Raw genomic sequence first — 72,089 nt, forward strand, 5'->3', positions numbered from 1 at the left:
ATATCATATATATTTTTATTATAACGCAAGAGTTTAAAATTGGAGTTTTGTGGTTAATTGCATTTGGGTGGTCCAGTGCAACGTGATTGACCTGCTAACCCCAAGTCATCAAACTTTTTGCAGCTGATTGTCATAATATCCAAAAGGATTTTTTGATAGTACTTGTTATTAGCGCCTGGTAAAAAGGTTTTTTCTATATAGCGCAGCAAATTCCATTGCACTTTACAATTGGAAATAACAATGATATAACAAAACTGGGTAATAACAAACAGTCATAGAGGTAGGAAGGCCCTGCTCGCAAGCTTACAATCTATAGGGAAATAGGCATGGATACACAAGGATGGGTACTATCTATTGCAGTTGTCCATCAGATTGCAAAGGTTCTTGGAGGGCTGTATGATATGGTCATACAGCAATGATTGGGGGGAGAAGGGAGGAAGGGAAAGTGAAGAATGAGAAGACATGAGGATATGTGTGGACTGTGCAGAGTGGATGCAATTTGATAGGAAGGTTTATGAAAGTTATATGGGCTGTTCTGGAATTGGATACGCTTGCCTGAAGAGGTGAGTTTTCAGGGAACGCTTGAAGGTTTGGAGACTAGAGGAGAATCTCATTGTGTGTGGTAGGGCATTCCACAGAGTGGGTGCAGCCCAAAGAAAGTCCTGCAATCGTGAGTGGCAGCGAGTAATGAGTGTGGATGAGAGAAGCAGATCTTGTGAAGAGCGAAGAGGTCGGGTTGGGAGATATTTTGAGATAAGCGAAGAGATGTATGTTGGTGTAGTTTGGTTAATGGCCTTGTGTGTGAGTAAAAGTATTTTATATTGAATACGGTAGAATACAGGTAATCAATGGAGGGACTGACAGAGTGGATCTGCAGACTATGAACATCTAGCGAAGAAGATAAGCCTTGAAGCTGCATCCAGAATGGATTGTAGTGGTGAGAGTCTCGTTTTGGTAAGACCAGTAAGAGACTATCGTAATCATCATTGCAGGAGATAATGAGAGCATGGATTAGAGTTTTAGCAGTGTCTTGTGTAAGGTATGGTCGTATTTTGGATATGTTTTTTAGATGCATGTAACATGATTTTGAGACAGATTGAATGTGGGGAACAAAGGACAGATCAAAGTCAAGGATCCACCTAGGCAGCGAGCTTGTGGGGTAGGGTTGATTGTCAAGTTTTCAACAGGGATAGAGATATCAGGTTGGTACCTACTATTGGCCAGTGGAAATAAAATTAACTCTGTTTTTGAAATATTAAGTTTGAGATGGCGAGATGTCATCCAAGATGAAATGGCAGAAAGGCATGCAGTGACACGGCCCAGTACAGATAGGGACAAATCAGGGGAGGATAGGTAGATCTGAGTATCATCTGTGTACAGATGATACTGAAATCCAAAAGAGCTGATTAGTTTACCAAGAGATGAGGTATAGATAGAGAGAAGCAGAGAACCCAAGACTGAGCCTTGTGGCACTCCAACTAAATGAGGTAGTGAAGAGGAGGTAGATTCAGAGAAACTAACACTGAACGAGCGATTAGATAGGTAGAATAGGAACCAAGAAAGGGCTGTGTCTTTAAGACCTAGGGATTGTAGTGTTTGTATGAGAAGAGAGTGGTCAACAGTGTCAAAGGCAGCAGATAGATCTAGAAGAATAAGTAGTGAGTAATGGCCTTTAGACTTCGTAGCGACCAAATCATTAACCACTTTAGTCAGTGCTGTCTCTGTGGAGTGTTGGGAACGGAAGCCTGACTGAAGTGTGTCCAATAAATTGTGTGAGTTAAGAAAGTGTGTGATCGAGTGTAGGCAAGTCTCTCAAGTAGGTTAGAGAGACAAGGGAGCTGAGAGATAGGGCGTTAGTTTGAGAGAGAGTAAGGGTCAGAATTTAGTTTTTTCAAAATGGGAGTAATCACTGCATGCTTGAACAGTGAAGGAAAAATACCAGTAGAGAGAGAGAGATTACAGATGTTAATTAAGGTAGGGATGAGCACCAGAGACAGAGCTTTACTTATTGGTGAGGGTAAAGGATCAAGAGGAGAGGTAGTAGAAAAGAAGGATGAGAAGAGTGTTGATACTTCATGTTCATTAGTGGGATCAAATGAAGAGAGAGTGCCAGAGGATTCAGGTAAAGAACTGAGCAGGTCACTGGCTGCCGAAGAGTATACAATTTCATCTCGTATCTTATCAATCTTCTCCTTGAAGTAGGAAGCAATATCTTGTGCCTTGATAGTGGCTTGTGGGGTAGGTGATGGAAGATTCAGAAGTGATTTAAATGTATTAAAGAGTCGTTTGGGGTTAGGGGCTTGAGCAGAGATCAGAGTTTGGAAATATGTTTGTTTGGCAGTGTCCATTTCTATAAGAGTGGTAGACAGTCTTATATGTGAGGAAGTCACTTGAAATACGAGATTTACACCACTGACATTCAAGTTTACAAGTGAGTTTTTGTAGATGTCTTGTTAATTTAGAGTACCATGGTTGACATCTAGGCCTATGTGGAGTGTGATGGGTAGCTGGAGCCACTTCATCAAGGGCTAGTTCTAGAGTCTGGTTTAGGTGTGATACAGCCATCTCAGGAGAGGTGAATGCAAAAATAGGTGAAAGCAGTTGTTGGAGTGAGGTCGAAAGTTCTTGAAGATTAATTTTGTTAATATTTCTGCGGGTTTGAGGAGGATTGGAGGACTTCAGCAACACAGAGTTTGACTTAATGGAGGAGTGCATGCAGGTGATAAGGTTGTGATCTGAGAGGGGGAAAGGAGTGTTAGTGAGTTCAGAAATGGAGCATAGTCTGGTGAATACAAGATCAAGGCAGTGGCTCTCCTGATGAGTAGAGGAGGTTAGAGAGAGTAGTTTGGAGGCGTGAGCAGCAGATTTTGGACAATTAATAGCAATATTGAAATCACCCATGATGATGGTGGAGATGTCAGAGGATAGGAAGTGAGGGAGCCAGGCAGAAAAATCTTCCAGAAATTGTTTGGGATGCCCAGGTGGGCGATAGATAGCTGCAACACGCAGAGAGAAAGAAGAGTAAACCCTGATGTCATGTACTTCAAATGATGTAAATGTGAGTGATGGAACCTGTGGTAGAACAGTGTTTGCAAAAGATTGGGAAAGTAATAGTCCAACTCCTCCTCCTTTATAGTTACCAGGCCTGGAGGTGTGTGTAAAGTGGAGACCACCATGTGCCAGTGCTGCAGGGGAGGCTGTGTCTGATTGTGTGAGCCAGGTTTCTGGTATAGCCAGCAGATTGAAGTTGTTAGATATGAAGAGGTCATGGATGGATGTTAATTTGTTACAAACAGAGTGTGCATTCCATAAGACACATTTTAGTGATCTGGACGGTGATGGAAGACATGTGATGTTTATGAGGTTAGCTGGATTTCTATGTTGCTGTGAATCAGGTGAATATGAGCGATGCAAGTGGTTGGGTCCCGGATTTGGTGAAATGTCACCAGCTATCAGAAGAAGAAGAGAGAGATAAATGTGGGTGTCAGAGGTTTGTGAAAGTTTTTTATGGTGAGTGGTTGTAGGTGTTATTGTCAATGAATGTAGGGAAGTAATAAGCTCATGAGTGTTAATAAGAGGGGAGTGAATAATTGAGGGGGCAACATGTACAGAGGGGGGACTTGCTGCAAGACTGAATAATGTAATGGCCTTTATGAATACTCTATGAAGAGCAATGCAGAAAATAAATTTGTGGTACATACATAATTAATCTAGCAATGGATAAATTAGCAATTACAAATAGATTTTTACATGTATCCAGGTTTACATTTATATGAAAGCAGAGAATAAAGCTATGGCAAGCATATGCCTATCACTGTACTAGACAGCGTTGGACCGTGTATGACATGAAGGACCCATCATGGGAATGCAATAATAGGTGTCCAGGAAGGGTCATGACCAGACCCAAAAGAGGTTGCGGTCAATCACTAGAGAGGGTTGTGCTCAGTGGTGTATCTATAATGGGTGGACCCATTTTTTCAATACTTACTGTACCTCTCCGGAGTGCAGCGGCAGTGGCAGTGACGTTGAGCACTAAGTTGGTGTGCATGGTATCAGACATATTTGTCAGATGTCCCTATTCATCCACTGAGTGGACTCACTATATGGGGCCTTAGTGAACAAAAATACCCATACTTGGGATATGTAGTCACCATAATAACTTTTGAACCAGGGTTGAGCACCCCTAATGAGACCGTCCCTCTTGTGGCGTTAGTTTGTCCCGATTCTCTGGGAGACAATGGGAAACTGCAGGTAATCGTAGGTACTAATACCAATCTATTCAAGATGCTGCAAAATTGGAGTGAAAATCAGAGTCAAGATAGTAGGAAACCCCTGGATTGTTATTACCTAAATAATCAGCTAAACCTCAGCTGCCGGGAAATATCAGGAAATGCTGTCCCACTACAGCCGGGGGAAACTGAGATCTCTATTTTGTTGGAGAGATGCTTTCATGGCAGTGACCTTGACCCTGACTGCAAAGTTGATTTGATAGAACGACTTTAGCAGAGAGAATCCGTGTTCTCCTGAGGAGAATGGGACATAGGGACTGCCCATGGCATAGAACATACTATCAAGTTGATCGATGATACACCCTTTCGAAAAAGATCAAGAAGACTCGGTCCTGTGGACTTTGAGGATGTGAGGAAACATCTACGGGGGGTTACTTGAGAACCAGGTGATAGCTGATTCAGGGAGTACATATGCATCACCTATAGTCGTGGCAAGGCAGAAGAATGGAGACATCAGGCTCTGCATTGATTACCGTACCTTAAACAATTATACAATACCAGACCAATACACGGTGCCTACGATCGAGGAGGCTCTTGATTGTTTACAAGGAAGTCAATGGTTCTCAGTATTAGATTTACGCAGTGGATATTATCAGATACCTATGAGTGCGGAGGATCGATGCAAGACTGCCTTTATATGCCCGATAGGATTCTTTGAATTCCTCAAGATGCCCCAAGGAATTAAGGGTGCCCCAGCCACATTTCAGAGGATGATGAAGAAAACCGTCGGGGATATACATTATCAAGAAGTGTTGGTCTATTTGGACAATGTTATAGTCTTTGGAGGAACCCTGGAGGAACATAATGTTAGGCTATTAAAGGTATTGGATTGTCTCCAAGCTAGAGGACTGAAACTATCAGTAGAGAAGTGTAAGTTCTGTCAAGCAGTCGTTAAATATTTAGGGCATTTCGTCAGCCGACATGGAATTTCAACTGATCCAGATAAAGTTGCTGCGGTACAGAATTGGCCTAGGCCAGATAACCTCCAAGATCTTAGGTCATTCTGAGGATTCTGCAGCTACTACAGAAAGGTTGTGCCGCACTATTTTAAGATTGCCCGGCCATTGACGGAACTGACCAAGGGCTAACCCCCACTCAACAAGAAACCCAGTGCTCAATATGTGAGAGAAGGAGGTTACTACAAACCTCAAGAACCGTTTGGGAATAGATGGGACTCTTCATGTGAGGAAGCTTTTAACAGTCTAAAGCAGAGCTTAACTAATTTGCCGGTGTTGGCTTATGCCAATCCCTTGTTTCCGTATGAAGTGCACATTGACGCTTCTTACGCTGGAATTGGGGGAAATCTTTATCAAGTGCAAGAACAACAATTGAAACCTATTGCATACATTAGTAGAGGGTTATCCGCTGGAGAAAAGAATTACCCTGTCCACAAATTAGAGTTCCTGGCTTTAAAATGGGCTGTTGTGGACAAATTCCATGACTACTTGTATGTTCACTTCACCGTTCATACAGACAACAGTCCTTTAATGTATATACAATCAACTGCCAGGCTTGATGCCACTGGACATAGGTTGTTAGCGGCGTTGTCCAACTATGAATTTACCATCAAGTATCGACCGGGGGTTTCCAACATAGATGCGGATGCCTTATCTAGACGTCCCCATATTGAGGTACCTCCCCAAGCTGATAAATGGATCGAAGTACCGGCAGCCACGATGAAAGGACTTTGTCATCAAATTCGTCTTTTACATCAGTCTTGCTGTCCAGCGCTAACTTCTATGGGAGTTTCTGATTTGGCTATTCCTCCTTTGTATTGCCGGTTAAGTCAAGCGGCTATGAATGGTCTAGAGGTTGTTGACCCCGAACAAATGTCGAAGGAGCAAGAAGCTGATACGGATCTACGCCTATTCTGCAGATGTTAAATTGCCCTTCAGTACAAAGGGTCTCACCGACTGTGTCCCCCAAATCAAGAGTGTTAGCTTGACAACTAAAGAAATTGAGAGTGAAACAAGGAATACACCCGAAGAGGGGATGGCATGTACAAGTTGCAACTGGTGTTGCCCACTAAATATAAGGTTCAGGTGTTACATTCCTTACACAATGAACACGGACATCTGGGTTATGAAAAGACTCAAATTCTGATCGCTGATAGGTTTTACTGGCCGTATATGAATCAGGATATAGAGCAGTACTGCAAGACCTGCGGGAATTGTGTAGTTCAGAAGAAACTACCTGAAAATGCAGCCCCTTTGGTGAATATTATCAGCTCGGGCCCTCTGGATTTAGTATGCATCGATTTTCGGGCCCTGGAAGGTCCCAGAGGACAAGATAGTAATATTTCAGTTGTTACCGACCATTTCACTCGGTATGCCCAGGCTTACGTGACCCCCAATCAAAGAGCTATCACTGTGACCAAGACGCTCTGGGAAAAGTTTTTCATACATTACGGCCTGCCGGATCAGATACATTGCAACCAGGGAAGAGATTTCAAAAGTCGATTGATTCATGAACTTTCCAGTTGTTGTGGCATTCAAAAATTATGCACCAGCCCTTACCATCCACAGGGAAACCCTCAACCCGAGCGGTCCAATAGAACACTCTTGAATATGCTGGCTACATTAAGTTCCAAGAGGAAGCATCAGTGAAAACAGTATTTAGCACATCTGGTACACGTGTACAATTGTATGAAGAATGATGCCACCGGATATACTCCCTACTTATTAATGTTCGACCAGGAAGCTCGATTGCCCATGGATATCAGTTTAGGGACAAAAATACATGATTCCACTGTTTCTTCTCATAGTCAGTATATTAAGCAGTTAAAGCAACACCTGAAAGAAGCCCGTTGGATAGCACAGCAGGAGGCTGGGAAATTGGGAGAGAGAAATAAGCTACGATATGATACTCATGTGAAGGAGCATCGCTTGTTGCCTGGAGATCGAGTACTGATATGACTCCTTGGAGCGCGACGAAGGCAGAAGTTAAACAATCGGTGGGAATTGGATCCTTATATTGTAACTAGGTGATTCATCGCGCCCTACGGGCGCTCTTCACACCGTCGGTAGGGGCTACGCCCCCTTAACCCTTGCACGCCCCAACATTTTTATTATATGGAGTATTTGCGCCATGCATAATTTAGTGAGTGGTGAAATATTGCATGGACAAAGGGCGTGCGATGGTTAAGGGGCTGTAGTCCGTTGTGACGGTGTGAACAGCGCACGATAAGTCACATAGTAGCTGCTGTGGTTGGGGGAGTGGCAGGTGCAGGGGAGACGTGGATGGGGAGGGGGTGCCGTGGGTGGGGGAGGGGCGGTTGCAGAGGTTTTGTGGGTGGGAGAGGGACGGGTGAGGGGATATCACAGATGGGGAGTGTGCCTGGAGGGGCTATGGTTGGGGGAGGTGCGTATGGGGGGGGTGAGGATGCGCAGATGTGGGGGGGGGGTGCTATGGGTGGGACAAGGTCAGGGGTGTGGGGGCGGCAAATGGGGGAAGGGGTCCGGAGGGGCTGCAGGTGGGGTAGGTATGTGCGTGACGTGTGTGTGGGAGGGGCAAGTGCGGGGCTGCGATGGATGGGGGAGGGGTTCCGGAGGTGCTGCGGGTGAGGAAGGGGCGGGTGGGGTAGAGGGTCTGAAGGTGCCGCAGGTGGGGGAGGGGCAGGTAGGGGGGTGCAGGTTCAGAGGCGCTGTGGAGGGTAAAGGGGTGGGTGTGTGGGTGTCACGGGTGGGGTAGGGGGCCAGGAGGCGATGCAGGTGGAGGAGGGGCGGGTGCGGGGTTTTCGCGGATGGGGGAGGGGGTCTAGGGGCTCTGTGGGTGGTGTAGGGGCGGGTGCGAGGTTCCTGTGGGTGGTGAAGGGGCGGGTGCGGTGGTGGTGTGGATGGGGGAGGGGCACTGTATATGCAGCCAACCATTCACACATGAGACACTGTCCACATACCCCATGCACGCACTATACCCCAGACAGCACACACACTGGAGCAACAGTAGTTGCTTGCTGCTTACTTGCTGCTGGTGCTGCTCCTGCTGTCCGGGTAACGGCGGCAGGGGCTCAGAGACGGGGTCGTGGCTAGTCTGCAGCAGGTGATGAGAGGGAGCGTGCCGCCCAGTGACAGTGGGTGCGCCTCTGGTGGCTGACAGTGAGAGGGGATTCGGGGAGGAGCGGTGGCCGCGGCTGCAGCGGTGGGAGGCGGCCTCAATCTGTGGCCGTGCTCAGCCGCCCTCCTAACCGCAGCACAGGATCCGTGCAGGTGTGCTACAGAGCATCCCCAGCTCCCTCCATACAGCGGGTACGGGGTGGGGGGGGGTTGAGGCCGGGAGCGGATCTGTGTCAGGTGCTTGGCAGCGTAGTGTCCGGTAGCGTCTTGCTGTGTGAGCAGGGACCCAGCAGGTGTCAATCATTTCACTGCTAGCTGCAGGGGTGGCCAATCACAGCGCGGCCTTCCGCCAACTGTCCAATGGTTGGCGGGGGGAGGGGCGGGGTTTGGACGGAGCTTTCACCTGCTCAGCTGGCGCTGCTGCTGTCTCCGCACAATCTCCTGCACTCACTCACTAATTATATCTATTTTGCCTAGTATTCAGCTATTATCGATATATCCTCCTCTCCCATGTATTATCCTACTCTCCTATATCTCCTATATATTAGGGCAGATCTGTGACTTGTCTCCGCCCAGCATTGTGACTCCACCCAGCATTAGCAAATGAGTCACAAAGTCACAGATCTGGGCTAATATATAGGAGATGAAACAATTATCCAACCTCCCAGTTTATCAATTAAGACCTGAGGGTAACCTGGAACCAATATTAACATATCATAGATGTCATTTGTTACCAATTGCCCAGGATATATGATGGGAAATAGAGGAGATTAATCCTAGGGGATTTAGAGAGGTTTCCCCTTCTGAAGGGTTAGCAGCAGTCAAGCCGAAGGAAGATGTTAATGATAAGCCCACTGAAGCTGATAATTCCGATGCTTATCTAGAGACAGGGTACTACTATAAGGACCCTATTCCTGTCGTGAATGTGGAAACACAGGAGAGTGGGTATAATAATGACCCCTCACTGGTCAAGGATTCTTGGGAAGATTGGGAGGTGGATGAGATAAGGGAACAGCAGAGGACCCAACGACCCCTCGCCTCCAAAGGGAACGTAGACCCCCAAACATACTTACCTATGATCAGTTGGGAATTCCCACCGAAATTCCATTAGTGTTGCATCCAGGATTGGTGATGTCATGGCCATACTTTGGATATGTTATGTAAAGATATTCTGGTTATGGAGTGAATAATATTTGATCCTAGTGGCGATCTCCACTTCTATTGACAGTGGAATCTCCAGGGGGAGAGTGTAATGCATTGTCGGAAGGGATTATCAGGCCATGGCCTGTATGTAGTGTATATCCTATATCCTGTAACTGTAAACATAATAAGTATGGTGACTGGTATGTTTTAGATATTTTAGAGCCTCTTAAAGGAGCGTGTGTAAAGGGGTGCTGGCTGGCTAGAGACCACTCGTGCTGGCTCGTGCTGATAGGAGGAGGAGGGGCCCCCGCGAGCAGGGAGGAAGGTGGCAGTTGGAAAGAGCGGTTGGTGTCGCTGCAGCTGGAGTGAGAGGGGAGCAAGGCGCAGATACTGGGGGAGAGAAGGTGTCCGGTGCCGGTGTCTACGGGACTGGAGTAATCAGCACTGGTTGGAGGTGGCAGCGGCGTGGTGACAGAGGTTGGTGCACCGACCCAGGGTCCTCCAGAGGCAAGCAAGTGGCAGAAAGCGAGGAGTGAGTGAGGGCTGGTGACAGAAGAGAGGCAGCGATACTGTAGGGATTGGAATAAGTGATTACTGGTGTCAGCGTCTGGCCAGAGCTGGTGAGCAGCACTGCTTTTGTGATCCAAAGGTGGCTGTGAGGGGATAATTGGAACGCTTGGGGGAGGAGGCATGTCCCGGCCAAGAGGTGCAGCTATGGGGTGTGACAGGAGAGGAGTATGCACCCTCAGAGCTATTTGGCTTGGCTGGCATAGTGTGAGCACTACTATACGGCTTTCAAGGCAATTCCAGCTAGAGATGAGCGGGTTCGGTTCCTCGGAATCCGAACCCGCCCGAACTTCAGGTTTTTTTACACGGGGCCGAGCGACTCGGATCTTCCCGCCTTGCTCGGTTAACCCGAGCGCGCCCGAACGTCATCATCCCGCTGTCGGATTCTCGCGAGGCTCGGATTCTATCGCGAGACTCGGATTCTATATAAGGAGCCGCGCGTCGCCGCCATTTTCACACGTGCATTGAGATTGATAGGGAGAGGACGTGGCTGGCGTCCTCTCCGTTTATAGAGAAGAGAGTGAGACTAGAGTAGAGAGAGACACAGTATTTACTTTGGTAATTTTGGGGAGCATTAGGAGGAGTACTACTACTTGCTGAAGTGATAGTGTGACTGTATATCTGACTTGTGGGGGAGACAGTGGGGAGCAGTTAGAGTCTGAGAGCAGGAGTACATATTTTAACGTACAGTGCACACTTTTGCTGCCAGAGTGCCACACTGCCATTGTGACCACACTGACCACCAGTATATATTGTGATTGTCTGCTAAGGAGTACTACTTGCAAGTTGCTGATAGTGTGACCAGTGACCTGACCACCAGTTTAATTAATCACCACCAGTTTAATATATATATATATATATATATATATATAATTGTATATAATATATATATAATTGTATACCACCTACCCGTGTTTTTTTTCTTTCTTTCTTCTTGATACATACTACTATAGTAGCTTACTGTAGCAGTCTGCGGTGCTGCTGAGCTGAAAGTGTCCAGCAGGTCCGTCATCAGTCATTACATAATAAATATATATACCTGTCCGACTGCAGTACTAGTGATATTATATATATATATATATATCAATTTCATCTCATTATCATCCAGTCTATATTAGCAGCAGACACAGTACGGTAGTCCACGGCTGTAGCTACCTCTGTGTCGGCAGTCGCTCGTCCATCCATAATTGTATACCACCTACCCGTGGTTTTTTTTTTTCTTTCTTCTTGATACATACTACTATAGTAGCTTACTGTAGCAGTCTGCGGTGCTGCTGAGCTGACAGTGTCCAGCAGGTCCGTCATCAGTCATTACATAATAAATATATATACCTGTCCGGCTGCAGTACTAGTGATATTATATATATATATATATATATATATATATATTAATTTCATCTCATTATCATCCAGTCTATATTAGCAGCAGACACAGTACGGTAGTCCACGGCTGTAGCTACCTCTGTGTCGGCAGTCGCTCGTCCATCCATAATTGTATACCACCTACCCGTGGTTTTTTTTTTCTTTCTTCTTGATACATACTACTATAGTAGCTTACTGTAGCAGTCTGCGGTGCTGCTGAGCTGACAGTGTCCAGCAGGTCCGTCATCAGTCATTACATAATAAATATATATACCTGTCCGGCTGCAGTACTAGTGATATTATATATATATATATTAATTTCATCTCATTATCATCCAGTCTATATTAGCAGCAGACACAGTACGGTAGTCCACGGCTGTAGCTACCTCTGTGTCGGCAGTCGCTCGTCCATCCATAATTGTATACCACCTACCCGTGTTTTTTTTTTTCTTTCTTCTTGATACATACTACTATAGTAGCTTACTGTAGCAGTCTGCGGTGCTGCTGAGCTGACAGTGTCCAGCAGGTCCGTCATCAGTCATTACATAATAAATATATATACCTGTCCGGCTGCAGTACTAGTGATATTATATATATATATATATTAATTTCATCTCATTATCATCCAGTCTATATTAGCAGCAGACACAGTACGGTAGTCCACGGCTGTAGCTACCTCTGTGTCGGCAGTCGCTCGTCCATCCATAATTGTATACCACCTACCCGTGGTTTTTCTTTTTCTTTCTTCTTGATACATACTACTATAGTAGCTTACTGTAGCAGTCTGCGGTGCTGCTGAGCTGACAGTGTCCAGCAGGTCCGTCATCAGTCATTACATAATAAATATATATACCTGTCCGGCTGCAGTACTAGTGATATTATATATATATATTAATTTCATCTCATTATCATCCAGTCTATATTAGCAGCAGACACAGTACGGTAGTCCACAGCTGTAGCTACCTCTGTGTCGGCAGTCGCTCGTCCATCCATAATTGTATACCACCTACCCGTGGTTTTTTTTTTTTCTTTCTTCTTGATACATACTACTATAGTAGCTTACTGTAGCAGTCTGCGGTGCTGCTGAGCTGACAGTGTCCAGCAGGTCCGTCATCAGTCACTACATAATAAATATATATACCTGTCCGGCTGCAGTACTAGTGATATTATATATATATATATATATATATATATATTAATTTCATCTCATTATCATCCAGTCTATATTAGCAGCAGAAACAGTACGGTAGTCCACGGCTGCAGCTACCTCTGTGTCGGCAGTCGCTCGTCCATCCATAAGTGTACTAGTATCCATCCATCTCTATTGTTTACCTGAGGTGCCTTTTAGTTGTGCCTGTTAAAATACGGAGAACAAAAATGTTGAGGTTCCAAAATTAGGGAAAGATCAAGATCCACTTCCACCTCGTGCTGAAGCTGCTGCCACTAGTCATGGCCGAGACGATGAAATGCCAGCAACGTCGTCTGCCAAGGCCGATGCCCAATGTCATAGTACAGAGCATGTAAAATCCAAAACACCAAATATCAGTAAAAAAAGGACTCCAAAATCTAAAATAAAATTGTCAGAGGAGAAGCGTAAACTTGCCAATATGCCATTTACCACACGGAGTGGCAAGGAACGGCTGAGGCCCTGGCCTATGTTCATGGCTAGTGGTTCAGCTTCACATGAGGATGGAAGCACTCAGCCTCTCGCTAGAAAAATGAAAAGACTCAAGCTGGCAAAAGCACCGCAAAGAACTGTGCGTTCTTCGAAATCCCAAATCCACAAGGAGAGTCCAATTGTGTCGGTTGCGATGCCTGACCTTCCCAACACTGGACGTGAAGAGCATGCGCCTTCCACCATTTGCACGCCCCCTGCAAGTGCTGGAAGGAGCACCCGCAGTCCAGTTCCTGATAGTCAGATTGAAGATGTCAGTGTTGAAGTACACCAGGATGAGGAGGATATGGGTGTTGCTGGCGCTGGGGAGGAAATTGACAAGGAGGATTCTGATGGTGAGGTGGTTTGTTTAAGTCAGGCACCCGGGGAGACACCTGTTGTCTGTGGGAGGAATATGGCCGTTGACATGCCTGGTGAAAATACCAAAAAAATCAGCTCTTCGGTGTGGAAGTATTTCAACAGAAATGCGGACAACATTTGTCAAGCCGTGTGTTGCCTTTGTCAAGCTGTAATAAGTAGGGGTAAGGACGTTAACTACCTCGGAACATCCTCCCTTATACGTCACCTGCAGCGCATTCATAATAAGTCAGTGACAAGTTCAAAAACTTTGGGCGACAGCGGAAGCAGTCCACTGACCAGTAAATCCCTTCCTCTTGTAACCAAGCTCACGCAAACCACCCCACCAACTCCCTCAGTGTCAATTTCCTCCTTCCCCAGGAATGCCAATAGTCCTGCAGGCCATGTCACTGGCAATTCTGACGATTCCTCTCCTGCCTGGGATTCCTCCAATGCATCCTTGCGTATAACGCCTACTGCTGCTGGCGCTGCTGTTGTTGCTGCTGGGAGTCGATGGTCATCCCAGAGGGGAAATCGTAAGACCACTTTTACTACTTCCACCAAGCAATTGACTGTCCAACAGTCCTTTGCGAGGAAGATGAAATATCACAGCAGTCATCCTGCTGCAAAGCGGATAACTGAGGCCTTGACAACTATGTTGGTGTTAGACGTGCGTCCGGTATCCGCCGTTAGTTCACAGGGAACTAGACAATTTCTTGAGGTAGTGTGCCCCCGTTACCAAATACCATCTAGGTTCCACTTCTCTAGGCAGGCGATACCGAGAATGTACACGGACGTCAGAAAAAGACTCACCAGTGTCCTAAAAAATGCAGTTGTACCCAATGTCCACTTAACCATGGACATGTGGACAAGTGGAGCAGGGCAGGGTCAGGACTATATGACTGTGACAGCCCACTGGGTAGATGTATGGACTCCCGCCGCAAGAACAGCAGCGGCGGCACCAGTAGCAGCATCTCGCAAACGCCAACTCTTTCCTAGGCAGGCTACGCTTTGCATCACCGGTTTCCAGAATACGCACACAGCTGAAAACCTCTTACGGCAACTGAGGAAGATCATCGCGGAATGGCTTACCCCAATTGGACTCTCCTGTGGATTTGTGGCATCGGACAACGCCAGCAATATTGTGTGTGCATTAAATATGGGCAAATTCCAGCACGTCCCATGTTTTGCACATACCTTGAATTTGGTGGTGCAGAATTTTTAAAAAAATGACAGGGGCGTGCAAGAGATGCTGTCGGTGGCCAGAAGAATTGCGGGACACTTTCGGCGTACAGGCACCACGTACAGAAGACTGGAGCAACAACAAAAACGCCTGAACCTGCCCTGCCATCATCTGAAGCAAGAAGTGGTAACGAGGTGGAATTCAACCCTATATATGCTTCAGAGGTTGGAGGAGCAGCAAAAGGCCATTTAAGCCTATACAATTCAGCACGATATAGGAGGTGGAATGCACCTGTCTCAAGCGCAGTGGAGAATGATTTCAACGTTGTGCAAGGTTCTGCTGCCCTTTGAACTTGCCACACGTGAAGTCAGTTCAGACACTGCCAGCCTGAGTCAGGTCATTCCCCTCATCAGGCTTTTGCAGAAGAAGCTGGAGACATTGAAGGAGGAGCTAACACGGAGCGATTCCGCTAGGCATGTGGGACTTGTGGATGGAGCCCTTAATTCGCTTAACAAGGATTCACGGGTGGTCAATCTGTTGAAATCAGAGCACTACATTTTGGCCACCGTGCTCGATCCTAGATTTAAAACCTACCTTGGATCTCTCTTTCTGGCAGACACAAGTCTGCTGGGGTTCAAAGACCTACTGGTGAGAAAATTGTCAAGTCAAGCGGAACGCGACCTGTCAACATCTCCTCCTTCACATTCTCCCGCAACTGGGGGTGCGAGGAAAAGGCTCAGAATTCCGAGCCCACCCGCTGGCGGTGATGCAGGGCAGTCTGGAGCGACTGCTGATGCTGACATCTGGTCCGGACTGAAGGACCTGACAACGATTACGGACATGTCGTCTACTGTCACTGCATATGATTCTCTCCCCATTGAAAGAATGGTGGAGGATTATATGAGTGACCGCATCCAAGTAGGCACGTCACACAGTCCGTACTTATACTGGCAGGAAAAAGAGGCAATTTGGAGGCCCTTGCACAAACTGGCTTTATTCTACCTAAGTTGCCCTCCCACAAGTGTGTACTCCGAAAGAGTGTTTAGTGCCGCCGCTCACCTTGTCAGCAATCGGCGTACGAGGTTACTTCCAGAAAATGTGGAGAAGATGATGTTCATTAAAATGAATTATAATCAATTCCTCCGTGGAGACATTGACCAGCAGCAATTGCCTCCACAAAGTACACAGGGAGCTGAGATGGTGGATTCCAGTGGGGACGAATTGATAATCTGTGAGGAGGGGGATGTACACGGTGATATATCGGAGGATGATGATGAGGTGGACATCTTGCCTCTGTAGAGCCAGTTTGTGCAAGGAGAGATTAATTGCTTCTTTTTTGGTGGGGGTCCAAACCAACCCGTCATTTCAGTCACAGTCGTGTGGCAGACCCTGTCACTGAAATGATGGGTTGGTTAAAGTGTGCATGTCCTGTTTATACAACATAAGGGTGGGTGGGAGGGCCCAAGGACAATTCCATCTTGCACCTCTTTTTTCTTTTTTTCTTCTTTGCGTCATGTGCTGTTTGGGGAGTGTTTTTTGGAAGGGCCATCCTGCGTGACACTGCAGTGCCACTCCTAGATGGGCCCGGTGTTTGTGTCGGCCACTAGGGTCGCTTATCTTACTCACACAGCTACCTCATTGCGCCTCTTTTTTTCTTTGCGTCATGTGCTGTTTGGGGAGTGTTTTTTGGAAGGGCCATCCTGCGTGACACTGCAGTGCCACTCCTAGATGAGCCAGGTGTTTGTGTCGGCCACTAGGGTCGCTTATCTTACTCACACAGCTACCTCATTGCGCCTCTTTTTTTCTTTGCGTCATGTGCTGTTTGGGGAGTGTTTCTTGGAAGGGCCATCCTGCGTGACACTGCAGTGCCACTCCTAGATGGGCCAGGTGTTTGTGTCTGCCACTAGGGTCGCTTATCTTTCTCACACAGCTACCTCATTGCGCCTCTTTTTTTCTTTGCGTCATGTGCTGTTTGGGGAGTGTTTTTTGGAAGGGCCATCCTGCGTGACACTGCAGTGCCACTCCTAGATGGGCCAGGTGTTTGTGTCGGCCACTAGGGTCGCTTATCTTACTCACACAGCTACCTCATTGCGCCTCTTTTTTTCTTTGCGTCATGTGCTGTTTGGGGAGTGTTTTTTGGAAGGGCCATCCTGCGTGACACTGCAGTGCCACTCCTAGATGGGCCAGGTGTTTGTGTCGGCCACTAGGGTCGCTTATCTTAATCACACAGCTACCTCATTGCGCCTCTTTTTTTCTTTGCGTCATGTGCTGTTTGGGGAGTGTTTCTTGGAAGGGCCATCCTGCGTGACACTGCAGTGCCACTCCTAGATGGGCCAGGTGTTTGTGTCGGCCACTAGGGTCGCTTATCTTACTCACACAGCTACCTCATTGCGCCTCTTTTTTTCTTTGCGTCATGTGCTGTTTGGGGAGTCTTTTTTGGAAGGGCCATCCTGCGTGACACTGCAGTGCCACTCCTAGATGGGCCAGGTGTTTGTGTCGGCCACTAGGGTCGCTTAGCTTAGTCATCCAGCGACCTCGGTGCAAATTTTAGGACTACAAATAATATTGTGAGGTGTGAGGTATTCAGAATAGACTGAAAATGAGTGGAAATTATGGTTTTTGAGGTTAATAATACTTTGGGGTCAAAATGACCCCCAAATTCTATGATTTAAGCTGTTTTTAGTGTTTTTTGAAAAAAACACCCGAATCCAAAACACACCCGAATCCGACAAAAAAAATTCGGTGAGGTTGTGCCAAAACGCGGTCGAACCCAAAACACGGCCGCGGAACCGAACCCAAAACCAAAACACAAAACCCGAAAAATTTCAAGTGCACATCTCTAATTCCAGCACCTGCAGCCTTGATTAGAGGCTATATTTGCTGTATTTCACCAGTCCCTGATATTTCTCGCTCCCTCAGCCACTGATAATTCTGCATACTACACAGATAGAGACTGGCAACAGCACAGCCCAGGTGTTGAAGGAGTATCAAGGAGGGGCTCCTGTCTACAAGTAGCAGCCTCTATACCCATAGTAGTAAACTATACACTAAGCCCCACTGCCGCTTCGGAACAGGAGGAAGGGGACTGTTTTAGGGACTATCAGCTAAATACTGTTTAATTTGCATGTATATATATATATATATATATATATATATATATATATATACACAGTATATATGTGTGTGTGTGTGTGTGTGTGTGTGTGTGTGTGTGTGTGTGTGTGTGTGTTGGATTCCACACCCAGTCTATGAATAAGGTCCTTTAATTAACTGAACAGACTTGAATTGGGGGGAAACGGTCACAGTTACTTAATTAACCTGCTGAGTTAAAACATAGCAGCTCCCCAATGATCGTGCAGAATAACTGACCCACAGGTATTATTGCCCAATACACTTCCCAGGCAGATACTACATGCACATAAAAAGCGATTGCTCATAGCAGGAGGTCCTGTGGATTACAATTGCTCTCAGCCAATGGACAAGCTCGTCAACTAATCTGTTAGACTTACCTCATCTTGTTAATATGGAGGTGTGTCACATTTGTTATCTACCCCCTACCGGTGGCTTAAGGGGGGTACACACGTAGCGATAATCTAAGCAATCTGACTAGATTGCTTAGATTTTCAGCAAGATCGCTCCGTGTGCAGCACTAACAGCGATAGCGATGCGCAGCCCCGCGCATCGCTATCGCTGGTGCTAGATTGGCCTGCATGCAGGCCAATCTAGCAGGTCGCTCACTTCACCCGCTGGGTGAAGTGAGCGGCCCCTCCGTCTCCCCCGCACGCTCAGCACACATCGCGCTGTGCTGAGCGCCGGGAGAGATGTGTGCTGAGCGGTTCGCTCAGCACACATCTCTCCTGCATCGGCCAGTCTATATGGGCCTTTAGTGATAGGACAGCACTGACTTGTCATGCCCTGCTGAACTACCCCGACATACTGTGGAGAAAAAACACCTTGTGTAGCAGCACGGTCGTATTCCACGAGACAGTGGAGAGAGGATTTCACAAGTTGCAGTGTTCTTTGTAAGATAGTAGACTAAATTCAGGAAAATACCCATCCAGTGGGTGACCGCAGTGTGTTAATGGTATTAGAATACCCGGGTATTCACTGTTATGAGTACATGTATTTGTATAAACTGATTTTTTCCCTTTCATGGTGCCAAGGTAATTTTTGTGTACTGCATGCACTATACTTTGTATAGGACTAGAAAGGGGCTTAGAGGGAAGGTGGGATAGGACCATTATTGTATTGTTATCACATATATATATATATATGTCTTGATACCTACTGTACCTTGAGATTAAAAATTAGATACTTACTTGAATCCTGAAAGCAATGTGAGATGGTTTATAACGTTCCTGTGAAAGAGACACAAAGGTAGGGTAATTTAACGTATATCGCTAACCCTCTTAGGGAGAAGCACAAGAGCTTAATAAATATATAGGGATTTCCTAAGCGGGCCCATATAACTGATAGTAGCTTGGGTGGATGTACTTATAATACCATTCTCTCCTCACCAGATAGGGGAACTACCCATAAAAGTGGTTACATCTACCAGTGCTCTCTGCTTATCCCAGTAGCCTCTCACCAATCAGCTTTCTCTATTCTCTATTGAGGCCACGTGACTGGACTCAGGGCTGCAGTTAACTCCACCTGCATCAGCACTTCTCCTGCTGCTGCAGAGCTCCAAGAAAGGTCTCTTAAAGGGGCACACACACACAGTACCGGGGTGCCACAAGGTAGGGTACTAAGTAGTACCCAGGCCCAGATCTGATTGAGGGGCCCATTTGGGGCCAGGTCCCCCATCCTTAACGGGCAGAAGCAACTGCAGCTTTTCCACTCAGCTTAGCAGTGTGGCCAGGGAAGCGCTTAAAATACAATTTTTTCTGTATTTTTTTCAAAATGTGCATGGCCACACTGCCTGTGATTAGGCCACGCCCCCAAAAAAATACCTGGTCCCAGCCAAGCTCTCTACTGCCCTGGTTAAACCTACACAAAGATGCCCAATATAGGCCCTCATTCCGAGTTGATCACTAGCTGCTTTCGGTCGCACCATGGCGATTCGTTCAAAAAGCAGCATTTCTGCGCATGCGTATGGTGCGTAGTGCGCACGCGCGTCGTACTTTCACACAAAACTATGCAGTTTCACACAAGGTCTAGCGATGCTTTTCAGTCGCACTGCTGATCGGTGAGTGATTGACAGGAAGTGGGTGTTTCTGGGCGGAAACTGACCGTTTTCCGGGAGTGTGCTAAAAAACGCAGGCGTGTCAGTAGATAACGCAGGCATGCCTGGAGAAACGGGGGAGTGGCTGTCCAAACGCAGGGCGTGTTTGTAATATCAAAGCAGGAACTAAACTGTCTGCAGTGATCGCAAGGTAGGAGTAGGTTTGAAGCTGCTCAGAAACTGCATGAAAATTTTTACGAGCAGTTCTGCTAACCTTTCGATCGCACTTCTGCTAAGCTAAGATACACTCCCAGAGGGCGGCGGCCTAGCGTTTGCACTGCTGCTAAAAGCAGCTAGCGAGCGATCAACTTGGAATGAGGGCCATAGTGTGCAAATAGTCATGTATATACTCCACTAGTCATCGAGTTGTCTATACATGGTCGAGTCACAATATTATGACCACCAGCTAATAGCCAGAGTAACCGCTGTGTGCAGCACGGACAGCAGCTAGATGGGCTTAACTGTCATTTTAGACACACATCTGGTAGCCCTAAGGATCATTTGGACTGTGACTGGTGCACTATAGTGTGCCAGTCAGCCATTACGCACCTTCGTAGCTGACGATCACCTCTCAAATCAATGTCATCAATCGCTTGGGAATGCCTGAGTTTTTTCTGACACTCCCAGGTTACCACCCACAAATGTCCGCTCCCTGTCAATCAGCTTGTGAACGCCCGTGCGATTTAAATTATCACACCATCCTGTCGCTGTTTGGCGATACACCTGCGCATTGCGGTATATACGCAATCATTCGATAACCGCCCGCTGTGCGATTTCGCACAGCAGTGATCAGGTCTGAATCGGGCTTACATATACACTAAACAAATGGTGCAAAAAAGGTACAAATAGTCAATGAAACTCTGGGTATAAGAAATCCTTGTATCAGTAAACTGTTGTTACACAGAATATCAGAATTGCATCCATAGCGGTCCCAATAGGGCTAACCACAAAACAATCAGATGTCTGTAATGTCCAGATGGTATAGTGTAACGGGATACTGTATGTGCGTATACTTGCTGCAATGCACGCAAAACACAACACCCAAGTACAACACTGCCCCATACACTGATCTACAGGGCATCAAGAGACTACTTATGGCGCACAAGTTTTTTGACATTTTGTGCTTCCCTTTGAAGTTCTCCAACACAAAACATTTGGGACACACCACTGTCATTGGTTTATTTTTTCTTTAATGATAGTTGGAATACAATATATTCACTGTTATATGACTGAAATCTAATCTTGCCAGTCATTTTTCATTGTAAGAAATCCCCCTTTGTTCTGTAGGTATAACCTGTCACACATACTGTAGCATGTAGATGATGACTACAGCCCAGACGGCAAGCTCTGAAAAGTGATAGTTTGTTAATTACATCCTGCTTTCTGTCCTCATTTTTACTATAAAGCTGTGATGCATCATGCAGTATGTGTTAATTAACATGGAAACACATTGCAGATAACTATTTATCAAAATTTAATTGCACGTTATAAAATGTTGGTAACTGCTCCTAGGCTTCGGGGACAGTTCCACATTGGGGTAAATTTACTAAAGCTTCTAAAACAGAGAATTGGTTATATTGCCCATAGCATCCAATCAGATTCTGTCTATCATTTCTCTATTGCCTTTTAGAAAATGATAGACAGCATCTGATTGTATCTATATGTCTTTATTCTTAACAATGTCCCTATTTGCTTTTATACTTATAATCACTACTGCCCTTCTATTTCTGTAACTGCGAATGTCTGACCTTGTTTTTTCTTGTTTTTAAATGAAATGTTATAAAGACTGTCATGGTCATTCTATGCAGTAGATGAAGAAACATGTGTAATACATTTCTTTATTCAGTATTCATCGATTACTAGATTGTACTGTATGGAGGAATAGTGATAAAGGAATTTTCCACTTAACTGACGATTTATCTAGCTGAAAACCGCTCCAAAACTCTTGTAGGGTTTTTGTTTATGAGTAAATTAAGTGAAGAACATGACTTTAACCCTATCCCAAATGATTTTAGTTTAAAAATGATTTTAGGAAAAAAAAAAAAAAATTAGATTTTTTTTTTTAATATATATTTTTTTCAAACATCAAAACATCCATTGGGAACATCGCGACCATCGGGAACATAGCGACTATCGTGGCTTTAATTTTGAAAGCCGGGACAGCCTGCAGGTATGCAGGGGGAGTCTGGGGGTGGCTTGGGAGGGTTCATTTACTCTCCCCAGCGGCTGCCATTGTCTGCAGCTGCTGGAGGGGGGTGATCCTGCCGTGCTGACCAATCAGCAGTGATCGGCAGCACGGCAGACACAGAGGGAGAGTGCAGGGAGGCGGAGGGACCTTCCGGTCCTTCTGACAGCAGCAGCGGAGGGAAGTTTATCTTCCCTGCCACTGCCAACACTCTCTATCTGACTGGTCGCATCCTGTGCGACCAGGTCAGATAGAGCACTTGCAGGCATGTTCACATCTGATGCGACCATGCCAGGCAAGTGGTTAAATTAAGGTGTTTTGGCATCATCCTTCCGTCCACTAGTACTTTGGTGGGTATCTTTTCCCTAGGGCCGTGACCATTTTCTGAACTGTCACAGTACTTACGTAGAATAACTGCTGAGACTGAGGACCATTCCATAATCGGGTGTACTACAATATACCGGCGCACGGTATCCCGGTGCCCAGAATACCTGCGCTGGGGATCCTGGTGCTGGTATGCAGAGCGCCGGGATCTCAACAGCTGGGATATCGAGTGTCTCCCTCATAATCACATCATTATCTCACCGAGAGGTTAATGTATCAAGTAGTGAAATGAGCGGAGAAATGCACCAGTGAAAAAGTTTCCCACAGCAACCAATCGCCATCTATCTATCATTTGATAAGTGCTTTCTCAAGGTTGACTGGTTGCTATGGACAACTTCTCCACTGGTCCACTTCTCTACTCTTTTCACTGCTTGTTAAAGCAAATGCCATATCTTATCCGAGCATCAAAGGAGGGAGGGAAACAGAGGCAAGGTTACTAAGGACAGCTGACAGCTTATTGCCATTTCCAGATACTCCCTCTGTTTGCCAGTATCCTTACTCACCTTAAGGGGTTTATTTACTAAATGGTATATCTTCAAAGCTACGGATTATTGGCATGGACCAGCAGAATTTAAAATAGCAATACTGCGGGTGGGACAGAATCTGGTACATATGCAGAAGCTATTGCAACAGTTTAAGCATAGTATCAAAAAGCAGTTTGACAGTTGTGCAGTTGATTACTCATGGAATTAGTCCAAGTCCTTAACTATGTGTACCGGGTAAGAGAAGGAGGAGAAGGGTGGGGGAAAGGTGGGCAAATTGGGAGGTTAGTAAGGGATAAATAGGGCACGTAGGAATGGAAAAAGAGATAAAGAAGTTCATAGAGGAACTGAAGGACCATGAAATTGGCAAGTGGAAAAGGAGAAGGGTTTGTCATGTCTCATAATGGTCAATTCATGTTCCCCAAACATTGTGAAATGAGAGGGTGATTCCCAGGGTTCTGGATTTGGATATACCCAAAGGGTGGTTGGGTGCATGGTTGTCAGGAGTGCTGGATGTAAGAAACAAGGTGTCCAGATATGGCTCTTTCTCAAAAGTTGCAAAGTGGGTGAATCCCAGGGGGAGACTGTGGGCAAATGAACTGGACTTGAATTGGCTAATGAACTGGAACCAGCAATTGGTAAGGACTCCTATGTACAACCAGTAATGCTTTAGATGCCGGACTGGATCTAGAAATGCTTCAGGTGCTGGGCTGGGTTCTGGCTGTTGGTACTGAAACTGGGCTGGAACTGGTAATGGTTCAAGTGCCAGACTGGGACCAGCTGATTGTTTGGCACATGGGCTTGAAGCAGTAATACTTCAAGTGCCAGGCTGGGCCCGGCTGATGGTACTCACACTGGGCTGGAACTGGTAATGCTTCAGGTGTTGAGCTGGAACTGGCTGTTGGTACTGAAACTGAGCTGGAACCAATAAGGCTTCAGGTGCTGGACTTGAACCGGCTGATGGTACTAAAACCGGACTGGAATTGGTAATGTTTCAGGTGCGAGGCTGGGATCAGCTGAAGGTAGACAGGTGTAATAGCACTGCAGGTTCCATTGTGACTGAAACCTCTCTAGTAATTTCAGTCACAATGGAACCTGCAGTGCTGCAGAGATGATGATGTAGAAAGGCACTGAATGGAAAGATTAGGCTGGCTGGGAGCAGTAGTTCCACAGGTACAGAGAACTGGTGACTGGAAACACAGGAGACTACTAGGGATCAGCTGGAACCAAGGGAATACCAGTGAATAGATCAGGAATCTGACAAATGACCACCAATGATCAGGAGCCTAGGGAAGTGGCAGGTAGATTAATGTTGTTTAGACATAAGCTGGTGCCTCTGCTGCCCTTTTTATAAATTTATCTGCAATGGGACTGGTGGAGGATATCTCCTGAGTGAAAGCTGGATTCCCATTAATGGCTCAGCGGTCAGCTGACTGGATCCATCCACCCAGCGCCTGGAGCCAACAGGACTGCCGCGGGAACCCGAAAACCCCTGGGTGGCCTGAGTACCTTACAGCGACCAGCCGCAACTTCTCCACGGAACCTCCACCAGGATAGAGCAACACAGCACAGAGGTGAGTACCTGCATGCTGCCGCCTGAGTCCTGATATCAATCATGATGGTTACTGGTTATATGTTCCAGCTTGTATGCCACCCATACTTTCTTAACTCTCAGTCAGTCGCAGCTGGCCTGACAGGCGCAGCAAAGCTGTTCTCGCATCCCTCTCCGCCCCGAGGTGGCGCCCGGGGGCCTGTCCCTCCTAGTACCTTCCTATGTCTAGGTGCTGTTTGAAACCCCCCAGTCAGATTTCCCGCCGCCTGCGTGGAGTGTAGTAGTGACCCTCCTGGCCTCTCAGGCACACTGCGCCCAGACTCCTCCAACTTTTGATGGTTCGTTTTTCCTCTTATTTTCATCTAGTAATTGTTTATTTTGCTCATTTTATGAATGAAAATTACAAAGGTTGTGGATATTTTGCGGAAATATGTAGGTTTGTCCAGGGTGGCCTCTCAGGCACACTGCACCCAAACTTATACTCATGTTCGTGTTGTCTCTTTTTTGCTTCAGATTTTCTGCTGAAATGTCCCGTAAAACCTACGATTTCTCTCTTTGTACGTCCTAATGAAGGTCACTGATCACTTTAAGAGCATTAGAATTGAGTTAATTAGGCGCTAATGACGATTTTCCTTCAGGCGCCTGTCAAGCGCACTGCCCCTTAACCCGGGAGTCCCAGAGGTGTGCCTGACCGAGGGTTAATAAGGGCCAGTGTGGGAGGTCTGGATTTTCCCAGTGGGTGGTTACGAGACAACGGACAGCAGTAACAGTATGGTTATTACGTTTACAAGTGCATTTAGGGGTGACATGGATAGATTGAAGAGGTGAAAGTAGATATTAAAGGCTAAAGAGACCTGACCGATGGTGACAATGAGATCACAAATCTTATACCAAACAATGGATATTTTGGGGCAGGAACACCAAATCTGGGACAGAGTGCCAAGGCTACACAGTTTTGGCAACATTGATATGACATGAAATGAAAGATAACAATTTCTATGAGTTTTTCTATGTACTTGTAGAGATCGAAGATCTGTCCACCACCTCTTGCATATGAGCCCACTACCCCGCATCCAGGTTTTCCCCTATATCTTCCTCCTAGTGAACTTTCCTTTGACCTCTTGTTGAAGTTTAAGAAGTAAGGAGCATACAGTAGGTTGTAAATGAGACTTCTGGAAGATGATCTGCTATGGCAGAATGTCTCAAGGGAAATGGAATTGCAAGGAGCCCTTGGTTTTACTGTTACAAAGGTATTAGATTTGCAGCTACTGTAGGTAATAATTTTGTAGACAAGGCAAGGCCAACCCACCCTCCTTGGAGTGACTATATAATATCTTCTCTCATACCTGATGCCATCTTTTGGACTAAATAAAGTGGGAAATTTGAATCTTGAGGTAGACGTGGGAAGTCACTGGGAGAGTGTGAAATAAACAAAGTAGTCTGAGCAATAGCTTTATCAACTTCTCCACTGTATCTCACTTTCCAAGCCTTGATACATCTCCCCCTATTACATAACTCACTGTAATATATGTTTCTGGGTTTTCACCTGTGCTAGATTTTGATAGCCTTTTGTTAATTCAGAAAACTCAAATGGTAACAAATTTTGATGCAGTTTTTTTACCCCTCTAAAGACAGTAATTACGTACGTATCACATTATGTCCTGATATTACTTATCTGCATTTCACACTTACTGACTTTTATTTTGAAGATTCTTTTGAAGATCCATGTACTCATTCTACTAACTTGTGTTTCCATAGCAATTCTAAACACAGTAAAAGTAATGTAGGTGGGAGTTCACATAAGAATAAAACGTTGTAACATCTTTAACAATATATATAAGGTATGTGTACTACGAGCCTGATTCAGGTTGATGGGAAACTGCACAAGCGCAGGACTCATTCTCCGCATGTGCAGATCAAGTCCTGCGATTGAATTGCAGAAATCCGATCGCCTTTGTCTGATTGACAGGGGATCATTTGTGGGGACGGGTGGGGGCATGTACTTACTCAGCTGATGGTTGCAATGTTCATCCAGAACTGCGATTGCATCGCAGTTTAGAGATCTCAAATGCAGGAAGGAGGTGGTATGCACCTCCTATTGCATTTGCATTTATAATGATTGCACTAAGGGCAAATTCACTAAAGACTGCAATTGCAATCCTTAGCAATGCAAATGCACTAGGAGGTGCATACTACGCCCCCATTTTCCTGAACGCCGGCCGCCCCCGTCCCTCCCTTCAAATGTCTCTGACTGTCAATTAGGCAGACACTTTCGCATACCTGCGCCAAAATCGCAGGACCCATTCTGTTCCTGCGCAGGACCTCAACATCATGGAAATGCAGTAAGGATCTCATCAGCAATCCTTACTGAATCCCCCCCTAAGTTGGGCGGTACTAAATTACTAAAACCATCCACCCATACCCATTTTTAAAAAGTATTTTATGGATTCCAAGTCCAATTTTACAAATGTTTCAAGTGCACGTAAAGACACTGGGTCTGATTTAGAGTTACGCACAAGGAATCTTATGATTTTTTACCTACCGTGCATGTGTCAGAGCCTGCATATGCAACTTTGAGCAGTTACAAACAATTCGGATTTGTGTGCACCTCAACCAAATCTCCACCTGCAGAAGGGTGGATGTAACTGTATGGCAATTGGCCATTCGCACATAGTATAAGTGTTCCATGGGTGTGTGTTTAAAGAACTGCAGGCTATTCAGAGAACCGTTTGAATACAGAGAGATCTGTTGCACCAAAGATAAACCTGATGCAAGTGCACGCTGTTAGTGATGACAGATACTTTCACAAGCAGATATGGGTCTGGGACTCCAGGTCGACAACAAAAAGGTCGACACACCTTAGGTCGACGCCAATTGGTCGACACACCTTAGGTCGACATGGCCAAAAGGTCGACATGGACAAAAGGTCGACAGGAACAAGGTCGACATGGAAAAAGGTCGACATTAGTTTTTTATGTTTTTTTGGTGTCGTTTTCTTCGTAGAGTGACCGGGAACCCCAATTAATGCACCGCGTTCGCTCGCCATGCTTCGGGCATGGTGCCTTTGCTCCGCTACCGCTTCGCTTGGCACACTTTACCGTTCCAATCGTAGTCCACGTGGATCGTTAAGTATGAAAAAGTTCCAAAAAAGAAAAAAAAACATAAAAAACTCATGTCGACCTTTTTCCATGCCGACCTTGTTCCTGTTGAACTTTTGTCCATGTCGACCTAAGGTGTGTCGACCAATTGGTGTCGACCTAAGGTGTGTCGACCTTTTTGCTGTCGACCTGGAGTCCGGATACTGCAAATATATAGAGGCGGTGCGCCACATTGATGAATTAATAATGGTTGGTAAAGATCATTATATGGATGTATATATCTGAAATATGTTTGAATGGGACTGATGGCTGGACAGGCAATAGCATGTTTAGGGAAGACATAAAATAAAATATAGCAAGTATTCAGGTAGATACTGTATACATTTTTCTTTTTTCTGTAAGATACTGCAATAAAGGCTAATAATTGTGAGTGGAGTTTGATATTCTAATCACAATAGACTGTGCGAAAAATATATAAATATATTACTTACACAAATACAAAGGGCAGAAAAGCAAAGTCCAGTCCTTGTTATGGGTGATTTTAATTACCCAGGTATACTAATTTAATTTGTCATTTTATCAGTGTTTACAAAGGAAACAGTGCTGGGAAACGTTAAGCTGCAATTACTGTAGCCACGCTGGCTTAGATATTATTGACCTAATTCAGTAGTAAAAAAAAAAATGAAACAAAAGAAATTACAACTAAACAAGATTAAAAGAGATATTGGACATGGCATAAATGGTTTCCACCAACTAGGCTTATATTGCTGTATCCAGCTATAGATAATAAGAATTTACTTACCGATAATTCTATTTCTCGGAGTCCGTAGTGGATGCTGGGGTTCCTGAAAGGACCATGGGGGATAGCGGCTCCGCAGGAGACAGGGCACAAAAAGTAAAGCTTTACGATCAGGTGGTGTGTACTGGCTCCTCCCCCTATGACCCTCCTCCAAGCCTCAGTTAGGATACTGTGCCCGGACGAGCGTACACAATAAGGAAGGATTTATGAATCCCGGGTAAGACTCATACCAGCCACACCAATCACACCATACAACCTGTGATCTAAACCCAGTTAACAGTATGATAACAGAGGAGCCTCTGAAAGATGGCTCCCTACAACAATAACCCGATTTAGGTAACAATAACTATGTACAATTATTGCAGATAATCCGCACTTGGGATGGGCGCCCAGCATCCACTACGGACTCCGAGAAATAGAATTATCGGTAAGTAAATTCTTATTTTCTCTATCGTCCTAGTGGATGCTGGGGTTCCTGAAAGGACCATGGGGATTATACCAAAGCTCCCAAACGGGCAGGAGAGTGCGGATGACTCTGCAGCACCGAATGAGAGAACTCCAGGTCCTCCTTAGCCAGGGTATCAAATTTGTAGAATTTTACAAACGTGTTCTCCCCCGACCACGTAGCCGCTCGGCAGAGTTGTAATGCCGAGACCCCTCGGGCAGCCGCCCAAGAAGAACCCACCTTCCTTGTGGAGTGGGCTTTTACCGATTTTGGCTGTGGCAGGCCTGCCACAGAATGTGCAAGCTGAATCGTACTACAAATCCAGCGAGCAATAGTCTGCTTAGACGCAGGAGCACCCAACTTGTTGGGAGCATATAGTATAAACAGTGAGTCAGATTTCCTGACTCCAGCTGTCCTTGAAATGTATATTTTTAAAGCTCTGACAACGTCCAACAACTTGGAGTCCTCCAAGTCGCTTGTAGCCGCAGGCACTACAATAGGCTGGTTCAGATGAAATGCTGACACCACCTTAGGGAGAAAATGTGGACGAGTCCGCAGTTCTGCCCTGTCCGAATGGAAAATCAGATATGGGCTTTTGTAAGATAAAGCTGCCAGTTCTGACACTCTCCTGGCCGAAGCCAGGGCTAGTAGCATGGTCACTTTCCATGTGAGATATTTCAAATCCACATTTTTTAGTGGTTCAAACCAATGAGATTTGAGAAAGTCCAAAACAACATTGAGATCCCACGGTGCCACTGGAGGCACCACAGGGGGCTGTATATGCAGTACTCCCTTAACAAAGGTCTGGACTTCAGGAACTGAAGCCAATTCTTTCTGGAAGAAAATCGACAGGGCCGAAATTTGAACCTTAATAGATCCCAATTTGAGACCCATAGACAATCCTGATTGCAGGAAATGTAGGAATCGACCCAGTTGAAATTCCTCCGTCGGAGCACTCCGATCCTCGCACCACGCAACATATTTTCGCCAAATGCGGTGATAATGTTGCGCGGTTACTTCCTTCCTTGCTTTAATCAAGGTAGGAATGACTTCTTCCGGCATGCCTTTTTCCTTTAGGATCCGGCGTTCAACCGCCATGCCGTCAAACGCAGCCGCGGTAAGTCTTGAAACAGACAGGGACCCTGCTGAAGCAAGTCCCTTCTCAGAGGTAGAGGCCACGGATCCTCCGTGATCATCTCTTGAAGTTCCGGGTACCAAGTCCTTCTTGGCCAATCCGGAACCACTAGTATCGTTCTTACGCCTCTTTGCCGTATAATTCTCAATACTTTTGGTATGAGAGGCAGAGGAGGAAACACATACACCGACTGGTACACCCAAGGTGTTACCAGCGCGTCCACAGCTATTGCCTGCGGGTCTCTTGACCTGGCGCAATACCTGTCCAGTTTTTTGTTGAGGCGAGACGCCATCATGTCCACCATTGGTCTTTCCCAACGGGTTACAAGCATGTGGAAAACTTCTGGATGAAGTCCCCACTCTCCCGGGTGAAGGTCGTGTCTGCTGAGGAAGTCTGCTTCCCAGTTGTCCACTCCCGGGATGAACACTGCTGACAGTGCTATCACATGATTCTCTGCCCAGCGAAGAATCCTTGCAGCTTCTGCCATTGCACTCCTGCTTCTTGTGCCGCCCTGTCTGTTTACATGGGCGACTGCTGTGATGTTGTCCGACTGGATCAACACCGGTTTTCCTTGAAGCAGAGGTTCTGCCTGGCTTAGAGCATTGTAGATTGCTCTTAGTTCCAGAATGTTTATGTGAAGAGACGTTTCCAGGCTCGACCACACGCCCTGGAAGTTTCTTCCTTGTGTGACTGCTCCCCAGCCTCTCAGGCTGGCGTCCGTGGTCACCAGGATCCAATCCTGTATGCCGAATCTGCGGCCCTCCAATAGATGAGCACTCTGCAACCACCACAGAAGAGATACCCTTGTCCTTGGAGACAGGGTTATCCGCTGGTGCATCTGAAGATGCGACCCTGACCATTTGTCCAGCAGATCCCTCTGGAAAATTCTTGCGTGGAATCTGCCGAATGGAATTGCTTCGTAAGAAGCCACCATTTTTCCCAGGACTCTTGTGCATTGATGTACAGACACCTTTCCTGGTTTTAGGAGGTTCCTGACAAGTTCGGATAACTCCTTGGCTTTTTCCTCCGGGAGAAAAACCTTTTTCTGAACCGTGTCCAGAATCATTCCTAGGAACAGCAGACGTGTTGTCGGAATTAACTGGGATTTTGGAATATTCAGAATCCACCCGTGCTGCTTTAGCACTTCTTGAGACAGTGCTAATCCCATCTCTAGCTGTTCTCTGGACCTTGCCCTTATTAGGAGATCGTCCAAGTATGGGATAATTAATACGCCTTTTCTTCGAAGAAGAATCATCATCTCGGCCATTACCTTGGTAAAGACCCGAGGTGCCGTGGACAATCCAAACGGCAGCGTCTGAAACTGATAGTGACAGTTCTGTACGACGAACCTGAGGTACCCCTGGTGTGAGGGGTAAATTGGAACGTGGAGATACGCATCCTTGATGTCCAAGGATACCATAAAGTCCCCTTCTTCCAGGTTCGCTATCACTGCTCTGAGTGACTCCATCTTGAACTTGAACTTTTTTATGTACAGGTTCAAGGATTTCAGATTTAGAATAGGTCTTACCGAGCCATCCGGCTTCGGTACCACAAATAGAGTGGAATAATACCCCTTTCCTTGTTGTAAAAGAGGTACCTTGACAATCACCTGCTGAGAGTACAGCTTGTGAATGGCTTCCAAGACCGTCACCCTGTCGGAGGGGGACGTTGGTAAAGCAGACTTCAGGAAACGGCGAGGTGGATCCGTCTCTAGTTCCAACCTGTACCCCTGAGATATTATCTGCAGGATCCAGGGATCTACCTGCGAGTGAGCCCACTGCGCGCTGAAATTCTTGAGACGACCGCCCACCGCCCCCGAGTCCGCTTGAGAAGCCCCAGCGTCATGCTGAGGCTTTTGTAGAAGCGGGGGAGGGCTTCTGTTCCTGGGAAGGAGCTGCCTGTTGCAGTCTCTTCCCCCTTCCTCTGCCTCGTGGCAGATATGAATATCCCTTTGCTCTCTTGTTTTTAAAGGAACGAAAGGGCTGCGGTTGAAAAGTCGGTGTCTTTTTCTGTTGGGGAGTGACTTGAGGTAAAAAGGTGGATTTCCCGGCTGTAGCCATGGCCACCAAATCCGATAGACCAACACCAAATAACTCCTCCCCTTTATACGGCAAAACTTCCATATGCCGTTTTGAGTCCGCATCACCTGACCACTGTCGCGTCCATAAACTTCTTCTGGCCGAAATGGACATAGCACTTACCCGTGATGCCAGTGTGCAAATATCCCTCTGTGCATCACGCATATAAAGAAATGCATCCTTTATTTGCTCTAAAGACAGTAAAACATTGTCCCTATCCAGGGTATCAATATTTTCAATCAGGGACTCTGACCAAGCTACCCCAGCACTGCACATCCAGGCTGTCGCTATAGCTGGTCGTAGTATAACACCTGTATGTGTGTATATACTTTTTTGGATATTTTCCATCCTCCTATCTGCTGGATCTTTAAGTGCGGCCGTCTCAGGAGAGGGTAACGCCACTTGTTTTGATAAGCGTGTGAGCGCCTTGTCCACCCTAGGAGGTGTTTCCCAGCGCGCCCTAACCTCTGGCGGGAAAGGGTATAAAGCCAATAACTTCTTTGAAATTAGCAGTTTTTTATCGGGGGCAACCCACGCTTCATCACACACCTCATTTAATTCATCTGATTCAGGAAAAACTATAGGTAGTTTTTTCACACCCCACATAATACCCTGTTTTGTGGTACCTGTAGTATCAGCAATATGTAACGCCTCCTTCATTGCCAAAATCATATAACGTGTGGCCCTACTGGAAAATACGGTTGATTCGTCACCGTCGCCACTGGAATCAGTGCCTGTGTCTGGGTCCGTGTCGACCGACTGAGGTAACGGGCGTTTTACAGCCCCTGACGGTGTTTGAGGCGCCTGGACAGGTGCTAATTGATTGTCCGGCCGTCTCATGTCGTCAAACGACTGCTTTAGCGTGTTGACACTATCCCGTAATTCCATAAATAAAGCCATCCATTCTGGTGTCGACTCCCTAGGGGGTGACATCCCCATATTTGGCAATTGCTCCGCCTCCACACCAATATCGTCCTCATACATGTCGACACACACGTACCGACACACAGCAGACACACAGGGAATGCTCTTAAAGAAGACAGGACCCCACTAGCCCTTTGGGGAGACAGAGGGAGAGTTTGCCAGCACACACCAAAAGCGCTATATATGACAGGGATAGCCTTATAATAAGTGCTCCCTGTATAGCTGCTTTAATATATATATTTTTGCCACAATTTTGCCCCCCCTCTCTTGTTTTACCCTGTTTCTGTAGTGCAGTGCAGGGGAGAGCCTGGGAGCCTTCCTGACCAGCGGAGCTGTGTGAGGAAAATGGCGCTGTGTGCTGAAGAGATAGGCCCCGCCCCTTTTTCGGCGGGCTCGTCTCCCGCTCTTTAACGGATTCTGGCAGGGGTTAAATATCTCCATATAGCCCCCGGAGGCTATATGTGAGGTATTTTTTGCCAAAAAATAGGTTTACATTGCCTCCCAGGGCGCCCCCCTCCCAGCGCCCTGCACCCTCAGTGACTGCCGTGTGAAGTGTGCTGAGAGGAAATGGCGCACAGCTGCAGTGCTGTGCGCTACCTTAAGAAGACTGAGGAGTCTTCTGCCGCCGATTCTGGACCTTCTTCTCGTTTCAGCATCTGCAAGGGGGCCGGCGGCGAGGCTCCGGTGACCATCCAGGCTGTACCTGTGATCGTCCCTCTGGAGCTAATGTCCAGTAGCCAAAGAAGCCAATCCATCCTGCACGCAGGTGAGTTCACTTCTTCTCCCCTAAGTCCCTCGTTGCAGTGATCCTGTTGCCAGCAGGACTCACTGTAAAATAAAAAACCTAAGCTAAACTTTTCTAAGCAGCTCTTTAGGAGAGCCACCTAGATTGCACCCTTCTCGGCCGGGCACAAAAATCTAACTGAGGCTTGGAGGAGGGTCATAGGGGGAGGAGCCAGTACACACCACCTGATCGTAAAGCTTTACTTTTTGTGCCCTGTCTCCTGCGGAGCCGCTATCCCCCATGGTCCTTTCAGGAACCCCAGCATCCACTAGGACGATAGAGAAAAACTATTATCACTTACAGTATATTTACGGACTCATATACAGTACAGTACCATGAACAGTACCACAAAACTCGCAGAAGGCAGATGAGGGACCAGAATTAAACACAGAAATGATATACCTACCCCTGGTTTTCCATACCTGTCCTATTGTCTTGAACTGTAAGTGCTGTTTTCTTGTTTGTTTGTTCATTTGATTAAGTACTGTGTTATGGGCGCTGCAGATCCCTTGTGGCGCCATATAGAGGATGATTATAATAATAATAATAATATACCAGTGAGTATGGCATCAGTGGTGAATAAAGAAGGATTTCTGAGAGATAACAACCATAAATATATCAGTGAAAATAAATTAATAACAAAGTCTCACAGCAGTTTTTTCGAGGGCCCTTTCATACCAAACTAATCAGTTTCTAGGAAGGAACGAAGATGTGAACTGGACCTTGGCTCTGCAGTTCATGTGATTTGTTTGAATCTGAAAAATGATTTAACACAATTACACATAACAGAATGGTTAACGAAAAAATCATTAGAACTAGGGGGAAATAAGTATCTAACTGGCTCAGGGATAGGAAGCAGATGGTTATTACTAATGGAACATTGGATACAGTGGGCTAAAGTTATTTGTGGGAAGTCTGAGTGATTAGTCTGGAACTAGCCCGCGTAGAATGTGCGCCACTTTGCGCCACAAACAATGCATTTTTAGTACACTTTTTTGTAAGGGGCAGGGCAATGCCTCAGTGATTAGACCACACCCCCTACATAACCCAGGCACAGCTCTCTACGGCCCTACAAATAACTGTGCTCATCCTTATGCATTAAATGTGATCAAATTGGGGAGATTTACAATGGAAATGTACTTACTGTCGGTCTAATACAGTAGTTGACATTAAGCTAAGCAAGAGCTAACAAAGTCATGGTAAGCATATCAAGGAGCATATGTAAATAAATAAGAGCAGACGTAATTTGCCTCTGTATTTACACTTCTGGACACATCTTCAATATGAGGTACTTTTTTGGGTACATGCACATAAAAACTTCTAGACAAACTGATGTCTGCTTTTAAAAAGGCATTAGATTATCTAATAAATGTTTACAAATATATTACTGGACAAGCATGTGTCTGACAAGCATTTGTTACCCTTGAGCATGGCTGGATAAACCACGAAGCAGTGTAGGTGTCCCCCTCAAAGTGATGGGTCATTGAGGGTCTGTCTGCCACCTCTGGCTTATAACACTAAGGGGTCTGTTCATGAAGCAGTGAAAAGTGTGGAGAAGTGAGCCAGTGGAGAAGTTGCCCTATGGCAACCATTCAGCATTGAAGTAACATTTGTAATTTGCATACTATTCAATTGTATGGAGCAGCTGATTGGTTGCCATGGTCATCTTCTCCACTGACTCACTTCTCCACTCTTTTCACTGCTTCATGAATAGACCCCAAACTCTTTTTTTCTGTGCTATTAGATAGCAGGGAGCTGTGCAGTAAAAGTTCTGGCACATTCAGCTATTTACACTGAAAAAGTCAGTAGGGGAGGTCTGTGCTCTGCTGACACAACCCAAAAATACTCAGTAGGATGCCAAAGGAGAGTGTGATGAGCGTTCGGTGGACTGGGACACAGACTTTGATGGTCTTGGCTGTCCATAGTCACAATGCAGACTCGTGTACAAAGGCCATATTTTGATGAAATAACAGTATCAGTCTGAATCTAAAAGCAGGAGTAAGACTGCATGTGAGGGTCATGATATGTGAAGGGGAATGAATGCAAACATCACCCACAGGCTGAGGACAAACTAGAAGGGTAATCCAGCAGGATGTAGTTATGTGTCTGGCTGTCGGGAGACCGCCAATCCCTATACCAATGCCGGGATCCCAAGAAAATGACAGTCGACTAACAGGGACTATTCCCATTCGTGGAGCTCTCCCCCCCCCCCCCCCCCCCCACCTTCCGGCAATCTAAAGCTCGGGATCCCGGCATCGGTATGGTGACCGATGGGATCCCAAACACCGATCACCCGAACCCAACCCTAATTGCTGGTGTTGTAGCGTTATCTATGAGTCCATTTTTCAGAGCGGATTATATGGCATTATACGGGTACATATACAGTGCACACCTGCAATCTGTGGCGTATCTGTAATGGGTGCAGGGTGTGCAGTACACAGGGAGTCCTTGGGTCTGGGTGGGCCCACACCAGACACCTGCACCTGTTTCTTCAATACCTACCCCTCCGAAGTCCCGTGCTGCCAGCAGCATCGATGGAGAAATCACCAGGAAAATTGCGCAGTGGTTAATTTCTATTCCTCCCATTTTCCACAGGAAAAGGGTTTATCACTGGTTTATGTGAGTAATTGGGGGTTTCTGCAGAGAAATCAGTCATTTCATATGCACAGTGGCATTACTCCTGGAGGCAATAGAAGCATTGGCCTCTGAGTGCCAGCTGTCAGGGGAGCACCAAGGAGGGAAAAAAGATTGAAAGCCATATGTGTAAACAGTACACTGTTAGAGGCACACTCGCTGCCTCTGTTGCTACCTGTAGCTGGCAGGCACTAGGACCCGTAGTGCCTTGTCGAAGGCGTGAACTGTGCATGCGCACCTGCCCAGTGCATCTTCCTCTTCTATCTTTCTAGAGGAGAGGACTACATTGAGTATGGGGGCTCCACTGGCCCTTGCTGGACAGCGAGTATTGGTAAATACCTCAGAAAGCATGTCTACTAGCTCCGCAAATGTTGGCAAAAAAAATGAATGGTACATATCCTTTTGAATATTAATTATGAATATATTCCTTAGAACCATAAATATATACTATATATATATATATCCAGAAAGTCCACACTCACTGCTCCAATTTGCAACCTGGGCGGTGCTCCATAAGAGATTCACAAGAAATCCAAAAATATATCCAAAAAAGATACAGGCACTCACCACTTCCTTGATGATGAAAACTTTATTGGTGTGTCTCACATTGAGACAGTTAACAGCATGTCAGCAAAAGGTGTCAACGTTTCTGCTCCATCTGAGCCTTTTTCAAGACTAACAAGATTACAGCAGGTTCTCATGGGCTGCTGGGTGAGAACCTGCTGTAATCTTGTTAGTCTTGAAAAAGGCTCAGATGGAGCAGAAACGTCGACACCTTTTGCTGACATGCTGTTAACTGTCTCTATGTGAGACACACCAATAAAGTTTTCATCATCAAGGAAGTGGTGAGTGCCTGTATCTTTTTTGGATATAATATATATATATATATATATATATATATAGCTACATGAGTTTCAATATTCTTCACTTAACTAGAATCTGTAACATTGTGCATTCAGCAGAGAAGTGGATACTAAAAATCTCCCCATATACAAAGGAAAGCATGAGCAGCATGTAATTTTCCTTAATTTATACTTATACTTATAGAAATCTGTGCCACCCACATTAGAGAAACAGAACAGCAGTGAAATGAAAGCAGAGATGTAAGGATATTTAAGGTGATTCAAGATAATTAATTATCTTTAACCAGTTTACATTTTTTAGTAGCCTAGCAGATGACAAAGAAATTACTAAGAGAGACTGATATGTAAATAAGTCATTTCAAAGGGAGAATAGACTTTCAGTCAGCTTTCCACACTGCCCGGAACAACCTTTCTTGTACCGAGAAGGCCAAACATCACTGAAATAGACTGTCAGTGGGTATTGAGGAGTTCAAACAGGGACTGTAGGACAGCAAGTAATGTAGGCGGATGTTTTGTTTTAGCACAAGCCTGTACCTTACTCTCAGGGGGGTGAACCAGTTACTCAGAGTGTTTCAATGTAACTTGTCAACCTTTTCTCATGTTGACCTAGTACATGTCAACCTAGACTCCCTGTCGATCTAGAAACCATGTCGACCTACTTACTGTCGACCAATAGTGGTCGACCTAGACACTGTCGACCTAAATCTAATCTACCTAACATACCACACCCATCTAGAACACTGTGTTCAGTTCTGGTGGCCATATATCCAGAAGGATATTAAAACATTAGTGACTGTACAAAGAAGGGCAACTAAAATGGTGCATGGTCTACAGCACAAAACTTACCAGGAAATACAGTACTAAGAGATCTTAGTATGTATAGTTTGGAGCAGAGAAGGGATTGATAGAAACTTTAAAATGCTGTATATCATTGGTTTAACAAGGTACAGGAGGGAGATATTCTTCAAAGGAAGAGAAGGATTAGAACTCGGGGACATGTACTACAATTGGAGGTAGGTACTGTAGATTCAGGGGAAATCTGAGGAATAATTACTTCACAGAAAGGTTAGTGGATAAGTGGAATAGCCTCCCATCAGAGGTGGTAGCAGCTAATACAGTATATACATTTAAACATGCATGGGATAGACATAAGGATATTCGCACAAAAGATAATAATAATCAAATAGGGTTTGAGGTAACAATATTCTTAAAAAAGGGGCAGACTAGATGGGCCAAGTAGTTTTTATCTGTTGTCAAAGTCTATTTTACTATGAAACAAGACTCTCATTTTGTCCACTGGTCCATCCAGAATGCAGAAAGCTCATGTGTCGGGGAGCTGGAGCCGAACTTTGTTGAACTTTGACAGTTGCATTGGAGTCCTGAGGAAGAAGGAGCACACAGGAGGAGCACTAGGAAGAGAGGTATCAACAAAAATGAGGTAGCCAGATACTGTATAACAATCTAGAAACAAGAGGGAGTTGGGGACAAATGAGTCAAGTGGGAGGAAACAAAATAAAGATAATTAGAGGAAAATGTTTTCAGAGGGGAGAATTAATAACAGAAGGATTACATGAGGGATCAGAAAGTAAGGTGAAGTCTTTAAAAGAAAACAAAATGTGAATAATAAAAATATAATAAAGATAGAACAGAAACAAGCTTAAAAAAAGATGCAACAGACCACTGCTACAGTTAGGAGAAGTGGGAGCTGGGGATGGGGTAGGAGCGTAAATGAAGAATTAAGCACAATAAGGAAAGTTTAGGGAACAAACAGTAATTTAATCATTATAGTAAGATTACCAGGCAATCGCTAAACTCCAGTAATAATGTCAGCCAGTTACTGATGCTTTGTTGGTTTGTCTTAGACTCTTACTCAGTTAGATAGGGAATATTATCTTATAGATGGAGGAATGGAGTCGGGGAAATGTAAATTTCTGCACAGGATTTTTGTTATACTGTATATAGAGTAGTATAGTAAAAGCAGTTATATCACGACTCTTATTTTAGGCAACTTTGTCATGAAATTATAGAATTCTGCTAGAGTTGCGATATTTTGATAGGAAAAAGGGAGCGGGGAGCACTCTGGTAGGCAGGGAACTCTTAACGGGATATGTTATATTAAAGCTAAACTTTTATTATAAATGTTGAAGATATTATATAGGGGTGATTCAGAGCTGATCGTAGATATGCTAAATTTAGCACATATACTATCAGTTTCTCTGACATGCGGGGGGGTGCCTAGCACAGGGCTAGTCCATCCCGCATGTCAGGCCCTCCCCCCCACGTACAGGTGTAAAAGCATCGCACAGCGGCGATGCTTTCGTACCTGCCAAGTAGCTCCCTAGCTGCTCAGCCTAGCTGCGCTGGCAGACGGCTACCCGCTGCGTTCTGAGTCGCAGTGGCTGCCTGTTATATCACACAGCTGCCACAGCCCATCCTCACAATGGTCCGGACACGCCTGCATTGTCTGGACCACGCCCCACCAATGGCGTTCTAATTCTGCTGGCACGCCCTCACCCGCCCCGCGACCGCCTGTCAATCAGGCAAAGGTGATCGCACCAGTGAGATACTTTCGCATCTGTGTGCGCACTGCGTAAAGGGCTTCAGAGTGCGATCGCTGTTGTAGCAGTGATCTCCTCTGAATAAGGCCCATAGATCAAGGCATGCAAAATATAGACAAATATAAACATATTTATAAGGTTTTAAGGTGTGAGATTTTTGGGAGCCTTAATCTATATCATGTCTTAAACCTTTATTTATAAAGTTTTAATATAATATATAAAACTACCTGCCTAACAGAGAACACTTCCTTTTTCTAATGAATGTTTTGTAAGATAGTAAATGTAGTGGGATTAAATCAGTCAGTCACCTTACGTACAGTTAGTCAGTAGCAGTCATGTAGAGGAACTTTACACTTAGCTGTTAGAAAATAAAGTAGTCATAATGTCAGACATCAGGTGTATCAAAGAGTAGGGAGTAGGCCACCAGCTGCATCAGGCCCCCGAACTCCAACCACCATTGGAGATGTAAAGGATGCATAGAAATCAGAGAACATGTTCTGGTGTTACCACAGGGGTAATAATTTAATTTCTACGTAAACATATATGTTGTAATACCTGTATAGGGCCCCATAGATGCCTGAGAAGATTTTATTCATGCTGAGAATGGCTGTAACCTTTAGAGCAGACAGGACAGTAAATGAGAGACCTACTGTATTTTACACCTGTGAATGCTGGTGTCTTGCACCTATTAGCAGAGATGTGCAGGGTTGGCCCCTATGGAATTGTTGGTCAATTGATGTGTGCATGTCATTTCCTTATATGCCTTATATGATATGAGCCATATTCCAATAGACTGATCACTGTAAGGAAAGCATTTAGGGTCAATTCCAGACAAAGGGCCTTTGAAGATGGTAGCTTTAGACAATGTATCTTGGTTATATATGTTATAGCTTACTGCACATTTGTAAAAGATAGGAATAGTCCATGCTATGTTGTACTAGCCAATGATTAGTACATCTTAATATGAGTTAATTATCCAGCAGCAATGCCCAGTTTTTGGTATATAATGCAAAATCCAGACAAAAGCCCTTCAGCTTCTGACAGGACTTGAAGACCTACAGGTAATGGTGCCTACAAGTAAATGGACTGATCCGAGCATCAATAGATGATGGGGCTCCTCGGATATGAACTACATTTAATGTTAAGAAGCTGAATAACCTGTGGTGTTGTCTGATAACCTACACAAAAGTTGAGTATTAGTCTTGTTTGTTTATGTGTTACTTTTATAATAAAGTGTAAAGTGATTTGTATTCACTTAATTGGTCACCTGAAGTACAGTACTGTACTACTGTTTTTTATTTCGATAAGAATAAAGAAACCCACACAATACATTTAGATCCATTCCAGCTTGCTGACTTTCAGTCTTTATGAGAGCTACAGTAAGTGGTGCTAACAACTTGCAGATACTTAAGCAACAAAAAACTATATTTTTTAAGGTAAGTCATATCTATTTTTATGTGTTTAGGGAAGTAAAACAACTGTTTTCTTAGTAGTCATTTAATGATATACAGTACTGTGGGTATAAATGAAAAATGCAACAGATTCGATTGATTCTAAACTTAATGTATTCTCTAATGCTAATAGCTATGTATTAATAATTCTATTAATTCATTTAATGTTAAAGAACCATAACTACACCCCACGGATCCTCTCCCACGCCTGTTCCTATTTTTCCCAATAAAAGTAAATATCTTTAAGGAATGTTAAAACCTTTGTGTGTTTGAACCAGCGGACATCTCGCACTGATGAAAGTTGAAGAAGTGGTAATCATGAATGGCTACAGAAAATAGGTAGGCTTGCCATAATAGCCCTTTAATCTGGGACACTTATTATACACACAGATTCTATGGATGATTAAAGCCAGGTGAGATTCAGGCTTGAATTTAGCCTGCTACAGAACCTGTGTATATCATACGCATTCCGAATTAAAGGGATATTAGGGCAAGCATAAACATAGGAACATAACGGGATGTAATCACGTTACCAGCGATCAGGATACCTACGCCGGAATCCTGATCATCAGAAAGGCCGACAGTCGGCATGCTGACTTACAGGGACTATTACCACTCGTGGGTGTCCACCACCGAGCCCGTTAGGGGCTTTGTTACGCTCTCCACCCCCACGCCGGCATTCTGGTGGTCGGAATCCCGTCGTCGGTATGCTGACCGCCGGCATCAAATACCAGCCCAACATAACATGTGTTTTGGATAAAGTGGAACTTTTATCATGGAGGTTATTCCCGCTTCGACTCTTTCAGAACAGTGTCAGCACTCTGCATGCTAAACAGCTTGCCTGGGCAATACAGCCTTCTGTCTGCTGGTCCACCTACCCTTACACATACTTGCCTACCCTCCCGGAATGGCCGGAAGGATCCCGAAAATCAGGTGGCCCTCCCGGACCCCGGAAAGGTGGGCAAGTCTCCCGCTTTTCCTGCAGCCCCTCCACACCCCTCCTTGGCCGACAGCAGCAGAGAACAAGTGGGCGGTCCAAGGGGGTCCGATGACGTGATATGCGCTGAATCGCGTCATCGTAGCTTGGCCCCCCGCTATACAGCGCCTATTTTCTGGGCACTGCATAATGGGGGGCAGAGCCACGATTACGCGATCATGATGCCACACCCCTGGACTGCCCACTTCCCTGTCGGTCACGCCCCTAAACCGCCCATCTTGCTGCCGGCCACGCCCCCATGCACCTACAACGCTGCCTCCTCCCGGAGGAGGGGGCAGCAAAGTAGGTAAGTGTGCCCTTACACAGAGCCCCCACTCTGTAACAAGCAGTGGACAAGCTCACCAACAGAAAGACAACTGTTTAGATAAGTGATGTAGCTTATTGGGTGCCCTACAATATGTTTGATATATGTGGGTTGAAAAGGTGTGAGAAATCTTTTTTACACATCAGTAGCCTTTAAATAAGAATTTACTCACCGGTAATTCTATTTCTCGTAGTCCGTAGTGGATGCTGGGACTCCGTAAGGACCATGGGGAATAGCGGCTCCGCAGGAGACTGGGCACAACTAAAAGAAAGCTTTAGACTAGCTGGTGTGCACTGGCTCCTCCCACTATGACCCTCCTCCAGACTTCAGTTAGGATACTGTGCCCGGAAGAGCTGACACAATAAGGAAGGATTTTGAATCCCGGGTAAGACTCATACCAGCCACACCAATCACACCGTATAACTCGTGATACAATACCCAGTTAACAGTATGATAACAACTGAGCCTCTCAACAGATGGCTCAACAATAACCCTGTAGTTAAGCAATAACTATATACAAGTATTACAGACAATCCGCACTTGGGATGGACGCCCAGCATCCACTACGGACTACGAGAAATAGAATTACCGGTGAGTAGATTCTTATTTTCTCTGACGTCCTAAGTGGATGCTGGGACTCCGTAAGGACCATGGGGATTATACCAAAGCTCCCAAACGGGCGGGAGAGTGCGGATGACTCTGCAGCACCGAATGGGCAAACTCTAGGTCCTCCTCAGCCAGGGTGTCAAACTTGTAGAATTTAGCAAACGTGTTTGACCCCGACCAAGTAGCTGCTCGGCAAAGTTGAAGAGCCGAGACCCCTCGGGCAGCCGCACAAGAAGAGCCCACCTTCCTCGTGGAATGGGCTTTTACAGATTTAGGATGCGGCAGTCCAGCCGCAGAATGTGCAAGCTGAATCGTACTACAGATCCAGCGAGCAATAGTCTGATTTGAAGCAGGTGCACCCACCTTGTGGGGTGCATACAGGATAAATAGCGAGTCAGTCTTTCTGACTCCAGCTGTCCTGGAAACATAAATTTTCAGGGCCCTGACTACGTCCAACAACTTGGAAGCCTCCAAGTCTTTAGTAGCCGCAGGCACAACAATAGGCTGGTTCAGATGAAAAGCTGATACCACCTTAGGGAGAAATTGGGGACGAGTCCTCAATTCTGCCCTATCCATATGGAAAATCAGATAAGGGCTTTTACATGACAAAGCCGCCAATTCTGATACACGCCTGGCCGAAGCCAAGGCCAACAACATGACCACTTTCCACGTGAGATACATCAATTCCACGGTTTTAAGTGGCTCAAACCAATGTGACTTTAGGAAATCCAACACCACGTTGAGATCCCAAGGTGCCACTGGAGGCACAAAAGGGGGCTGAATATGCAGCACTCCCTTAACAAAAGTCTGAACTTCAGGTAGTGAAGCCAGTTCTCTCTGGAAGAAAATCGATAGAGCCGAAATCTGGACCTTAATGGAACCCAATTTTAGGCCCATAGTCACCCCTGACTGTAGGAAGTGCAGGAAACGGCCCAGCTGAAATTCCTCCGTTGGGGCCTTCCTGGCCTCACACCACGCAACATATTTTCGCCATATGCGGTGATAATGGTTTGCGGTTACTTCCTTCCTAGCTTTAATCAGCGTAGGAATGACTTCCTCCGGAATACCCTTTTCCTTCAGGATCCGGTGTTCAACCGCCATGCCGTCAAACCCAGCCGCGGTAAGTCTTGGAACAGACAGGGCCCCTGCAGCAGCAGGTTCTGTCTGAGCGGCAGAGGCCAAGGGTCCTCTGAGATCATTTCTTGAAGTTCCGGGTACCAAGCTCTTCTTGGCCAATCCGGAACAATGAGTATAGTTCTTACTCCTCTTCTCCTTATTATCCTCAGTACCTCTGGTATGAGAGGAAGAGGAGGGAACACATAAACCGACCGGTACACCCACGGTGTCACTAGAGCGTCCACAGCTATCGCCTGCGGGTCTCTTGACCTGGCGCAATATCTTTCTAGCTTTTTGTTTAGGCGGGACGCCATCATGTCCACCTGTGGCCTTTCCCAACGGTTTACAATCAGTTGGAAGACTTCTTGATGAAGTCCCCACTCTCCCGGGTGGAGGTCGTGCCTGCTGAGGAAGTCTGCTTCCCAGTTGTCCACTCCCGGAATGAACACTGCTGACAGTGCTAACACGTGATTTTCCGCCCATCGGAGAATCCTTGTGGCTTCTGCCATCGCCGTCCTGCTTCTCGTGCCGCCCTGTCGGTTTACATGGGCGACTGCCGTGATGTTGTCTGACTGGATCAGTACCGCCTGGTTTTGAAGCAGGGGTTTTGCCTGACTTAGGGCATTGTAAATGGCCCTCAGTTCCAGAATATTTATGTGTAGGGAAGTCTCCTGACTTGACCATAGTCCTTGGAAGTTTCTTCCCTGTGTGACTGCCCCCCAGCCTCGAAGGCTGGCATCCGTGGTCACCAGGACCCAGTCCTGTATGCCGAATCTGCGGCCCTCCTGAAGATGAGCACTTTGCAGCCACCACAGCAGAGACACCCTGGTCCTTGGAGACAGGGTTATCAGCCGATGCATCTGAAGATGCGATCCGGACCACTTGTCCAACAGGTCCCACTGAAAGGTTCTTGCATGGAACCAGCCGAATGGAATTGCTTCGTAGGAAGCTACCATCTTTCCCAGGATCCGCGTGCAGTGATGCACCGACACCTGTTTTGGTTTTAGGAGGCCTCTGACTAGAGATAACAACTCCTTGGCCTTCAACTCCGGGAGAAACACTTTTTTCTGTTCTGTGTCCAGAACCATCCCCAGGAACAGTAGACGTGTCGTAGGGACCAGCTGTGACTTTGGAATATTTAGAATCCAGCCGTGCTGTTGTAGCACCTCCCGAGATAGTGCTACCCCGACTAACAACTGCTCCCTGGACCTCGACTTTATCAGGAGATCGTCCAAGTACGGGATCATTAAAACTCCCTTCTTCCGAAGGAGTATCATCATTTCGGCCATTACCTTGGTAAAGACCCTCGGAGCCGTGGATAGACTGAACGGCAACGTCTGGAATTGGTAATGACAATCCTGTACCACAAATCTGAGGTACTCCTGGTGAGGATGGTAAATGGGGACATGCAGGTAAGCATCCTTGATGTCCAGTGATACCATGTAATCCCCCTCGTCCAGGCTTGCAATAACCGCCCTGAGCGATTCCATCTTGAACTTGAATTTTTTTATATATGTGTTCAAGGATTTCAAATTCAAAATGGGTCTCACCGAACCGTCCGGTTTCGGTGCCACAAACATTGTGGAATAGTAACCCCGTCCTTGTTGAAGTAGGGGCACCTTTACTATCACCTGCTGGGAATACAGCTTGTGAATTGCCTCTATCACTGCCTCCCTGCCTGAGGGAGTAGTTGGCAAGGCAGATTTGAGGAAACGGCGGGGGGGAGACGTCTCGAATTCCAGCTTGTACCCCTGAGATACTACTTGAAAGATCCAGGGATCCACCCGTGAGCGAGCCCACTGATCGCTGAAATTTTTGAGACGGGCCCCCACCGTACCTGGCTCCGCCTGTGGAGCCCCAGCGTCATGCGGTGGACTTAGAGGAAGCGGGGGAGGACTTTTGCTCCTGGGAACTGGCTGTATGCTGCAGCTTTTTCCCTCTACCTCTGCCTCTGGGCAGAAAGGACGCGCCTTTAACCCGCTTGCCCTTATGGGGCCGAAAGGACTGTACCTGATAATACGGTGCTTTCTTTGGCTGTGAGGGAACATGCATCACCTGTCCACTGCCGAGTCCATAACCCTCTCCTGGCAGAAATGGACATTGCACTTATTTTAGATGCCAGCCGGCAAATATCCCTCTGTGCATCTCTCATGTATAAGACTGCGTCTTTAATATGCTCTACCGTTAGCAATATAGTGTCCTTGTCTAGGGTATCAATATTTTCCGACAGGGAATCTGACCACGCAGCTGCAGCACTGCACATCCATGCTGAAGCAATAGCTGGTCTCAGTATAATACCTGTGTGTGTGTATACAGACTTCAGGATAAACTCCTGCTTTCTATCAGCAGGTTCCTTTAGGGCGGCCGTATCCGGAGACGGTAGTGCCACCTTCTTTGACAAGCGTGTAAGCGCTTTATCCACCCTAGGGGATGTTTCCCAACGTGACCTATCCTCTGGCGGGAAAGGGTACGTCATTAGTAACCTTTTAGAAATTACTAGTTTCTTATCGGGGGAAGCCCACGCTTCTTCACACACTTCATTTAACTCCTCAGATGGAGGAAAAACTACTGGTAGTTTTTTCTCTCCAAACATAATACCCTTTTTTGTGGTACTGGGGGTAACATCAGAAATGTGCAACACATTTTTCATTGCCTCAATCATGTAACGTGTGGCCCTATTGGAAGTTACATTAGTCTCATCGTCGTCGACACTGGAGTCAGTATCCGTGTCGACATCTGTGTCTGCCATCTGAGGTAGCGGGCGTTTTAGAGCCCCTGATGGCTTTTGAGACGCCTGGGCAGGCACAGGCTGAGAAGCCGGCTGTCCCATATTCGGTATGTCGTCAAACCTTTTATGTAAGGAGTCGACACTGTCACGTAGTTCCTTCCACATAACCATCCACTCAGGTGTCGGCCCCGCAGGGGGTGACATCACATTTATAGGCATCTGCTCCGCCTCCACATAAGCCTCCTCATCAAACATGTCGACACAGCCGTACCGACACACCGCATACACACAGGGAATGCTCTGACAGAGGACAGGACCCCACAAAGCCCTTTGGGGAGACAGAGAGAGAGTATGCCAGCACACACCAGAGCGCTATATAACACAGGGATCCCACTATAAATGAGTGTTTTTTCCCTTATAGCTGCTTATATTACATATACTGCGCCTAAATTTAGTGCCCCCCTCTCTTTTTTACCCTTATGTACAGTAGCTTGACACTGCAGGGGAGAGCCAGGGAGCGTCCTTCCAGCGGAGCTGTGAGGGAAAAATGGCGCCAGTGTGCTGAGGGAGATAGCCCTGCCCCTTTTCCGGCGGACTTCTCCCGCTTTTTCTGGAATTCGGGCAGGGGTATTTTTACACCTATATAGCCTTCCTGACTATATATGGTGTAGATTTGCCAGCCAAGGTGTATTATATTGCCCTCAGGGCGCCCCCCCCCAGCGCCCTGCACCCATCAGTGACCGGAGTGTGAGGTGTGCATGAGGAGCAATGGCGCACAGCTGCAGTGCTGTGCGCTACCTTGTTGAAGACAGAAGTCTTCTGCCGCCGATTTTCCGGAACACTTCTTGCTTCTGGCTCTATAAGGGGGCCAGCGGCGCGGCTCCGGGACCGAACGATCGAGGTCGGGTCCTGTGTTCGATCCCTCTGGAGCTAATGGTGTCCAGTAGCCTAAGAAGCCCAAGCTACCTCCAGTCAGGTAGGTTCGCTTCTTCTCCCCTTAGTCCCTCGCTGCAGTGAGTCTGTTGCCAGCAGATCTCACTGTAAAATAAAAACCTAAAATATACTTTCTTTCTAGGAGCTCAGGAGAGCCCCTAGTGTGCATCCAGCTCAGCCGGGCACAAGATTCTAACTGAAGTCTGGAGGAGGGTCATAGTGGGAGGAGCCAGTGCACACCAGCTAGTCTAAAGCTTTCTTTTAGTTGTGCCCAGTCTCCTGCGGAGCCGCTATTCCCCATGGTCCTTATGGAGTCCCAGCATCCACTTAGGACGTCAGAGAAATAAAGTTTAAACTTTTCAATATATAAATTTAAAAAGAAGCCACAAAAGGTTCTCCTTGAAACGGGTCCAGTTTTATTTTCATTGATTAATGTGATTGTTTGAGAGTAATGAGAGGCTACTGAACAGAAACGCATCCATTATATACAGATGCATTTATCAAACATGACTCTATTTTACCTTGAGAACAGCTGTGTCTATTAACACAGGGAGAGAAACCTTTCACTATTGCCTAGGAAATCAACTTTTGGGAACAGAATAGGATTAAGTGTTCTTTTGTATTTGCCCAATGAATTTGTTTTTTCAATGTCTGTTTTTTTCCTATACAGTACATTCGCAAAACATAAAAAGTGACTGAAGATAAAATACATATAACGTTTATTTAGGGTAATTATCAATATAGAACAGTTGCATAATAGCATTAAAAAACTAATGTTTTCATATTTATTGTCCTGAATTTCTTCAGCGGGTTTTGATTTTATGACATTAAACTGTAAAGTAGTAAAATATAGTATAATGTTCTACCAATTTTATTTCTCTGTACTATGGAGCCCATCTGGGTGAGATTTATGACTCTGCAGGATTGACGGCTGTTTTGAAACTTCAGTGTATCACCTAATATTGCAAGTTTAACTTTTTATAGATCATGTTATATGTATAGTCAGAGACTGTCCTGATTTACATCCATTTCTGTATTTTAGGTAATCCATAGATTCCTAACTGGACTTGATTTGCAGCTCTTGATTATGCATTTTCCATTCAAATAAAAACCACAATCCTGCGCACAATGCCATATCGTCAGAGAAGAGAGAAAAGGATTTGAGAATCCCTAGTAATAATTGGCACACTAAAAAGCAGCCCACTGATTGATTCACCAAAGATGAACCTCACCAAAAGTTCAAAAGACAGTAACACTTTACACAACAATTTATAGGACTCAATTGGAAGGCGCTTCTTAACAATAAAAAATGCAATTTTAGAACATAAAATACATCCCTGTTGTGGATGGAAAGGATCTTCGTTGAACAATGCAAGAGTCTTTTTTCCTTTAGCAGGTGTCTTCTCTCAAGGTGGTGTCAGCATGTAAAAAGACAATAATACATATATGTGTAGTAAAGTTTTTAATCAATAAACTACTACAGTCTTTCTTATTGTGTGATACACAGACGAGATATTCAATAGAAGGTGGGCTATTCCAATCAAGGAGCGTACCGTGACTCACACTTCAAGAGATGTGTCACACACATAATGGTATCTTTATCCACCACAGTGTCTAGAACACCAGCATGCAATAGGACCCTTCAGTAGCAGGTAAGCCTACCCCACTCACACAACAGGTAGAATTGAAGCACATAAAGGCTTCTTTTGTGTTCAAGAGAATATGGGGCCTATTTATCACCATCCACATCCAGGAAACGGATGACAGGTGATAAAACCACCCAAACTCGCTCTTTGATAATTGATTACATCGCAGGGATGTATCATTTATCGCATGCAGGAACAGAGCTTGCGGTCAAGCTCTGTCCCTGCGATGCCTCTTCGCAGCATCATCGGGGTATTTTTCGTAAAAAATACCCAGATGTCCTGCTGCGCATGCGCCGACATCGCCGCTATTGCCGCTGCCTGGTCGCCCCCCCATCGCGAATAACACCGCGCGCCGCAGACCCCTTCCACAGAAGATCAATATACTCATCTGTCCAGGGAGCCGGTCCGTGCTGCTTCAGGAGGCTGCCGGCCTCCGGGTTCTTCTTCTGCACTGTGACCCCCGGTGCTGTAAAGTGTGCTGCCGTTTTGCAGTGTCACTTTACTGCACCGGGGTCACAGCGCAGCATATGGGGGACCCGACGCCCGGACACACATAGCTGATCACTCTGCCGGGTCCCCGCTCAGCTTTCTCTGCCAGGCGCAGAAAAAGCTGGACAAATGCCACATTATCGTAGTGCTACCCTGTGAACTTGCCAGCCTGAGCTGGCGAGATTATCACAGGGCACACTGCAGTATATTTTCAAATTTTTATTTAGTAAATTTGGCCACATCGCATTTCCCATTGTAAGTTTGGGGAATGCGATGTGGGTTACTAAAAAAAAAAGTGAATTCAAGGGTTTGGAGCAGTTTTTCATAAAAACTGCTCCAAATGCCCTTTAATACATTCAGGTGATACTAAAATAATGTGAAAAGGGTGTGAAAACACCCTTTTTCACATTATTTTAGTAAAAATAATGTTAATAAATAGACCCCTATGTTTGTGAGAAGCTACATAGCAGACAAAAACCATCTCTCCCTCTGAACTTGTCCGTGTTTCTGCATACTGCCCTGTGTGGTACTGGTGTCTCCTCACCTCCTTTACATCTCTGCCACTAGTACCACCACAACAACAAGACTTTAGCAAATATTGATCTGTTAACATGCTGCAATTAATGTTTCTTATTTATTTTACTGAACGGGATTAAAGTAAATGTGAATCCTCTTTCATGGTTACATACACACATAATCTGTCCTTGCATCATATCCTCATGTGCCTACATTGAATCAGCTGTGAAAGAACATTGCTAGAATACGTCTACATAGTAATCAACAAAGATACGCCTGCCAGTACACATCAGTTTCCAAGGTGAATGCTGACTGCCTCCACTCTCACAACCCTGAACTCAGGAGCAGTAGCAATCTGTAACCAGGGGGGGGGGGGGTAACAAAACGTCTAAGGAGCACACAAGGAAGAGTTGCATATAGTATATAATCAGCTTCTACATATTATTAACAAGTACATTCTATAAAATGATAGAATTTGATTGGTTGCTTTGGGCAGTTTCTGCACCTACACTCTATAGAAGGTTTGACACATATATACCCTCCCTTGTCAGGTTGGTGACACAGATGGTCAAAGCCCAAACTCCACTGCTGCTCAGAAGGATTCTAAGGACAATTGTCACCTCACAAGCCAATGCACTTTGACAAGGCTGCATTCCCTCCTTAGGTACATCTGCAGTCGGATACAGGCGGAGTCTAACAAACGCATCAGAGGCGATGGAACCAAAGCCCAAGGTGAGTGTGTATGGTGGGGAAGAGAGGGAAGTAAGAGTGAGGAACAAGGAAGAAGTTTTCTTTTCTTGTCCTTACATTTCAAAGAACCACAGAAACAAAGTGCAAGAAAAAGTACTCTGTGTTGGGGCACTCTCACCTACTCTTAGGGGTAAATTTACTAAAGCTTCTAAAAATGAAAAGTGGTGATGTTGTCCATAGCAACCACTCAGATTCTGTCTGTCATTTCTCTATTGCATCCTAGAAAATTATAGACAGAATCTGATTGGTTGCTATGGGCAACATCACTTTTCATTTTTAGAAGCTTTAGTAAGTTAACCCCTAAGGCAGAGCAGAATGCTGCATAACGAATAACGGTTATTGGTAAATTATATTATAAATGGTGTGGTCAGTAGAGCATAACCAGGACAAACACAAACAAATATCAAAACACAAATACAAAAAAATAATGAAAACACAGGTATGCAAGTGGTCATCTTGTGACAATACATGAACCCTTATATTAGGGAATCACTTACCATGTGATTTATTGCACTGAAGGACACATGACCTGTGGGTGACCACAAGAGGGTCAAAACCAATAGGCACCAAAATTTCTTTCTGGAAGATAAATAATCTTAGATTAGGGCCCCAATAAACCCAATAAATTGTCTCTTAATAGTAACCTATGTTGTAGGTCATGACAAAAATTGTCAAAATTGGCCTGATTTAGAGGTGGACGTAATATCAACTGCGGATGCAGGGGGGCAATGTTTTGCTACTACGTATGCGCCAAAGCCACATGCGACAATGAATTAGCAATGACGTACGCTCGCAGGATTTAATTGCAAAGTGAATGACAGGTAGTCAGCATTTGGGGCAGATTATGGGGGTCAGCTAGAATAATGCAGACATGTTAGGACCGTTTTCTGGGGTTGCTTAGTTAGTCACTGCGGATTCATACAGAGCTGGGGAGGTCCTGGCATTTTAGGTGAGCCGCTCTTTCTGACACAGCACCAGTTTGCTCAGAGGTTCACTGGTGTGGCCTATGTGTGTCCAGTAGAGATGAGCGCCGGAAATTTTTCGGGTTTTGTGTTTTGGTTTTGGGTTCGGTTCCACGGCCGTGTTTTGGGTTCGACCGCGTTTTGGCAAAACCTCACCGAATTTTTTTTGTCGGATTCGGGTGTTTTTTGGATTCGGGTGTTTTTTTCAAAAAACCCTAAAAAACAGCTTAAATCATAGAATTTGGGGGTCATTTTGATCCCAAAGTATTATTAACCTCAAAAACCATAATTTACACTCATTTTCAGTCTATTCTGAATACCTCACACCTCACAATATTATTTTTAGTCCTAAAATTTGCACCGAGGTCGCTGTGTGAGTAAGATAAGCGACCCTAGTGGCCGACACAAACACCGGGCCCATCTAGGAGTGGCACTGCAGTGTCACGCAGGATGGCCCTTCCAAAAAACACTCCCCAAACAGTACATGACGCAAAGAAAAAAAGAGGCGCAATGAGGTAGCTGTGTGAGTAAGATAAGCGACCCTAGTGGCCGACACAAACACCGGGCCCATCTAGGAGTGGCACTGCAGTGTCACGCAGGATGGCCCTTCCAAAAAACCCTCCCCAAACAGCACATGACGCAAAGAAAAAAAGAGGCGCAATGAGGTAGCTGACTGTGTGAGTAAGATAAGCGACCCTAGTGGCCGACACAAACACCGGGCCCATCTAGGAGTGGCACTGCAGTGTCACGCAGGATGGCCCTTCCAAAAAACCCTCCCCAAACAGCACATGACGCAAAGAAAAAAAGAGGCGCAATGAGGTAGCTGACTGTGTGAGTAAGATAAGCGACCCTAGTGGCCGACACAAACACCGGGCCCATCTAGGAGTGGCACTTCAGTGTCACGCAGGATGGCCCTTCCAAAAAACCCTCCCCAAACAGCACATGACGCAAAGAAAAAAAGAGGCGCAATGAGGTAGCTGACTGTGTGAGTAAGATAAGCGACCCTAGTGGCCGACACAAACACCGGGCCCATCTAGGAGTGTCACTGCAGTGTCACGCAGGATGGCCCTTCCAAAAAACCCTCCCCAAACAGCACATGACGCAAAGAAAAATAAAAGAAAAAAGAGATGCAAGATGGAATTGTCCTTGGGCCCTCCCACCCACCCTTATGTTGTATAAACAGGACATGCACACTTTAACCAACCCATCATTTCAGTGACAGGGTCTGCCACACGACTGTGACTGATATGCCTGGTTGGTTTGGACCCCCCCAAAAAAGAAGCAATTAATCTCTCCTTGCACAAACTGGCTCTACAGAGGCAAGATGTCCACCTCATCATCATCCTCCGATATATCACCGTGTACATCCCCCTCCTCACAGATTATCAATTCGTCCCCACTGGAATCCACCATCTCAGCTCCCTGTGTACTTTGTGGAGGCAATTGCTGCTGGTCAATGTCTCCGCGGAGGAATTGATTATAATTCATTTTAATGAACATCATCTTCTCCACATTTTCTGGATGTAACCTCGTACGCCGATTGCTGACAAGGTGAGCGGCGGCACTAAACACTCTTTCGGAGTACACACTTGTGGGAGGGCAACTTAGGTAGAATAAAGCCAGTTTGTGCAAGGGCCTCCAAATTGCCTCTTTTTCCTGCCAGTATAAGTACGGACTGTGTGACGTGCCTACTTGGATGCGGTCACTCATATAATCCTCCACCATTCTTTCAATGGGGAGAGAATCATATGCAGTGACAGTAGACGACATGTCCGTAATCGTTGTCAGGTCCTTCAGTCCGGACCAGATGTCAGCATCAGCAGTCGCTCCAGACTGCCCTGCATCACCGCCAGCGGGTGGGCTCGGAATTCTGAGCCTTTTCCTCGCACCCCCAGTTGCGGGAGAATGTGAAGGAGGAGATGTTGACAGGTCGCGTTCCGCTTGACTTGACAATTTTCTCACCAGCAGGTCTTTCAACCCCAGCAGACTTGTGTCTGCCGGAAAGAGAGATCCAAGGTAGGCTTTAAATCTAGGATCGAGCACGGTGGCCAAAATGTAGTGCTCTGATTTCAACAGATTGACCACCCGTGAATCCTTGTTAAGCGAATTAAGGGCTCCATCCACAAGTCCCACATGCCTAGCGGAATCGCTCCGTGTTAGCTCCTCCTTCAATGTCTCCAGCTTCTTCTGCAAAAGCCTGATGAGGGGAATGACCTGACTCAGGCTGGCAGTGTCTGAACTGACTTCACGTGTGGCAAGTTCAAAGGGCATCAGAACCTTGCACAACGTTGAAATCATTCTCCACTGCGCTTGAGACAGGTGCATTCCACCTCCTATATCGTGCTCAATTGTATAGGCTTGAATGGCCTTTTGCTGCTCCTCCAACCTCTGAAGCATATAGAGGGTTGAATTCCACCTCGTTACCACTTCTTGCTTCAGATGATGGCAGGGCAGGTTCAGTAGTTTTTGGTGGTGCTCCAGTCTTCTGTACGTGGTGCCTGTACGCCGAAAGTGTCCCGCAATTCTTCTGGCCACCGACAGCATCTCTTGCACGCCCCTGTCGTTTTTTAAAAAATTCTGCACCACCAAATTCAAGGTATGTGCAAAACATGGGACGTGCTGGAATTTGCCCATATTTAATGCACACACAATATTGCTGGCGTTGTCCGATGCCACAAATCCACAGGAGAGTCCAATTAGTGTAAGCCATTCCGCGATGATCTTCCTCAGTTGCCGTAAGAGGTTTTCAGCTGTGTGCGTATTCTGGAAAGCGGTGATACAAAGCGTAGCCTGCCTAGGAAAGAGTTGGCATTTGCGAGATGCTGCTACTGGTGCCGCCGCTGCTGTTCTTGCGGCGGGAGTCCATACATCTACCCAGTGGGCTGTCACAGTCATATAGTCCTGACCCTGCCCTGCTCCACTTGTCCACATGTCCGTGGTTAAGTGGACATTGGGTACAACTGCATTTTTTAGGACACTGGTGAGTCTTTTTCTGACGTCCGTGTACATTCTCGGTATCGCCTGCCTAGAGAAGTGGAACCTAGATGGTATTTGGTAACGGGGGCACACTGCCTCAATAAATTGTCTAGTTCCCTGTGAACTAACGGCGGATACCGGACGCACGTCTAACACCAACATAGTTGTCAAGGCCTCAGTTATCTGCTTTGCAGCAGGATGACTGCTGTGATATTTCATCTTCCTCGCAAAGGACTGTTGAACAGTCAATTGCTTACTGGAAGTAGTACAAGTGGGCTTACGACTTCCCCTCTGGGATGACCATCGACTCCCAGCAGCAACAACAGCAGCGCCAGCAGCAGTAGGCGTTACACGCAAGGATGCATCGGAGGAATCCCAGGCAGGAGAGGACTCGTCAGAATTGCCAGTGACATGGCCTGCAGGACTATTGGCATTCCTGGGGAAGGAGGAAATTGACACTGAGGGAGTTGGTGGGGTGGTTTGCGTGAGCTTGGTTACAAGAAGAAGGGATTTACTGGTCAGTGGACTGCTTCCGCTGTCGCCCAAAGTTTTTGAACTTGTCACTGACTTATTATGAATGCGCTGCAGGTGACGTATAAGGGAGGATGTTCCGAGGTGGTTAACGTCCTTACCCCTACTTATTACAGCTTGACAAAGGCAACACACGGCTTGACACCTGTTGTCCGCATTTCTGTTGAAATACTTCCACACCGAAGAGCTGATTTTTTTGGTATTTTCACCAGGCATGTCAGTGGCCATATTCCTCCCACGGACAGCAGGTGTCTCCCCGGGTGCCTGACTTAAACAAACCACCTCACCATCAGAATCCTCCTGGTCAATTTCCTCCCCAGCGCCAGCAACACCCATATCCTCCTCATCCTGGTGTACTTCAACACTGACATCTTCAATCTGACTATCAGGAACTGGACTGCGGGTGCTCCTTCCAGCACTTGCAGGGGGCGTGCAAATGGTGGAAGGCGCATGCTCTTCACATCCAGTGTTGGGAAGGTCAGGCATCGCAACCGACACAATTGGACTCTCCTTGTGGATTTGGGATTTCGAAGAACGCACAGTTCTTTGCGGTGCTTTTGCCAGCTTGAGTCTTTTCAGTTTTCTAGCGAGAGGCTGAGTGCTTCCATCCTCATGTGAAGCTGAACCACTAGCCATGAACATAGGCCAGGGCCTCAGCCGTTCCTTGCCACTCCGTGTGGTAAATGGCATATTGGCAAGTTTACGCTTCTCCTCCGACAATTTTATTTTAGGTTTTGGAGTCCTTTTTTTACTGATATTTGGTGTTTTGGATTTGACATGCTCTGTACTATGACATTGGGCATCGGCCTTGGCAGACGACGTTGCTGGCATTTCATCGTCTCGGCCATGACTAGTGGCAGCAGCTTCAGCACGAGGTGGAAGTGGATCTTGATCTTTCCCTAATTTTGGAACCTCAACATTTTTGTTCTCCATATTTTAATAGGCACAACTAAAAGGCACCTCAGGTAAACAATGGAGATGGATGGATACTAGTATACAATTATGGATGGACTGCCGAGTGCCGACACAGAGGTAGCTACAGCCGTGGACTATTGTACTGTACTGTGTCTGCTGCTAATATAGACTAGATGATAATGAGATGTATTATGTATGTATAAAGAAGAAAGAAAAAAAAACCACGGGTAGGTGGTATACAATTATGGATGGACTGCCGAGTGCCGACACAGAGGTAGCTACAGCCGTGGACTACTGTACTGTACTGTGTCTGCTGCTAATATAGACTGGATGATAATGAGATGTAGTATGTATAAAGAAGAAAGAAAAAAAAACCACGGGTAGGTGGTATACAATTATGGACGGACTGCCGAGTGCCGACACAGAGGTAGCTACAGCCGTGGACTATTGTACTGTACTGTGTCTGCTGCTAATATAGACTGGATGATAATGAGATGTAGTATGTATAAAGAAGAAAGAAAAAAAAACCACGGGTAGGTGGTATACAATTATGGATGGACTGCCGAGTGCCGACACAGAGGTAGCTACAGCCGTGGACTACCGTACTGTACTTTGTCTGCTGCTAATATAGACTGGATGATAATGAGATGTAGTATGTATAAAGAAGAAAGAAAAAAAAACCACGGGTAGGTGGTATACAATTATGGATGGACTGCCGAGTGCCGACACAGAGGTAGCTACAGCCGTGGACTACCGTACTGTGTCTGCTGCTAATATAGACTGGTTGATAATGAGATGTAGTATGTATAAAGAAGAAAGAAAAAAAAACCACGGGTAGGTGGTATACAATTATGGACGGACTGCCGAGTGCCGACACAGAGGTAGCTACAGCCGTGGACTACCGTACTGTACTGTGTCTGCTGCTAATATAGACTGGATGATAATGAGATGTAGTATGTATAAAGAAGAAAGAAAAAATAAACCACGGGTAGGTGGTATACAATTATGGACGGACTGCCGAGTGCCGACACAGAGGTAGCTACAGCCGTGGACTACCGTACTGTACTGTGTCTGCTGCTAATATAGACTGGATGATAATGAGATGTAGTATGTATAAAGAAGAAAGAAAAAAAAAAACCACGGGTAGGTGGTATACAATTATGGATGGACTGCCGAGTGCCGACACAGAGGTAGCTACAGCCGTGAACTACCGTACTGTGTCTGCTGCGACTGGATGATAAATGATGATATAAAAAATATACATATATCACTACTGCAGCCGGACAGGTATATTTTATATAATGACGGACCTGCTGGACACTGTCTGTCAGCAGAATGAGTTTTTTATTTTATAGAATAAAAAAACACCACACAAGTCACACGACGTGTGTTTAACTTTTACAGGCAGACATTCACAATACAATATAGTATACTATTTACTGGTGGTCAGGTCACTGGTCAGTCACACTGGCAGTGGCACTCCTGCAGAAAAAAAGTGTGCACTGTTTTTAATTTTTTAATATGTACTCCTGGCTCCTGCTATAACCTAACTGCTCCCCAGTCTCCCCCACAATTAAGCTGTGTGAGCACAGTCAGATATTATACATAGATGATGCAGCAGCACACTGGGCTGAGCACAGATATGGTATGTGACTGAGTCACTGTGTATCGTTTTTTCAGGCAGAGAACGGATTATATTAAATAATATAAAACTGCACTGGTGGTCACTGGTCAGTCACTAGTATAACTAACTAATACTATCAGCAAAATTCTGCACTCTCTGTCTGAGTACTCCTCCTAAGCTCCAGTAAATGAAGTGTCACTGTCTCACTCTGTCACTAGTATAACTAACTAATACTATCAGCAAAATTCTGCACTCTCTGTCTGAGTACTCCTCCTAAGCTCCAGTAAATGAAGTGTCACTGTCTCACTCTCACTCTCCTATCTATTTCTTCTCTAAACGGAGAGGACGCCAGCCACGTCCTCTCACTATCAATCTCAATGCACGTGTAAAATGGCGGCGACGCGCGGCTCCTTATATAGAATCCGAGTCTCGCGATAGAATCCGAGCCTCGCGAGAATCCGACAGCGTCATGATGACGTTCGGGCGCGCTCGGGTTAACCGAGCAAGGCGGGAAGATCCGAGTCGCTCGGATCGTGTAAAAAAATCTGAAGTTCGGGCGGGTTCGGATTCCGAGGAACCGAACCCGCTCATCTCTAGTGTCCAGTGTTCCTAATGTTTCTACTTATGTACATGAGCGGCTGATGTGAGACACTGGGAGTGGGTGATTCTATGCACAAGACGGCGTCTGAGTCATTAACATATTTTTGCAAGTCCTCTGCATATGAAATCTCAGCTGCGCATGCAACACAGTGTACCCCTGAACCAGGGCCATAGTCACATCACATAAATAATACAGAACAAAATGCAGGATAAACACAGAAACAATATTTTCAAATTCTGAATTGTGTGTAAAAATGTCAGTTACATGAGTCAATACAGCAGTTACAGTTTATAAAGGAAATGTACTAACATAAATCAGTTACATAACTCTGTTCATGCTGAAAGCACTTTAGTAATGATTCCAGAAGAGAACACTGTATTGTTTAGTGTATGGAAGAAAAATGTATGCGTGTTATACAACATACTGGTGAAACAAAAGCATACAATATAAAAAACAATATATAAAAATGTATAGTAACAGAAATAAAGGGAGCGCAGATGGTGTAGTAACGTTTTAAAAAAAATCAAGTTTACTTCATAGTTAAACGTACATTTAAAAATCAGTAGAACAGCGTGTAAGTCATCACCCAAAACGGAGCACACACAGGGATCAGTGGCAGAGATGGTCAGTGGGTGCCCACTGACGAAGGCTAGTGCCGAAACGAGTTTAGGGAGAGAGACACCGACTTGCTGTTACAGCCTGTTAAGTCTGCACTGTATCGGGATTACAAGCCGGGAGACGTGAGCCGGGACGCGGAGGTTGCTGAGCTGGTGACATAGAAGCCAGAGCCCTGAGAGGAGGAGATCCAAGATCATCTCTGTCGCTGATCCCTGTGTGTGCTTCGTTTTGGGTGATGACTTACATGCTGTTATACTGATTTTTAAATGTACGTTTAACTTTGAAGTACAGTAAACTTGATTTTTAAAAAAAAGTTATTACACCATCTGCGCTCCCTTTATTTCTGTTACTATAGTGATATCCATCACCCTTGGGGAAGGGTGAAGAAGGGAGCAGCGACGGTGGGAGACGTGTGAACTAGATATGACACATGGATTTTATGTTCTTTTAAAATTGCGCATGGACTTTTTTTATGTTTGTTTATATAAAAATGTATATAAAAAAAATAAAAAATATTCTATATACATATTTCGTCAGTTATCAAATTAAGTCATTTACTTTGGATGAACCAAAACAAATATCACAAACTTGAGATGCACTAGGTATACTGGAAATACGCTTTCTGCTCCTAGGGCCTAATTCAGATTGATAGAGTCAAATATCTACCTTTTAACATTAGCTATATACGAATACCGTGTAGCCGTAGTGGCCGCTAAACCTCGTGCACGTGCTACGCACTTCATACGCTATTTGCGTATGAAGGCCTCACACGTGGTACGCAAGTAACGTACACACACTGCGCTGGGTGTATGGAATACACACTGCGAGCGCACACACAGACAGTACTTTTATAAACTTTAAACTCAGAATATGCTTACACTGTAAACCTTAGAATTGTAACACTGTAATGATATACAACTGGTTGTCACGATCCGGGTATCTGGACGCCATTTCTTACCCATCAGATGCCTCCTAAGGCTGGCTCAGCGCTCCAGGACCGGATCCCATCTGTTATCCTGATGTGTACATTCCTGTATCCTCTCCTGTCACTCTGGGACGCTGTCACAGTAAACGCCATATTACACCTGTCATGGCGTCTCCCGCGGCCTCCGCCGCCGTCCCTGAACTTCTGCATGCAGAGTGTCTGAGTGGCGATTACGTCAGCCGCGGCCTCCGCTGTGTCCGCGTGGTTGGATGTGCATCTGTCAGCCTGGCGCCCACCTGTCTCCGGTGGCTGGCGCCGCCATTACTGTTTTCATTACCACATGGATTACAAACCAAACTTCCCTCCAAGTGTCTGCATGGGCGCAGCCATCTTGGATTCTGTCAGCTGATCATTTCCACCAATCTGTTCTCAGTATTGATAATCTGCATAATTGCCTAGCCAATCCCTTCCTTGCTGCAGGTATAAATACACTGTGCCTGAGCAAGGAAGGCGTCAGTGCTTTGGTTGTCAAACCTAGTTCCTGTTTGTCTCTCTCCTGTGATTGTCTTCCAGGTTCCAGCTCCTGTCTCAAGACTTCCACCATAGAGACCCGCACCAGCATTCCACCTGCGGTGTAGCCTGACTCTCCAATCCATTGTGGATTCATCTGTTTCCAGCTACAACATTACCTGCTTCCAGCTCAGCTTCCAGCAGAGTACAGCTTCCCTTAAAGGGCCGGTGTCCTTTCTACACTTTACCACTCTCCACCGGTATTATTATTTCTCCGCTCTCAAGTTCTACATTTCAGTTCATATTTCATCGCTCCCAAGTTCATTTATTATTTAACTGGTTCCAGCCAGTATCCACTCCGTGCTAACAACAGTCTGGTTCCAGCCAGTATCCACAGCAGCTGTTTTATCTTCAGCAACCCAGCTTTTCCTGGAACACCAGCTGGCACAATCCTGGGTTATCTCCATTGCTACAGTCGGGCCTGGTAAGGACTTTCCATCTAGAAGATCATAAGAACTATCTCACACTACCAGTGCCCTGTGGCTCCTGCCATCCTGTAGTACCCAGGAACTGTATTTATTCTTTGCTGACTTTTACGTTTTCTTTTACTGCTGCTGTGTTGCGGAGTTGTCATAATAAACATCATTGACTTTTATCCAAGTTGTCGTGGTCACGCCTTCGGGCAGTTATTATTCATGTTACTTACATGTCCAGGGGTCTGATACAACCTCCCAGGTTCCGGTACATCTCAGCCCCTACAACTGAGGCTGCCTCCCGTCAGCTCAGGCCCTCAGTTGTGACAGTAAGCACTGACCTAATGAATCCAGCCGGAGACCAGGATCAAGCGGCCAGGCCGATGCAAGAACTGGCAGCCCGACTAGAACATCAGGAGGCTGCACAGGGCCACATCATCCGCTGTCTCCAGGATCTCTCTACTCGGCTGGATGGGATTCAGACAACTCTCCGTGGATCAGGCGCGTCTGGTGCGTCAACCACAGTGACTCCAGCTATAACCCCACCCACCTTACCCATTTCTGCTCCACGTCTTCATCTTCCAACGCCAGCAAAATTTGACGGATCTCCAAGATTCTGCAGGGGATTTCTCAACCAGTGTGAGATTCAGTTTGAGCTACAACCTGGCAATTTTCCCAGTGACCGTACAAAAATTGCCTACATTATTTCTCTTCTCAGTGGCTCAGCCCTTGATTGGGCATCACCGTTATGGGAGAGGTCCGACACCCTGCTATCTTCCTACACTGCCTTCGTGTCAACATTCAGGCGCATCTTCGACGAGCCAGGCCGGGTAACCTCAGCTTCATCCGAGATTCTCCGTTTACGCCAGGGGTCACGTACTGTAGGACAATATCTGATACAGTTCCAGATCCTGGCATCCGAACTGGCATGGAACGACGAGGCCCTGTATGCTGCATTCTGGAATGACTTATCTGAGCGTATTAAAGATGAGTTAGCTACCAGAGACTTACCTTCTAAGTTAGATGAGCTAATCTCACTCTGCACGAAAGTTGATTTACGTTTCAGAGAGAGAGCAACTGAGCGTGGAAGATCATCTGCTCCAAAATCTTCTGCTCCTCCTCCTCGTCAACTGTCACCATCTAAAGATGAGCCCATGCAACTTGGCCGTTCCCGTTTAACTCCTGCTGAGCGCCGAAGACGTCTCTCAGAGTTTCTCTGTCTCTATTGTGCAGCTCCGTCTCACACCATTAATGCCTGTCCCAAACGTCCGGGAAACTCCAAATCCTAGCTCGCCAAGGAGAGGGCCGGCTAGGAGTAATGATCTCCTCTCCATCTCCTCAAGATTGTAATCTCCCAGTCTCGCTTCAAGTTGCTCAACGTTATCGGAACGTCATTGCCCTCCTTGATTCCGGAGCAGCTGGGAACTTTATTACCGAAGCCTATGTTAAACGGTGGTCCCTACCCACCGAGAGACTTCCTTCGTCCATTTCTTTAACTGCCGTGGATGGCAGCAAAATTTTTGATGCAGTTATTTCTTTAAGGACTCTACCAGTTCGTCTGAGAGTGGGAGTTCTTCATTCCGAACTTATTTCTTTTTTAGTGATTCCAAGAGCCACACATCCTGTGGTCCTGGGCCTTCCATGGCTCCGTCTTCACAATCCTACAATTGATTGGACGACTACGCAAATCCTGGCATGGGGTTCCTCCTGTGCTGAGACATGTTTGTTTAAAGTATTGCCTGTCTGTTCTTCCTCCCCCAGGTCGTCTGATGTTCCACCTCCTCCATATCAAGATTTCACGGATGTGTTCAGTAAAGCTTCTGCTGATATCCTTCCTCCTCATAGAGAATGGGACTGTCCGATTGATCTCGTTCCAGGGAAGGTTCCACCTCGAGGCCGAACTTATCCGTTGTCTCTGCCTGAGACGCATTCTATGGAGGAATATATTAAAGAGAACCTAGCAAAGGGGTTCATTCGACCTTCTTCTTCTCCAGCCGACGCAGGCTTCTTTTTTGTAAAAAAGAAAGATGGTGGTCTGCGGCCGTGCATCGACTACAGAGGTTTGAACGACATTACCATCAAGAACCGTTATCCTTTACCCCTGATTACTGAGCTCTTTGACAGAGTTAGCGGAGCTACCATCTTTACAAAGCTGGACTTGCGAGGTGCATACAATCTCATCCGGATCCGTGAGGGTGACGAGTGGAAGACCGCCTTTAACACCCGTGACGGACATTATGAGTACCTCGTCATGCCCTTCGGATTGAGCAATGCTCCAGCTGTCTTCCAGCATTTTGTCAATGAGATCTTCAGAGACATTCTATACCGTCATGTCGTGGTCTATCTAGACGATATCCTCATTTTTGCCAACGATTTAGAGGAACATCGTTTTTGGGTTAAAGAGGTTCTGTCCCGTCTCCGTGTCAATCATCTCTATTGCAAATTAGAAAAATGCGTCTTTGAAGTCAAGTCCATTCCGTTTCTAGGGTACATTGTGTCCGGTTCCGGACTAGAGATGGATCCTGAGAAACTACAAGCAATCCAAAATTGGCCGGTACCCTTAACCCTCAAAGGGGTCCAGAGGTTCTTAGGGTTCGCCAACTATTACCGAAAGTTTATACGAGACTTTTCCACCATTGTGGCGCCTATTACTGCTTTCACTAAGAAGGGTGCTAACCCGTCCAAGTGGTCTGAAGAAGCCATGCAAGCATTTCATCTTTTAAAACAAAGGTTCATCTCTGCGCCTGTTCTGAAACAGCCTGACATCGACTCTCCTTTCATCTTAGAGGTGGATGCCTCCTCCGTTGGAGTAGGAGCGGTGTTATCTCAGAGGGCTAAAGATGGCCATTTACACCCTTGCAGTTTCTTCTCCCGGAAGTTCTCCCCAGCTGAGCGCAACTATGCCATTGGCGACCAGGAGTTGCTAGCCATCAAGCTCGCTCTAGAAGAGTGGAGGTATCTGTTGGAGGGAGCTTCTCATTCAATCACCATACTTACAGACCACAAGAACCATTTATACCTGAAGGGCGCACAATGTCTCAACCCTCGTCAGGCCAGATGGGCACTTTTCTTTTCCAGGTTCGACTTTAAACTCCAGTTCTGTCCGGGCTCTCAGAATCGCAAGGCCGATGCCCTTTCCCGCTCATGGGAGCAAGAAAATGAGTCAGAGTCTTCAGACAAGCATCCTATTATAAATCCGTTGGCATTCTCCACGGTAGGGATGGACTCTACGCCCCCATCAGGGAAAAGTTTTGTGAAGCCGATGCTAAGGAAGAAGCTCATGCATTGGGCCCATGCTTCCCGTTTTGCCGGACATACAGGTATCCAAAAAACCCTGGAGTTTATCTCTAGGTCCTATTGGTGGCCAACTCTGAAAAAGGACGTCTTGGAGTTTATTGCATCTTGCCCAAAGTGTGCCCAACATAAAGTATCCCGCCAGTCGCCTGCGGGGCAACTGGTTCCACTATCCGTTCCCCGTCGACCATGGACCCACTTGTCGATGGATTTCATTACAGACTTACCCATGTGCAACAAGTTCAATACCATCTGGGTGGTAGTTGACCGGTTCACCAAGATGGCACACTTCATTCCTCTCACCGGTCTTCCGTCAGCTTCCAAGTTGGCTCAAGTATTCATACAAGAGATCTTCCGACTCCACGGTCTTCCTGAAGAAATTATCTCAGATCGAGGAGTTCAATTCACAGCCAAATTCTGGCGAAGTTTATGTCAAGTCCTCCAAGTCAAGCTAAAGTTTTCCACGGCTTACCATCCTCAGACCAATGGTCAAACCGAGAGGGTGAATCAGGACTTGGAGGCCTTCCTCCGCATCTATGTGTCCTCCTCTCAAGATGACTGGGTTCAATTACTTCCCTGGGCCGAGTTCTGTCATAACAACCAGTATCATTCTTCATCTGCTTCAACACCATTCTTCACTAACTTTGGATTCCACCCTAAAGTCCTTGAGTTCCAACCGCTTCCAGCAACTTCTGTTCCCGCAGTGGATATCACCTTGCATCAGTTTGCCAATATCTGGAAGAGCGTACGATCAGCTCTGCTCAAGGCATCGTTCAGGTACAAGAAGTTTGCGGATAAGAAGCGTCGAGCAGTTCCCGCTCTCAAGGTGGGTGATCGGGTATGGTTATCCACGAAGAATTTGAGGTTAAGAGTTCCCAGTATGAAGTTTGCACCTCGCTATATCGGTCCTTTCAAGATTGAACAAGTCATCAATCCTGTTGCTTACAGACTCCAGTTGCCTCCCTTCTTAAAAATACCCAGGACATTCCATGTTTCCCTGTTGAAACCGCTGATCTTGAATCGGTTTCATTCCTCACTTCCTCCAACTCCGAAAGTCCAAACTCAACGAGGCGTTGAGTATGAAGTGGCCAAGATCCTGGACTCACGTCACCGTTACGGTCAACTACAATATCTTATTGACTGGAAGGGTTATGGTCCTGAGGAACGTTCATGGACCAATGCTTCTGATGTCCATGCTCCTGCCTTGGTCCGGAGATTCCATTCCAAGTTTCCTCAAAAGCCAAAGAAGTGTCCTGGGGCCACTCCTAAAGGGGGGGGTGCTGTCACGATCCGGGTATCTGGACGCCATTTCTTACCCATCAGATGCCTCCTAAGGCTGGCTCAGCGCTCCAGGACCGGATCCCATCTGTTATCCTGATGTGTACATTCCTGTATCCTCTCCTGTCACTCTGGGACGCTGTCACAGTAAACGCCATATTACACCTGGCATGGCGTCTCCCGCGGCCTCCGCCGCCGTCCCTGAACTTCTGCATGCAGAGTGTCTGAGTGGCGATTACGTCAGCCGCGGCCTCCGCTGTGTCCGCGTGGTTGGATGTGCATCTGTCAGCCTGGCGCCTCCTGTCTCCGGTGGCTGGCGCCGCCATTACTGTTTTCATTACCACATGGATTACAAACCAAACTTCCCTCCAAGTGTCTGCATGGGCGCAGCCATCTTGGATTCTGTCAGCTGATCATTTCCACCAATCTGTTCTCAGTATTGATAATCTGCATAATTGCCTAGCCAATCCCTTCCTTGCTGCAGGTATAAATACACTGTGCCTGAGCAAGGAAGGCGTCAGTGCTTTGGTTGTCAAACCTAGTTCCTGTTTGTCTCTCTCCTGTGATTGTCTTCCAGGTTCCAGCTCCTGTCTCAAGACTTCCACCATAGAGACCCGCACCAGCATTCCACCTGCGGTGTAGCCTGACTCTCCAATCCATTGTGGATTCATCTGTTTCCAGCTACAACATTACCTGCTTCCAGCTCAGCTTCCAGCAGAGTACAGCTTCCCTTAAAGGGCCGGTGTCCTTTCTACACTTTACCACTCTCCACCGGTATTATTATTTCTCCGCTCTCAAGTTCTACATTTCAGTTCATATTTCATCGCTCCCAAGTTCATTTATTATTTAACTGGTTCCAGCCAGTATCCACTCCGTGCTAACAACAGTCTGGTTCCAGCCAGTATCCACAGCAGCTGTTTTATCTTCAGCAACTCAGCTTTTCCTGGAACACCAGCTGGCACAATCCTGGGTTATCTCCATTGCTACAGTCGGGCCTGGTAAGGACTTTCCATCTAGAAGATCATAAGAACTATCTCACACTACCAGTGCCCTGTGGCTCCTGCCATCCTGTAGTACCCAGGAACTGTATTTATTCTTTGCTGACTTTTACGTTTTCTTTTACTGCTGCTGTGTTGCGGAGTTGTCATAATAAACATCATTGACTTTTATCCAAGTTGTCGTGGTCACGCCTTCGGGCAGTTATTATTCTTGTTACTTACATGTCCAGGGGTCTGATACAACCTCCCAGGTTCCGGTACATCTCAGCCCCTACAACTGAGGCCGCCTCCCGTCAGCTCAGGCCCTCAGTTGTGACACTGGTTAACCTGGATATATAAGCAAGCTGTTTGAGTGATTTGAAATACACAGAAACCCTTTGTACTAGCTAGAAACACACAGACACCCTGCTGAGGTTCCAACACCTTTTCCAACAATGTCTAGCTGATGTAAAAGTTAAAAACAGTTAACAGTTCATACACTACAGTCTAACATCAATATCTAAGCAGAATAATTACACATAAATATACAATAGCGTCGCAATCTTATACAATAACAGAGAGAGAGAGTATGGCAAATACAAACAGGGAATAAGTTGGCCACAGAGAGTACTTACACACACTGGGGAATGATCGCTGCACAGCTCTGGTACCAGCTCCGAGTTAGTCAAGATGAAAACCGTTTGTGGAGAGAGAGACTGAGCTGGCCAGGCTGGCTGTCCTTATATACACTGCATACAGTACACTACAAAGGGACCTATAATCTCATTGTTCATTGGACACAGGAATCTGTCTTCATATTACAACAAAAGGTCATAGGTTTGTTTGAACAGGTGGGCTGTGACTATTTCAGACTGCTCAGGTTGGAGGGAAACTCAGTATTTCCAACACATGGACAATGAATAAATGTCCAGAATCTACTAATAGACATAACTATACGCAGGAGCGATTAATCTTTACCTAACCAGCACCGGATTGTTTCTAATAAAATGTTCTTTAGTTAGGTACCAAACACCACTGCTCAAATCCTATCTGACCCTTCGTATCATGCAAAGAGGAATTCCTCTGTCCAGGGACCAGTCACAATAAACAAACTTTCAGTTATTATTAAGGGGAACATTATCTATAAAACATACTATTTGGATTTACTATGTAACGATTGAGTCGCCCGCTAGACGCACACAAACTCTACCGTAAATGCACATACCATGCGCTCGAGCGCATGGCCGAGGAGGCGCCGTCACGCAACTGCGAATATGCGCACGCACGGGAGAGAATGTGTACGTGCAGCGGCACGCGCATGGGGTGGATATATGGCAACGTGTAGCATGATATTTTTCCGACTTTGACAAGATCTTGTCACTGCAGCGGCAGCGATCGCAGGCTGAAGCCCTATGCCATGTGCGCATGTGCAGCAGCCGCACGGCGCATGCGCACATAGTGAGATGCGGAGGCATTTCACTTGTGCGATCGCCTCTGCCTGACAGGCAGAAGCAGTCACCGGGGGCGGTCGGGGGCTTGATGGTGGCGTTGGAACAGCATTGCCGCGGCGTTGTGGGGGCACGGTCCGGACAACGTACAGTAGGCGTCTCCGGACCGCTTGCAGGGCGGGCTGCGGCGGCTGCGTGACATCACACACAGCGGCTGCGGTCAAAAACATGGCGGGCTACAGCTAGGGTGTGTAGGTAGGGAGCTACTTGGCAGATGCAAAAGCATTGCTGCTTTTGATCGCAGATGTGCGTTTTTTTTAGCACATCTATGATCAGATTTGAATTAGGCCCCTAGTCTTCACGAATGGTATATTTTCTAAACATGTATTTTTGAGTGTTACTTACTATGTTAAATAGTATTTACAAGCAACATGAATTACAGAATTACCTGACAGAGGACTAATAGTTTAATGGCAAAAAAATGCAAAATAAAAAATCCAAAAGCTCAAAAATCCAAAGGCTAAATATAGTATTAATGACACTGTACTGGAAACTACTGAGGAGAAAAGTGATCTAGGAGTCACTATTTCAGGTGACTTAAAGGCAGGTAAGCAATGTAACAAAGCAATGAGGAAGGCTAGTCAGATGTTTGGCTGCATTGGGAGAGGAATCAGCAGCAGAAAGTAAGAAGTAATAATGCCACTGTATAGGTCATTGGTACGGTCTCATCTAGAATACTGTGTCCAATTCTGGAGGCCATATCTTCAGAAGGATATTAATACATTGGAGACTGTACAAAAAAGGGCAACTAAAATGGTGCAGGACCAAATCACAAAACATACCCAGAAAGACTAAAAAAATCTCAATATGTATAGTTTGGAGCAGAGGAGGGAAAGGGGGGACATGATAGAAACTTTCAAATATATAATGAGTTTTAACAAAGTCCAGGAGGCATACGTGCACGCAGGGGTGGTTGCCGAGTACCTAGAAACTCCCCTGGCCATGATCTATCGCGCAGCAGTTTACCGATTTTTATTTATTTATTTCATACATTTTGTTTGCTGGAGCGCTGAGTCTCAGGCAGTGTCCGGAGAGTGCCGACGCCGTGACAAAAGCCGCTACTAACTGGGGTGGCGGTGGTTAGGAAAAGGTCCTCTCCGTGAAGGGAAACTAGACGGGCAGTCTAGTTTACCTTTGCGGAGAGGACCTTTCCCCGCTTCTGGTGCCTGCCGTGCGGTGCACCCGACATCATCGCGCACTGCACGGCATTATGGGAGCGGCCAGAGACGGAGGGCAGCAGCGGTCGGGAAGCAGGAGCGGGGCTGATGATTTTTTTTTTTTTTTGGGGGGGGGGGTCAAGCGGTGCTACTAGGGGCACAGCTACTGGTGGGCACAGTAATGGGGAAAAACTAATGGGGGCACAGTACTGGGGGCAAAACTAATAAGGGCACAACTACTGAGGGCACAGTACTGGGGGCAAAACTACTGGGGGCACAGCTGCAGGGGGCACAACAGCTACTGGGGGCACAACTCTACAGGGGGCAAAACTGACCACACTCCTTCCCTATGAAGCCACACCCCTTTTTTTACATGCACCTGCTGCGCGCACTAACCCTATTTGTCCTGTTTGGGGGGGGGGGGGGCGCCAAAAGAAACTTTCGCCCTGGGTGCCACAAGGTCTAGGATCGGCCCTGACTGTATTAGAACACGAGGACATGCACTGAAACTGGAGGGAGGCAAGTTCAGGGGAGATTTGAGGAAAAATTACTTCACAGAAATGGTAGTCGACAAATGGAATAGCCTCCAGTCAGAGGTAGTATATACTAATACAGAAGAGCAATTTAAAGATGCAGAAGGATATCATTACAAAGAAATAAGGATAGAATAAGATTCTAGGTAATAATATGGTAAAAAAAAAGGTCAGACTAGATGGGACAAGTGGATTTTTTCTGCTGTAAAATGTTTCTATGTATTGCTGTATATATTTTATCTAATGGGAGTAGGCAATGTTAACCTGAAGGCTAACTCTACTTCAGGACGGGTGTGTTTTATTTTGTCGACATGCAGATTGTCAACATAATGGTTTTAACATGTTCTTCTGAATGTCAGCATATACAATGTCGACATTCCAAATGGCATCATTCACAATGTTAATTCTGACATAATAACAGTTGGCATGTCGACAACAGGATTTGACTTTTAATCTGAGCCTAACCTTAACCATAAATGTAGCCTAACCCTGACCTTAATCTAAACTTAATCCAAAATCAGGTGTCACATTCAGTCTGTTGTCAATCAGATTAGAGATGAGCGGGTTCGGTTCCTCGGAAACCGAACCCGCCCGAACTTCAGTTTTTTTTACACGGGTCCGACGACTCGGATCTTCCCACCTTGCTCGGTTAACCCGAGCGCGCCCGAACGTCATCATCCCGCTGTCGGATTCTCGCGAGGCTCGGATTCTATCGCGAGACTCGGATTCTATATAAGGAGCCGCGCGTCGCCGCCATTTTCACACGTGCATTGAGATTGATAGGGAGAGGACGTGGCTGGCGTCCTCTCCGTTTATAGAGAGTGAGACTACTAGAGTAGAGAGAGACACAGTATTATTTACTTTAGTAATTTTGGGGAGCATTAGGAGGAGTACTACTACTTGCTGAAGTGATAGTGTGACTGTATATCTGACTTGTGGGGGAGACAGTGGGGAGCAGTTAGAGTCTGAGAGCAGGAGTACATATTTTAACGTACAGTGCACACTTTTGCTGGCACTCTGCTGCCAGAGTGCCACACTGCCATTGTGACCACACTGACCACCAGTATATATTGTGATTGTCTGCTTAGGAGTACTACTTGCAAGTTGCTGATAGTGTGACCAGTGACCTGACCACCAGTTTAATTAATCACCACCAGTTTAATATATATATATATATAATTGTATATAATATATATATAATTGTATATGTATACCACCTACCCGTGTTTTTTTTTTTTCTTCTTGATACATACTACTATAGAAGCTTACTGTAGCAGTCTGCGGTGCTGCTGAGCTGACAGTGTCCAGCAGGTCCGTCATCAGTCATTACATAATAAATATATATACCTGTCCGGCTGCAGTACTAGTGATATTATATATATATATATATTAATTTCATCTCATTATCATCCAGTCTATATTAGCAGCAGACACAGTACGGTAGTCCACGGCTGTAGCTACCTCTGTGTCGGCAGTCGCTGGTCCATCCATAATTGTATACCACCTGCCCGTGGTTTTTTTTTTCTCTTTCTTCTTGATACATACTACTATAGTAGCTTACTGTAGCAGTCTGCGGTGCTGCTGAGCTGACAGTGTCCAGCAGGTCCGTCATCAGTCATTACATAATAAATATATATACCTGTTCGGCTGCAGTACTAGTGATATTATATATATATATATATATATTAATTTCATCTCATAATCATCCAGTCTATATTAGCAGCAGACACAGTACGGTAGTCCACGGCTGTAGCTACCTCTGTGTCGGCAGTCGCTGGTCCATCCATAATTGTATACACCTACCCGTGGTTTTTTTTTTCTCTTTCTTCTTGATACATACTACTATAGTAGCTTACTGTAGCAGTCTGCGGTGCTGCTGAGCTGACAGTGTCCAGCAGGTCCGTCATCAGTCATTACAT

At 46.0% G+C, this 72,089-nt stretch overlaps 1 long non-coding RNA gene across 1 annotated transcript; it reads left to right on the forward strand.

Moving 5' to 3' along the window:
• Positions 1–9,850: 9,850 nt before the first annotated feature.
• LOC134911768 (uncharacterized) lies at positions 9,851–49,374 on the forward strand. Its single transcript, XR_010176830.1, has 3 exons — positions 9,851–9,961; positions 38,504–38,632; positions 48,930–49,374. It is a non-coding gene; the product is annotated as an uncharacterized LOC134911768 (long non-coding RNA).
• Positions 49,375–72,089: the final 22,715 nt, after the last annotated feature.

This window comes from Pseudophryne corroboree, chromosome 4 (genome assembly GCF_028390025.1).
Source record: "Pseudophryne corroboree isolate aPseCor3 chromosome 4, aPseCor3.hap2, whole genome shotgun sequence".
Classification (NCBI taxonomy): domain Eukaryota; kingdom Metazoa; phylum Chordata; class Amphibia; order Anura; family Myobatrachidae; genus Pseudophryne; species Pseudophryne corroboree.